The 72,089-nt window shown below is 48.7% G+C and overlaps 1 protein-coding gene across 1 annotated transcript; it reads left to right on the top strand.

Moving 5' to 3' along the window:
* The first annotated feature begins 50,768 nt into the window (after positions 1 to 50,768).
* On the top strand, positions 50,769 to 57,102 carry LOC109738300 (subtilisin-like protease SBT5.3). The gene is made up of 10 exons (XM_020297408.3): positions 50,769 to 50,839; positions 50,942 to 51,021; positions 51,148 to 51,309; positions 54,364 to 54,469; positions 54,565 to 55,111; positions 55,220 to 55,317; positions 55,437 to 55,679; positions 55,791 to 55,902; positions 55,975 to 56,188; positions 56,296 to 57,102. The coding sequence occupies exons 1-10, from the start codon at positions 50,769 to 50,771 to the stop codon at positions 56,889 to 56,891; spliced, it is 2,229 nt and encodes a 742-aa protein (XP_020152997.1). The 3' UTR covers positions 56,892 to 57,102.
* Positions 57,103 to 72,089: the final 14,987 nt, after the last annotated feature.

The following is a 72,089-nucleotide window of genomic DNA, read 5'->3' as shown; positions in this document are numbered from 1 at the left end:
CGGACGCGCTATCAAACTCTTCATCCAAGAGATCGCCCTCGTCAAGATCTGGCCAAATCAACAAGCCAGGTGAGTACTATGAAAGTACTCGCAAGACAGTTCGGACATAAGATATAACAAATGTAAACATGAAGCATGTGAACAATTTATCCAGTGCGATCAGACGTAGAGATAATAAATACTGGGTGCCAAGCGAGGGTCTGAATGACGCCTCGAGCGGAAACTGCAGAATAGTAATACTGGTGCCAAACGAGGGTCTGAATGACTCCTCGAGAGGAAACTGCGAGAATAATAATGCTGGTGCCAAACGAAGGTCTGAATGACTCCTCGAGAGGAAAAAGCAAGAATAATAATAATGCCACAGTCGGACGTCTGAGTGACATCACATAAAGGGCTTATAACAGAAAATAAAAGACGAACATGCCACAGTCGGACGTCTGAGCGACATCACATAAAGGGCTTATATTAAACGTAAGAAAACAAAAACACGCCACAGTCGGACGTCTGCGCGACGTCACATAAAGGGCTTATATTGAAGCTCAATAATACAAAGTCCGGGAACATATATTATCACAAGTACGAGACAAATATAAAGTTAGTCCATCCACAGGAATAATAATTTAAAATGGATTTACCACTGAGCTTGTTCACCGGGGACAAGTTTCTCACGCGGATAGATATGGATATACTGATCTCACTACTTGATCATGTATACGATGATTTGGAAGGAATTGACTCTGCAGAGTTTGTACTTAACCACAGCCAACGGATTTCAGTAGTCACGGGGACTAGTTCCGTCTACGGTGTTTTGGAAGAAACACGTCTAACCAGTACACACCCAATTCAACCTTCCGAAGCCAGGGATCACCCTCGGCAACGATCAAGAAAAACCTTGAGACAGGGAGGCTACAACCTCGCGTAGCATGGGATCAAATTTCTATACGCGCGCTCTAAGGGGGTGCCCCCCCTCTCGGTCCCAACCGGAAACACCCATGCCCCCTGACCGGATGACTGGCTTTAATCCTGGGCCAAGGTACCATCATCCCGGCGCCTCTGTTTGATGTGTACACGGAAAGAGGTTACCAACTTACTAAACCGCATCCTGGCAAATGAAACATGTGGTAGCACGGAAAGGGGAAAGGACGATAACGTGACTCCGTCCACGTTAACGTCAGAATTAGTCAGATGACGCAAGGCTGGTATGCTACAACAGTACCACCTTGCTGCCCTTCATGTCACCACATGATCAGGCCATCTCTCATCAGAGATCATCGCAACTATGTAACATGCAGGGGAAAAGAACGATAACGTGACTCCGTCCACGTTAACGTCGGAGAAAGTCGGATGACGCAAGGCTGGTATGCTACAACAGTACCACCTTGCTGCCCTTCATGTCACCACATGATTAGGCCATCTCCCATCAGAGATCATCGCGACTTTGGAACATGCGGGTAGTTGCCTTACAAGCAACGAGGTATTTACCGACACTCATATGCCACGCACAAAACTTTCAAGCAAACATGCAAACACATGTCATATCAAATGTTCAAAACATGCTTGCCTGGTTCGGAGAAGTCGGATTCTAGCTCGGCGAAGTTCGCGGCTCCGTCACCTCTTCCGGAACCTACGGCAATCACGAAAACGGGTACTACGTGAAAATCAACGCGCGCACAGAAACTTCTCCAAATATTTTTCAAATAAATCCCATAAAAAACTAGACAAAATTTGAAGATTGTCAGAAAAAGAATCACTCAAAAATCCCTTTTTATTAAAAAGTTATAAAGGTTTCTGTCCAGGGACTTATCTGTAATGAAACAGAAAAGTTCCAGGGTTTAAACTGAGAAACCAGAAAACGCTTCGGAAAGAAATGCGCTAGCTAAAGGAAGAAAACGTATTTTGCCCGAAGGCGCCAACAGAAAACGGTTCGCGAAAGAATAGAACAGAGGCTGACATGCGGGGTCCACATGTCAGGTTTGAAAAGCTCGTCGGCGCCCGAAGACTGCGGTGGACGCCGGCGTCGAACCACGGCGAGTTAGGAGGATCGGAAGGTACCAAGAGCTTCAGCGTCTTCTTCCGCGTCGGTGGGTGGTGGACTCGACCAACGGGGAGCACTACGTCGACGGCGACACTATCTCCGGCGGACGGCGGCTCGGGTGATGGTGGGGAACTCCGGTGGAGGGCTGCAAACTTCGAATTGAAGCGCGGGTCAGAAAGAGAGGTGCATAGTGAAGCTACTGGCAAGAGAAGGGAGGCGGAGGTGCACACACGGGGGCGAATCGAGCTGGATCCCGTGGCGGGTCGCGGCGGCCGGAGTCGAGGAAGGAGACCTCCCCGGGGCTCTTCCAGTGGCTAGGCGTGCTCTAGGTGGAGTGCAGGGATGGTGGGTGCTCGAGTTGAAGCTCGGGGCCTCTATTTATAGGCGGATCGACGGGGTGGCCGTGAATGGAGAATCTCCGGCGAGCGATTACGGCGATGCAGTGGATTGGCAGGAGGTTTGAGTGGCCAGGCAGCATCAGTGGAGGTTACTGGTGTCATTCCACAGCTAAATGGAGTTGGTCTTGGCGTAATGGCGTCGGTCCACGGTGAGATGGCCGCACGGGCTCGACGGCGGCAGAGCGCGCGCTCCGCGCCCTGCGGTTCACGACGAGAGCGGCAGCGCGTTCGGGGGAGTGGAAGGCCACGCGGCGAGCTCCGGTGGCTTGGGCAGCGCGTTTGGTTCCTCCAGGATGGATCGCGTATGGAGCGGTGTGGCTTTCGGTTAAGATTTGTTGCTTGAGTTCCTCAATGTTAGGTACGCAAAGTCTGTCTCCGTACCATAGTGTTCCTTCACTGTCGGTGACGAACTCTGAAGCCTTACCAAGGTTCATTTTCTTCTTTATGCCTTCGATGCTGGGATGTCCCTGTTGAGCCTTCTTAATTTGTTCCACCAGGGTGGGTTGTATCTCCAGATTTGATACGGTCCCCTCAGAGACTAACATCATGTTGAGCCTAGTGAACTCTTGCTGAAACTCAGGCCTCAAGTTTTGCGGACCGTCATTGTCCGGCCTGGGGTTTCGACTAAGGGCATCTGCCACTACATTTGCTTTCCCTGGATGGTAGTGGATGCCGACATTATAGTCCTTGACCAATTCCAACCAGCGTCGTTGGCGTAAATTTAGCTCTGGCTGTGTGAAGATATATTTGAGGCTCTTATGGTCTGTGTATATTTCACAGTGATTCCCCAACAGAAAGTGCCTCCACTCCTTGAGTGCATGAATAACTGCTGCTAGCTCCAAGTCATGTGTTGGGTAATTTTCCTCATGTTTTCGCAGCTGCCGTGAGGCATATGCGACTACTTTGCCATCCTGCATTAGTACACATCCGAGACCTTTTCGGGATGCGTCACAATACACTTCAAAACTCTTGTGAATGTCTGGCACAGTTAATACCGGTGCGGTTGTCAGCTTCTCCTTTAGTTCTTGGAAGCTCTGCTCGCATGCTTCCGTCCATACAAATTTCTTGTCCTTCTTGAGCAACTGTGTCATAGGTTTTGCCACAGTGGAGAATCCTTCAATAAATCTTCTGTAATATCCGGCCATTCCTAGGAAACTCCGTACATCAGTAACGTTGGCGGGTGGCTTCCAGTCAAGTATGGCTTTGACTTTTTCTGGGTCTACGGCCACGCCTTCTTGGTTCAGTATATGGCCTAAGAAACCAACTTGTCTTAGCCAAAATTCGCACTTGCTAAATTTGGCGTACAACTGATGTTTCCTCAATTCTCCCAAAACAATTCTGAGGTGCTCAGCATGCTCTTCTGGTGTCCTTGAGTAAACCAGAATATCGTCAATGAATACCACAACAAATTTGTCCATGAACTTCATGAACACTTTGTTCATGAGGTGGACGAAATATGCGGGGGCGTTCGTTAGTCCAAAAGGCATCACTGTAAACTCGTATAACCCATATCTGGAAGTGAATGCTGTCTTGGGGATATCTTCTGTCCGTACTTTCAATTGGTGGTATCCCGATCTCAAATCAATCTTTGAGAATACCTTGGCTTGTGCGAGCTGGTCAAACAAATCATTTATCCGTGGCATCGGATATTTGTTTTTGATGGTGACCATATTGAGGGCTCGATAGTCTATACATAGTCTCAGTGTCCCATCCTTTTTCTTTGCGAACAACACGGGCGAACCCCAAGGTGAGGAGCTGGCTCGAATAAATCCTTTGTCCAATAATTCTTTTATCTGCTTCTTCAACTCCACCAATTCCGAGGGTGCCATTCTGTATGGCTTTTTATAGATGGGAGCGGTGCCAGGTGCTAGTTCGATGTTGTATTCTATCTCTCGGTCTGGTGGCATGCCTGGTAGTTCTTCAGGGAACACATCAGGAAATTCGCATACCACTGGAACCTTTCTCAGCTCTGCAATGTCCATTTTGTTCAGTTTTGGTTGCTGTGATCGTGGCCTTTCTTGAGCGGAAACTCTTATTGTCTTGCCGTGATGGTGAGTGAGAATCACTGTCCGATTGAAACAGTCGATGAATCCTTTGTTGGTGGTCAACCAGTCCATCCCTAAAATGACATCCACTCCTTTACTCTCCAACACGATGAGATTCGCTTGGAATTGTAGTCCGTTGAACTCAATGACCACTCCTCGGCAGTAACCCTGAGCGATTTGCTTATTTCCGGGGGGCTTGATGATCATAGATTTTTCCAAGGGAAGTATCGGAAAACCATGTTGCAAAACAAAACTCTTCGAAACGAACGAATGGGAAGCTCCAGAATCAAACAAAACTGTGGCAGGTACTGTGTTGACAGGGAACGTACCGAGCACGATGTCTGGGGCATTCTGCGCCTCTTCCCTGGTCACATGGTTCAGGTGACCCTTCCTGTGGTTGTTGTTGGGGTTGAAATTGTTGCGCTTGGGGGCTGGATTGTTTCCACCATTGCTTGGCTTGGGTGTCGAGTTCTTTGGCTTTGGGCACTGTTTAGCATAATGCCCTTCCTGACCACAAGTATAGCAGGTGACCCCTGGACGGTATGTGTACTCCTTGTCCCTGGCATGAAACTGTCCGACGGGCCTTGGTTCAGTAGTCGTGGATCTCCTTGTGTCTGTCCGTGGAACCTCAGTCCTGCTTCGGTGGTTGCGAGTAAGAGTCGTCTTGTCCCTCTTTCGCTTACGGATATCTTCCAGACTACGGCGCTCATTCTCCAAGGTAATGGCCTTGTCCACCAGAGTCTTAAAATCCGGAAAGGTGTGTACAATCAGTTGGCATCTTAGTGCTGGTGCCAGGCCGTCCAGGAATTTTTCCATCTTCTTACTTTCTGTCATGTGCTCGTCGTAGGCATAACGAGACAGCTGGGTAAACTGACCATTGTATTCTGTTACTGACATGCCTCTCTGCTTCAGGTCATCAAACTCCCTCTTCTTGATCTTTAGGATGCTCCTGGGGATGTGTGCCCCACAGAAGCCTTCCTTGAACTCTTCCCAGGTGATGTTGTGTTCACGGGGGTGCATGTGTAGGAAATTTTCCCACCATGCTGCAGCTGCTCCAGTAAGGTAGTGTGGTGCATAAAGCACCTTCTCATGATCTGAACACTGAGCAATGATCAGCTTCCTTTCAATGTCACGAAGCCAATCATCGGCTTCCAGCGGCCTATCGGTGTGAGTAAAAGTTGAGGGGCGAGTCTTCTGTAACTCAGATAACTTGGAATGTGGTTGATAGGGCTCACGGTGGTTTCCCATATTGATGACATGGTTCATCATCTCTTGGTGCTGTTGCTGGCTTTGCTCGAAGAGACGGCATACTTGAGACAGGGCTGCTTCGCTGTCTTGTTGACTGGACTGACCCTGAGTGAAATTGTTGCTAGTCTGTGTCCCGTAAACCTCTTCTGGCTGATTGGGCATGGAGCGAGTCCACGGGCGAGACATTTTTCCAGTCTGGGGTATTATTGTACAAAACCCATGAGAAAAACTGTGTAGCACAAGGAAAATTTTGCAAAGGCAACAATTTAAAAGATCTCAAGGTTTTCAAGGAAAAATAAAAGCGGTTTCGCATGGGGAAAGTCTGCTTAACACAAATCTTACACGCGAAATACAAACACATGATACAGCACTCAGGATGTGCGTACACATTCCGACATGTTATTTAGACTAGCGTACTACTCCGGAAGGCAGCAAACACACCAATACAAACTAGCGTACAGATAAAACAACACATCATACAAGCAGGCATAACGCGCGGCTACTCGATGCTCTCAGTCGGAGATGGTGAAGATTTCCTTTCCCTTGCCGATGGCAAGACTCAGCGGTCCAGGAGAATCCACCTCCACCTCCTCTCTAGCTGGCTCCTGGCGCGTAACACTGCGCTGCGGTGACGGTGCGGGAGCGACGGGCGGCAGAGCGGGTGCGGCAGGCGGTGCGGCTCTGACTGGAGTAGGAGCGATGACTCGGTCGAACTCCTCAGTGGTAGGCAGACGGCGAGCAGTGGCCAAAACGGCCGGTGCATACGAGGCTGAAGACGAGACGAATGTCAGAGGCGGCGCCGTGTGGAGAAGCTCCTTCCTGCTGGCAGGACCGCCCCGGACTAAGTCCATGCGGGCAGCCACAAGATCGTCCACGAGGTTGTCGAAAGACTCCTCCAGAGCCTTGAGATACTCCACAACCATCTCGATGGCTTCATCTCGCTCTCCCCGATGGCAGGCGAATGCATAGAGACTGGTGTATGGCACATGGCATGGGAGGTAGCGGTAGCGACGAGTCTTCATCGTAGGAAGGATGTCCCGAAGGCGAGCTATCGCCTCACGGGCAGCCATCTGCATGGCATGCCTCTCCGTAGGCATGGCCCTTCCCACAAAACAGAAGTGGCGAGCAGCAGAACGTCCTCCCTTGAATTGCACCACAGCTTGGTGCATAGACACGTCGTCACTGAGCTTGTGCTGATAGAGTGTGAACTCCGGGCGAGCTGCTGGCCCGATCGCGAGCTTGGTGACGGAGACGAGGAGCTTGACAAACCCCTCGGGCACGTTCGTGAACACTCGATTCTCACAGCTGCTGCCAGCCATCTACAAAAGTAGGCAAAAATTCTGAGTAGTCATGTCATAAATTTATGATGACCAACAGAAAATAGCTACAATTGCAAAAAGCTGAAAAATCACAAAAAAGACGCTAAAAACCTGTATTCCACAATACTGCAGGTATCACACTGAATGGCCTAAGGAAGCATTTCTTCCAGCGCAATTCCAGGGTGTTCAAAAGGGGCACGTGGACGCGTCGCAAGATACAGTCGGAGTGCGGCATGCACGCGATGTGGCACAAGACCGGCAATAGCTTGCCGGTGATGGTCAACGGCCGGCAGACGGGCAGCAAAAAAGGTTCTGGTGCTGCACACCAACAAGAACTTCGACCAGCAGAGGTCCAACTGGTGTCACGACCGGTTTTTCAATAAAATAATTATTGAGAGACCAATCCCTTTTACGGACCAGTAAGGAAGAATTCCTTCTCACTGGTAGACAATATCCTGGTCACAGAAGAAAAATACCAGGAGTACTGAATATAATACAAGGTTGAACGGAGACTGCCCAACAATTTATTACAAGCACGCCGCTAAAACAAGACGGCGGATAGGGTGGCATACTACTAACTCACGATAAAGACGGTGGTGGAAATATCACCGCGAAGCGAGTGATATGACTCCTGAAGACTACAGCTCTTCGAGCGTCGGAGTGAGGCTCGAGGAGACTTATTGCGGGTGGCGGAAGCGTATATAATACAAGTGACCAATATCCGGGATCGCGCAGGACTGACTGGGACTCCTCTAGGCGTCGGACGCGCTATCAAACTCTTCATCCAAGAGATCGCCCTCGTCAACATCTGGCCAAATCAACAAGCCAGGTGAGTACTATGAAAGTACTCGCAAGACAGTTCGGACATAAGATATAACAAATGTAAACATGAAGCATGTGAACAATTTATCCAGTGCGATCAGACGTAGAGATAATAAATACTGGGTGCCAAGCGAGGGTCTGAATGACGCCTCGAGCGGAAACTGCAGAATAGTAATACTGGTGCCAAACGAGGGTCTGAATGACTCCTCGAGAGGAAACTACGAGAATAATAATGCTGGTGCCAAACGAAGGTCTGAATGACTCCTCGAGAGGAAAAAGCAAGAATAATAATAATGCCACAGTCGGACGTCTGAGCGACATCACATAAAGGGCTTATAACAGAAAATAAAAGACGAACATGCCACAGTCGGACATCTGAGCGACATCACATAAAGGGCTTATATTAAATGTAAGAAAACAAAAACACGCCACAGTCGGACGTCTGCGCGACGTCACATAAAGGGCTTATATTGAAGCTCAATAATACAATAGTCCGGGAACATATATTATCACAAGTACGAGACAAATATAAAGTTAGTCCATCCACAGGAATAATAATTTAAAATGGATTTACCACTGAGCTTGTTCACCGGGGACAAGTTTCTCACGCGGATAGATATGGATATACTGATCTCACTACTTGATCATGGATACGATGATTTGGAAGGAATTGACTCTGCAGAGTTTGTACTTAACCACAGCCAACGGATTTCAGTAGTCACGGGGACTAGTTCCGTCTACGGTGTTTTGGAAGAAACACGTCTAACCAGTACACACCCAATTCAACCTTCCGAAGCCAGGGATCACCCTCGGCAACGATCAAGAAAAACCTTGAGACGGGGAGGCTACAACCTCGCGTAGCATGGGATCAAATTTCTATACGCGCGCTCTAAGGGGGTGCCCCCCCTCTCGGTCCCAACCGGAAACACCCATGCCCCCTGACCGGATGACTGGCTTTAATCCTGGGCCAAGGTACCATCATCCCGGCCTCTCTGTTTGGTGTGTACACAGAAAGAGGTTACCAACTTACTAAACCGCATCCTGGCAAATGAAACATGTGGTAGCACGGAAAGGGGAAAGGACGATAACGTGACTCCATCCACGTTAACATCAGAATTAGTCGGATGACGCAAGGCTGGTATGCTACAACAGTACCACCTTGCTGCCCTTCATGTCACCACATGATCAGGCCATCTCTCATCAGAGATCATCGCAACTATGTAACATGCAGGGGAAAAGAACGATAACGTGACTCCGTCCACGTTAACGTCAGAGAAAGTCGGATGACGCAAGGCTGGTATGCTACAACAGTACCACCTTGCTGCCCTTCATGTCACCACATGATTAGGCCATCTCTCATCAGAGATCATCGCGACTTTGGAACATGCGGGTAGTTGCCTTACAAGCAACGAGGTATTTACCGACACTCATATGCCACGCACAAAACTTTCAAGCAAACATGCAAACACCTGTCATATCAAATGTTCAAAACATGCTTGCCTGGTTCGGAGAAGTCGGATTCTAGCTCGGCGAAGTTCGCGGCTCCGTCACCTCTTCCGGAACCTACGGCAATCACGAAAACGGGTATTACGTGAAAATCAACGCGCGCACAGAAACTTCTCCAAATATTTTTCAAATAAATCCCATAAAGAACTAGACAAAATTTGAAGATTGTCAGAAAAAGAATCACTCAAAAATCCCTTTTTATTAAAAAGTTATAAAGGTTTCTGTCCAGGGACTTATCTGTAATAAAACAGAAAAGTTCCAGGGTTTAAACTGAGAAACCAGAAAACGCTTCGGAAAGAAATGCGCTAGCTAAAGGAAGAAAACGTATTTTGCCCGAAGGCGCCAACAGAAAACGGTTCGCGAAAGAATAGAATAGAGGCTGACATGCGGGGTCCACATGTCAGGTTTGAAAAGCTCGCCGGCGCCCGAAGACTGCGGTGGACGCCGGCGTCGAACCACGGCGAGTTAGGAGGATCGGAGGGTACCAAGAGCTTCAGCGTCTTCTTCCGCGTCGGTGGGTGGTGGACTCGACCAACGGGGAGCACTACGTCGACGGCGACACTATCTCCGGCGGACGGCGGCTCGGGTGATGGTGGGGAACTCCGGTGGAGGGCTGCAAACTTCGAATTGAAGCGCGGGTCAGAAAGAGAGGTGCATAGTGAAGCTACTGGCAAGAGAAGGGAGGCGGAGGTGCACACACGGGGGCAAATCGAGCTGGATCCCGTGGCGGGTCGCGGCGGCCGGAGTCGAGGAAGGAGACCTCCCCGGGGCTCTTCCAGTGGCTAGGCGTGCTCTAGGTGGAGTGCAGGGATGGTGGGTGCTCGAGTTGAAGCTCGGGGCCTCTATTTATAGGCGGATCGACGGGGTGGCCGTCAACGGAGAATCTCCGGCGAGCGATTACGGCGATGCAGTGGATTGGCAGGAGGTTTGAGTGGCCAGGCAGCATCAGTGGAGGTTACTGGTGTCATTCCACAGCTAAACGGAGTTGGTCTTGGCGTAATGGCGTCGGTCCACGGTGAGATGGCCGCACGGGCTCGACGGCGGCAGAGAGCGCGCTCCGCGCCCTGCGGTTCACGACGAGAGCGGCAGCGCGTTCGGGGGAGTGGAAGGCCACGCGGCGAGCTCCGGTGGCTTGGGCGGCGCTGGGTGGCGCCTTCAGCGCCGTGCCTCCCGCTGGCGGCCGCAAAGCCGCCGCTGGCGTCGGTCACGGGGCGGCGCACCTTCTGCTGCTTGTCGCCGACGTCCGCAAGGTGCCAGGCGTTTGTGCGGTGCAGGAACAAGGGGGAGGGGACGAGGAGCAAGGCGACACAGTGGCACTGGCGAGATCGACAACCATCTCTGAAGAAAACGACAGTGAGCCACTGAACTGTTCTCTGAATATTCTGAACCTGAATTTGACAATGCACTACAGGTGTCCGACAGAAAGATTTGGCAATGAGATAAATTTTTCTGGGGCTGTAACTTGGTGAAGTGACCACTCAATGCACCCAGAGGCTGCCTGATTTTACTTGGAATTTTTGAAAAAGGATTTGAATGAATTTCACCAAATTTGACAAATCTGGTCCAAACTTGCAGCAAGTGTAGTTTGAAAATTTTGAACTGAAGACCAGTGGATCTTCATGGATCTTGGTTGAGGGTTCAAAGGACTAGGGAGGAGAGTTGGTTTGGGGGCAAAAATCAAAACAGAAAGTAGAGTTCCTTTGTAAATCACCAATGGCTAGAATAGAAGACAGAAATTTATTTGAATGAGATTTAAATGGAAAATGAACATAGGGGAGGTTCAACTTGCTGGATTAGATGCCAATCATGATCCAAAGGTGAGGGGAGGGTTAGGAGAGAGCATTTGCACTAAGGCCATGGCCAGAGGGAAATGTTGAAAGTGGTATAGGATTATTCCAAAGGATATAGTGCAAATTTCAAAGAGATTATCAAAAGGCATTTTCCCAAGTGAAAAGTATTTTGTCTTGAGTCCAAATGAAAAGCAAGAACCTCCAAGACCAAAGACAGTTCTTGGGTGAATCCAAATAAAACTTTTTCCATAAAAAAATATTTGAAAGGGAGAGTTCTTTTGAAGAAAAACTTAAATCACCTCCCTCAAGTCAAATAAAAATCTTTTGATAAATCCAAATAAAAACTTGGGTGTCACAACACCTACCCCTTAGGAAAAATCTCGTCCTCGAGATTTCTGCTGATCCTCAAATAGATATGGATACTCTGCTCGGAGGAAATCTTCCCTTTCCCACGTAGCTTCTTCCTTAGTGTGGTTGCTCCACTGAACTTTGAAAAACATTGTCGTTTTCTGACGGGTCCTCCGTTCAGACTCTTCCAATATTTTTACTGGCCTCTCTCTGTAGGTGAGATCTGGTTGCATATCAATGTTCTCATGAGGTACATGCTTATCCGGGTTACTCACACATTTCCTCAACTGTGAGACGTGAAATACGTCATGGACGTCTGACAGTTCCTTGGGTAGGTCTAGTTGGTAGGCCACCGTGCCTCTTCGTGCCTTTACACAAAATGGCCCAATAAATCTTGGGGCTAGCTTCCCCTTAATTTTGAACCGTTGTAGACCCCTCATAGGAGATACTCGGAGGTATACAGAATCACCGGGTTCAAAGCTGACCTCACGATGCTTCTGATCATAGTAGCTCTTTTGTCGGCTCTGTGCTGTCTTGAGTCTGTCCCTGATTTGTTTAACTTTCTCCTCGGCCTCTTTAAGCATGTCTGGGCTGAAGATACGGCTGTCACCTATTTCTGACCAATTTAGTGGGGTACGGCACCTTCGTCCGTACAATGCTTCAAAGGGTGCCATTTGTAAGCTGGCTTGGTAACTGTTGTTGTAAGCAAATTCGGCATACGGCAAACTCTCTTCCCAACTGGATCCATAGGTGAGCACACAGGCTCTTAGCATATCCTCTAGGATTTGATTTACACGTTCCGTTTATCCATCAGTCTGAGGGTGGTATGCAGTACTGAAAGCTAGTTGCGTGCCCAGGGCTTGTTGTAGGTGATCCCAAAATTTTGAGACGAATTGGGTGCCTCGGTCTGATATTATAATCTTTGGGACTCCGTGCAAGCAAACTATACGGCAGAGATAAAGTTTGGCCAGTCTTTGTGTGGAGTAGGTAGTCTTCACGGGAATGAAATGAGCAACCTTGGTTAGTCGATCTGTGATGACCCATATGGCGTCATTCCCACGTTGTGATCGGGGTAGTCCGACGATGAAATCCATTCCTATTTCATCCCATTTCCATTCCAGTATCCTGTTTGGTTGGAGTAGCCCTGCTGGCTTTTGATGCTCGGCCTTGATGCGTTGACACGAATCGCAACAAGCAATAAATGTGGCTATATCTCTTTTCATACCGTGCCACCAAAATCTTTCCTGAATGTCCTTGTACATTTTGGTTCCTCCAGGATGGATCACGTATGGAGCGGTGTGGCTTTCGGTTAAGATTTGTTGCTTGAGTTCCTCAATGTTAGGTACGCAAAGTCTGTCTCCATACCATAGTGTTCCTTCACTGTCGGTGACGAACTCTGAAGCCTTACCAAGGTTCATTTTCTTCTTTATTCCTTCGATGCTGGGATGTCCCTGTTGAGCCTTCTTAATTTGTTCCACCAGGGTGGGTTGTATCTCCAGATTTGATACGGTCCCCTCAGAGACTAACATCATGTTGAGCCTAGTGAACTCTTGCTGAAACTCAGGCCTCAAGTTTTGCGGACCGTCATTGTCCGGCCTGGGGTTTCGACTAAGGGCATCTGCCACTACATTTGCTTTCCCTGGATGGTAGTGGATGCCGACATCATAGTCCTTGACCAATTCCATCCAGCGTCGTTGGCGTAAATTTAGCTCTGGCTGTGTGAAGATATATTTGAGGCTCTTATGGTCTGTGTATATTTCACAGTGATTCCCCAACAGAAAGTGCCTCCACTCCTTGAGTGCATGAATAACTGCTGCTAGCTCCAAGTCATGTGTTGGGTAATTTTCCTCATGTTTTCGCAGCTGCCGTGAGGCATATGCGACTACTTTGCCATCCTGCATTAGTACACATCCGAGACCTTTTCGGGATGCGTCACAATACACTTCAAAACTCTTGTGAATGTCTGGCACAGTTAATACCGGTGCGGTTGTCAGCTTCTCCTTTAGTTCTTGGAAGCTCTGCTCGCATGCTTCCGTCCATACAAATTTCTTGTCCTTCTTGAGCAACTGTGTCATAGGTTTTGCCACAGTGGAGAATCCTTCAATAAATCTTCTGTAATATCCGGCCATTCCTAGGAAACTCCGTACATCAGTAACGTTGGCGGGTGGCTTCCAGTCAAGTATGGCTTTGACTTTTTCTGGGTCTACGGCCACGCCTTCTTGGTTCAGTATATGGCCTAAGAAACCAACTTGTCTTAGCCAAAATTCGCACTTGCTAAATTTGGCGTACAACTGATGTTTCCTCAATTCTCCCAAAACAATTCTGAGGTGCTCAGCATGCTCTTCTGGTGTCCTTGAGTAAACCAGAATATCGTCAATGAATACCACAACAAATTTGTCCATGAACTTCATGAACACTTTGTTCATGAGGTGGACGAAATATGCGGGGGCGTTCGTTAGTCCAAAAGGCATCACTGTAAACTCGTATAACCCATATCTGGAAGTGAATGCTGTCTTGGGGATATCTTCTGTCCGTACTTTCAATTGGTGGTATCCCGATCTCAAATCAATCTTTGAGAATACCTTGGCTTGTGCGAGCTGGTCAAACAAATCATTTATCCGTGGCATCGGATATTTGTTTTTGATGGTGACCATATTGAGGGCTCGATAGTCTATACATAGTCTCAGTGTCCCATCCTTTTTCTTTGCGAACAACACGGGCGAACCCCAAGGTGAGGAGCTGGCTCGAATAAATCCTTTGTCCAATAATTCTTTTATCTGCTTCTTCAACTCCACCAATTCCGAGGGTGCCATTCTGTATGGCTTTTTATAGATGGGAGCGGTGCCAGGTGCTAGTTCGATGCTGTATTCTATCTCTCGGTCTGGTGGCATGCCTGGTAGTTCTTCAGGGAACACATCAGGAAATTCGCATACCACTGGAACCTTTCTCAGCTCTGCAATGTCCATTTTGTTCAGTTTTGGTTGCTGTGATCGTGGCCTTTCTTGAGCGGAAACTCTTATTGTCTTGCCGTGATGGTGAGTGAGAATCACTGTCCGATTGAAACAGTCGATGAATCCTTTGTTGGTGGTCAACCAGTCCATCCCTAAAATGACATCCACTCCTTTACTCTCCAACACGATGAGATTCGCTTGGAATTGTAGTCCGTTGAACTCAATGACCACTCCTCGGCAGTAACCCTGAGCGATTTGCTTATTTCCGGGGGGCTTGATGATCATAGATTTTTCCAAGGGAAGTATCGGAAAACCATGTTGCAAAACAAAACTCTTCGAAACGAACGAATGGGAAGCTCCAGAATCAAACAAAACCGTGGCAGGTACTGTGTTGATAGGGAACGTACCGAGCACGATGTCTGGGGCATTCTGCGCCTCTTCCCTGGTCACATGGTTCAGGTGACCCTTCCTGTGGTTGTTGTTGGGGTTGAAATTGTTGCGCTTGGGGGCTGGATTGTTTCCACCATTGCTTGGCTTGGGTGTCGAGTTCTTTGGCTTTGGGCACTGTTTAGCATAATGCCCTTCCTGACCACAAGTATAGCAGGTGACCCCTGGACGGTATGTGTACTCCTTGTCCCTGGCATGAAACTGTCCGACGGGCCTTGGTTCAGTAGTCGTGGATCTCCTTGTGTCTGTCCGTGGAACCTCAGTCCTGCTTCGGTGGTTGCGAGTAAGAGTCGTCTTGTCCCTCTTTCGCTTACGGATATCTTCCAGACTACGGCGCTCATTCTCCAAGGTAATGGCCTTGTCCACCAGAGTCTTAAAATCCGGAAAGGTGTGTACAATCAGTTGGCATCTTAGTGCTGGTGCCAGGCCGTCCAGGAATTTTTCCATCTTCTTACTTTCTGTCATGTGCTCGTCGTAGGCATAACGAGACAGCTGGGTAAACTGACCATTGTATTCTGTTACTGACATGCCTCTCTGCTTCAGGTCATCAAACTCCCTCTTCTTGATCTTTAGGATGCTCCTGGGGATGTGTGCCCCACAGAAGCCTTCCTTGAACTCTTCCCAGGTGATGTTGTGTTCACGGGGGTGCATGTGTAGGAAATTTTCCCACCATGCTGCAGCTGCTCCAGTAAGGTAGTGTGGTGCATAAAGCACCTTCTCATGATCTGAACACTGAGCAATGATCAGCTTCCTTTCAATGTCACGAAGCCAATCATCGGCTTCCAGCGGCCTATCGGTGTGAGTAAAAGTTGAGGGGCGAGTCTTCTGTAACTCAGATAACTTGGAATGTGGTTGATAGGGCTCACGGTGGTTTCCCATATTGATGACATGGTTCATCATCTCTTGGTGCTGTTGCTGGCTTTGCTCGAAGAGACGGCATACTTGAGACAGGGCTGCTTCGCTGTCTTGTTGACTGGACTGACCCTGAGTGAAATTGTTGCTAGTCTGTGTCCCGTAAACCTCTTCTGGCTGATTGGGCATGGAGCGAGTCCACGGGCGAGACATTTTTCCAGTCTGGGGTATTATTGTACAAAACCCATGAGAAAAACTGTGTAGCACAAGGAAAATTTTGCAAAGGCAACAATTTAAAAGATCTCAAGGTTTTCAAGGAAAAATAAAAGCGGTTTCGCATGGGGAAAGTCTGCTTAACACAAATCTTACACGCGAAATACAAACACATGATACAACACTCAGGATGTGCGTACACATTCCGACATGTTATTTAGACTAGCGTACTACTCCGGAAGGCAGCAAACACACCAATACAAACTAGCGTACAGATAAAACAACACATCATACAAGCAGGCATAACGCGCGGCTACTCGATGCTCTCAGTCGGAGATGGTGAAGATTTCCTTTCCCTTGCCGATGGCAAGACTCAGCGGTCCAGGAGAATCCACCTCCACCTCCTCTCTAGCTGGCTCCTGGCGCGTAACACTGCGCTGCGGTGACTGTGCGGGAGCGACGGGCGGCAGAGCGGGTGCGGCAGGCGGTGCGGCTCTGACTGGAGTAGGAGCGATGACTCGGTCGAACTCCTCAGTGGTAGGCAGACGGCGAGCAGTGGCCAAAACGGCCGGTGCATACGAGGCTGAAGACGAGACGAATGTCAGAGGCAGCGCCGTGTGGAGAAGCTCCTTCCTGCTGGCAGGACCGCCCCGGACTAAGTCCATGCGGGCAGCCACAAGATCGTCCACGAGGTTGTCGAAAGACTCCTCCAGAGCCTTGAGATACTCCACAACCATCTCGATGGCTTCATCTCGCTCTCCCCGATGGCAGGCGAATGCATAGAGACTGGTGTATGGCACATGGCATGGGAGGTAGCGGTAGCGACGAGTCTTCATCGTAGGAAGGATGTCCCGAAGGCGAGCTATCGCCTCACGGGCAGCCATCTGCATGGCATGCCTCTCCGTAGGCATGGCCCTTCCCACAAAACAGAAGTGGCGAGCAGCAGAACGTCCTCCCTTGAATTGCACCACAGCTTGGTGCATAGACACGTCGTCACTGAGCTTGTGCTGATAGAGTGTGAACTCCGGGCGAGCTGCTGGCCCGATCGCGAGCTTGGTGACGGAGACGAGGAGCTTGACAAACCCCTCGGGCACGTTCGTGAACACTCGATTCTCACAGCTGCTGCCAGCCATCTACAAAAGTAGGCAAAAATTCTGAGTAGTCATGTCATAAATTTATGATGACCAACAGAAAATAGCTACAATTGCAAAAAGCTGAAAAATCACAAAAAAGACGCTAAAAACCTGTATTCCACAATACTGCAGGTATCACACTGAATGGCCTAAGGAAGCATTTCTTCCAGCGCAATTCCAGGGTGTTCAAAAGGGGCACGTGGACGCGTCGCAAGATACAGTCGGAGTGCGGCATGCACGCGATGTGGCACAAGACCGGCAATAGCTTGCCGGTGATGGTCAACGGCCGGCAGACGGGCAGCAAAAAAGGTTCTGGTGCTGCACACCAACAAGAACTTCGACCAGCAGAGGTCCAACTGGTGTCACGACCGGTTTTTCAATAAAATAATTATTGAGAGACCAATCCCTTTTACGGACCAGTAAGGAAGAATTCCTTCTCACTGGTAGACAATATCCTGGTCACAGAAGAAAAATACCAGGAGTACTGAATATAATACAAGGTTGAACGGAGACTGCCCAACAATTTATTACAAGCACGCCGCTAAAACAAGACGGCGGATAGGGTGGCATACTACTAACTCACGATAAAGACGGTGGTGGAAATATCACCGCGAAGCGAGTGATATGACTCCTGAAGACTACAGCTCTTCGAGCGTCGGAGTGAGGCTCGAGGAGACTTATTGCGGGTGGCGGAAGCGTATATAATACAAGTGACCAATATCCGGGATCGCGCAGGACTGACTGGGACTCCTCTAGGCGTCGGACGCGCTATCAAACTCTTCATCCAAGAGATCGCCCTCGTCAACATCTGGCCAAATCAACAAGCCAGGTGAGTACTATGAAAGTACTCGCAAGACAGTTCGGACATAAGATATAACAAATGTAAACATGAAGCATGTGAACAATTTATCCAGTGCGATCAGACGTAGAGATAATAAATACTGGGTGCCAAGCGAGGGTCTGAATGACGCCTCGAGCGGAAACTGCAGAATAGTAATACTGGTGCCAAACGAGGGTCTGAATGACTCCTCGAGAGGAAACTGCGAGAATAATAATGCTGGTGCCAAACGAAGGTCTGAATGACTCCTCGAGAGGAAAAAGCAAGAATAATAATAATGCCACAGTCGGACGTCTGAGCGACATCACATAAAGGGCTTATAACAGAAAATAAAAGACGAACATGCCACAGTCGGACATCTGAGCGACATCACATAAAGGGCTTATATTAAATGTAAGAAAACAAAAACACGCCACAGTCGGACGTCTGCGCGACGTCACATAAAGGGCTTATATTGAAGCTCAATAATACAATAGTCCGGGAACATATATTATCACAAGTACGAGACAAATATAAAGTTAGTCCATCCACAGGAATAATAATTTAAAATGGATTTACCACTGAGCTTGTTCACCGGGGACAAGTTTCTCACGCGGATAGACATGGATATACTGATCTCACTACTTGATCATGGATACGATGATTTGGAAGGAATTGACTCTGCAGAGTTTGTACTTAACCACAGCCAACGGATTTCAGTAGTCACGGGGACTAGTTCCGTCTACGGTGTTTTGGAAGAAACACGTCTAACCAGTACACACCCAATTCAACCTTCCGAAGCCAGGGATCACCCTCGGCAACGATCAAGAAAAACCTTGAGACGGGGAGGCTACAACCTCGCGTAGCATGGGATCAAATTTCTATACGCGCGCTCTAAGGGGGTGCCCCCCCTCTCGGTCCCAACCGGAAACACCCATGCCCCCTGACCGGATGACTGGCTTTAATCCTGGGCCAAGGTACCATCATCCCGGCCTCTCTGTTTGGTGTGTACACAGAAAGAGGTTACCAACTTACTAAACCGCATCCTGGCAAATGAAACATGTGGTAGCACGGAAAGGGGAAAGGACGATAACGTGACTCCATCCACGTTAACATCAGAATTAGTCGGATGACGCAAGGCTGGTATGCTACAACAGTACCACCTTGCTGCCCTTCATGTCACCACATGATCAGGCCATCTCTCATCAGAGATCATCGCAACTATGTAACATGCAGGGGAAAAGAACGATAACGTGACTCCGTCCACGTTAACGTCGGAGAAAGTCGGATGACGCAAGGCTGGTATGCTACAACAGTACCACCTTGCTGCCCTTCATGTCACCACATGATTAGGCCATCTCTCATCAGAGATCATCGCGACTTTGGAACATGCGGGTAGTTGCCTTACAAGCAACGAGGTATTTACCGACACTCATATGCCACGCACAAAACTTTCAAGCAAACATGCAAACACCTGTCATATCAAATGTTCAAAACATGCTTGCCTGGTTCGGAGAAGTCGGATTCTAGCTCGGCGAAGTTCGCGGCTCCGTCACCTCTTCCGGAACCTACGGCAATCACGAAAACGGGTACTACGTGAAAATCAACGCGCGCACAGAAACTTCTCCAAATATTTTTCAAATAAATCCCATAAAGAACTAGACAAAATTTGAAGATTGTCAGAAAAAGAATCACTCAAAAATCCCTTTTTATTAAAAAGTTATAAAGGTTTCTGTCCAGGGACTTATCTGTAATAAAACAGAAAAGTTCCAGGGTTTAAACTGAGAAACCAGAAAACGCTTCGGAAAGAAATGCGCTAGCTAAAGGAAGAAAACGTATTTTGCCCGAAGGCGCCAACAGAAAACGGTTCGCGAAAGAATAGAACAGAGGCTGACATGCGGGGTCCACATGTCAGGTTTGAAAAGCTCGCCGGCGCCCGAAGACTGCGGTGGACGCCGGCGTCGAACCACGGCGAGTTAGGAGGATCGGAGGGTACCAAGAGCTTCAGCGTCTTCTTCCGCGTCGGTGGGTGGTGGACTCGACCAACGGGGAGCACTACGTCGACGGCGACACTATCTCCGGCGGACGGCGGCTCGGGTGATGGTGGGGAACTCCGGTGGAGGGCTGCAAACTTCGAATTGAAGCGCGGGTCAGAAAGAGAGGTGCATAGTGAAGCTACTGGCAAGAGAAGGGAGGCGGAGGTGCACACACGGGGGCAAATCGAGCTGGATCCCGTGGCGGGTCGCGGCGGCCGGAGTCGAGGAAGGAGACCTCCCCGGGGCTCTTCCAGTGGCTAGGCGTGCTCTAGGTGGAGTGCAGGGATGGTGGGTGCTCGAGTTGAAGCTCGGGGCCTCTATTTATAGGCGGATCGACGGGGTGGCCGTCAACGGAGAATCTCCGGCGAGCGATTACGGCGATGCAGTGGATTGGCAGGAGGTTTGAGTGGCCAGGCAGCATCAGTGGAGGTTACTGGTGTCATTCCACAGCTAAACGGAGTTGGTCTTGGCGTAATGGCGTCGGTCCACGGTGAGATGGCCGCACGGGCTCGACGGCGGCAGAGAGCGCGCTCCGCGCCCTGCGGTTCACGACGAGAGCGGCAGCGCGTTCGGGGGAGTGGAAGGCCACGCGGCGAGCTCCGGTGGCTTGGGCGGCGCTGGGTGGCGCCGTCAGCGCCGTGCCTCCCGCTGGCGGCCGCAAAGCCGCCGCTGGCGTCGGTCACGAGGCGGCGCACCTTCTGCTGCTTGTCGCCGACGTCCGCAAGGTGCCAGGCGTTTGTGCGGTGCAGGAACAAGGGGGAGGGGACGAGGAGCAAGGCGACACAGTGGCACTGGCGAGATCGACAACCATCTCTGAAGAAAACGACAGTGAGCCACTGAACTGTTCTCTGAATATTCTGAACCTGAATTTGACAATGCACTACAGGTGTCCGACAGAAAGATTTGGCAATGAGATAAATTTTTCTGGGGCTGTAACTTGGTGAAGTGACCACTCAATGCACCCAGAGGCTGCCTGATTTTACTTGGAATTTTTGAAAAAGGATTTGAATGAATTTCACCAAATTTGACAAATCTGGTCCAAACTTGCAGCAAGTGTAGTTTGAAAATTTTGAACTGAAGACCAGTGGATCTTCATGGATCTTGGTTGAGGGTTCAAAGGACTAGGGAGGAGAGTTGGTTTGGGGGCAAAAATCAAAACAGAAAGTAGAGTTCCTTTGTAAATCACCAATGGCTAGAATAGAAGACAGAAATTTATTTGAATGAGATTTAAATGGAAAATGAACATAGGGGAGGTTCAACTTGCTGGATTAGATGCCAATCATGATCCAAAGGTGAGGGGAGGGTTAGGAGAGAGCATTTGCACTAAGGCCATGGCCAGAGGGAAATGTTGAAAGTGGTATAGGATTATTCCAAAGGCCATAGTGCAAATTTCAAAGAGATTATCAAAAGGCATTTTCCCAAGTGAAAAGTATTTTGTCTTGAGTCCAAATGAAAAGCAAGAACCTCCAAGACCAAACACAGTTCTTGGGTGAATCCAAATAAAACTTTTTCCATAAAAAAAATATTTGAAAGGGAGAGTTCTTTTGAAGAAAAACTTAAATCACCTCCCTCAAGTCAAATAAAAATCTTTTGATAAATCCAAATAAAAACTTGGGTGTCACAACTGGGTGATGCACCAGTACCACCTCGAGGACCTGGAGCAAGAGAAGGAGCAGGAGCTGGTCCTCTGCAAGATTTTCTACCAGAGGAACACTACGGCCAAGAGTAAAAAGATTATAAGTTAGTTTGGTATTGGTAGTTGTACTACCATGTCGTCCGCAAGTTGGTATTGTTGTTAACGATCTTTTGGTATGAACTTGCATTTGCTTCCAACCATCATGCCGAGGGTCAACGTGGATATAAAGCTGAATCATTTGTTTCGAAATGAATTTTCAGGCACCTGATTTTTATTTGATGGGTAGCATAAGCACCCGCCGTTCGAATTCCCAGTTCTCCAATTTTTTCAAAACAAGTGCATGCACTTATTATCATGATAAAAAACAATATCCATGCTGCATCCTAGTTATCAGTCTGTACTTGCAGAATTCTCTCGTTTATTGAGCACGTATATTGTTTTTTCAGGTCGAGCAAGTTTCAACTGGGATGTAGACTGCCCAGGGTTGGTTTTGTTTTTAACAGGCCCAGCCCATGACGGCAACGGGGCACAAAGATCCAGCAGGTATCTACTAGCCTCTGGCCCGCCAGCGTTAGTTATATTTTGTCTTACAACATCCGCAGGCAGTTTTTTTTACTGAATCAAACACACAGCCCAGTTCTATTTTACTAGTTCATATACACGTATCATTATATTGAAAACACATAAAATTCCCTTTTCATATTTACATCCTTATTTTTGTTGTTTTTTCCCACCCAGCGCTGATTTTTTACCACTGGTTTTCCCTTAAACCAACTCAATTGTCCCACGTCTTATTTGCTTACAAAAACAAAATGATTTTTTTGGCAAATCAATAAGTTCTTAAAAAATGTTTATCATTTCGGGATTACAAGAGTTCGGACTCCACCGAAATATGCAAAATAAGGTTGAACTTTTTGACCGTGGTCCTGGGCAGAAAATGGGCTGTAATAAATTACTTAAGAATTAGCAAATGGGCTGTAAATTATAAAAAATAGCAAATGGGCTTTATGTTGTCTGCCACAGATTTGGAGGCTGACTTGTGGGCCTACTAAGTTCATGCGTACACAAGGTTTCTCAAAAAAGAAACTTAGTCAACAATCGACTCTACCAGTGTCAGACCGTTAGATGTCAATCTAACGGCAATCGTGCTTCTTCAGTCTCTGATCTTCCTGCCCCAGCCGCCCAAACCAGCGCCGTCGGAACCGCCTGCTCCCGCCTCCCATGGCCGGCAGTGCTGCCGGGCAGGCCTCACGGCCCCATCATACTCGCATCCCTGGCCTGTCTATCCCTCTACTCACCCACACCTCCTGTTATTTTCCAGCGAAGGCAGCCGAACCAGTCAACCCTTGTACACTCCACCGCGTGGGCAGCCACTGCCATGTCTTCCTCGGCTCCGTGTCGTTCCCTTCGTAGGCCTCGCCGTCGTCCACCGCCCTGGTGCTCTCGGCGCGGCGTGGTCAACAATGTCCATCCAACGGCCGTAGTGCTTCTTCAACCTCTGGTCTTCTTGCCCCAGCCGCCCAAAGCAGCGCCGGTCGTGCTGCATGCTCCTGCCTCCCATGGCCGGCTTTGGTGCCGCGGAGGCCTCACCGTCCCCATACTACTCCCACCACTGGCCAGGCCATCCCTCCACTCACCCACTCCCGCTGTTATTCTGCAGCAATGGCAGCCTCACACCGCAGCCGAACCAGTGTACCCTCGTACTCCTCTCCGCGTGGGCATCCACTGCCGCGTCTTCCCCGGCTCCGTGTCGTCCCCTTCCTAGGCCTCGCCGTCGTCCACCGCCGTGGTGCTCTCGGCGCGGCGTGGTCAATGTGGTCAACGACCGACTTCCATCGGAAGAGTACTGTACGTGGAGAGGCTGACAGTTGGGTCCACGACAGCCGCAAGGAAGTGCCTCCTTATTACGCGCAAAATAATTATTCCTCCACCTGACAGCAGGGACCCACCGGACGAGCCACCAGTATTTTGCGGAAAAAACGTTTCCCCCCTGACTGCTGGGACCCACTGGATGGGCCACCGTATTTCGTGAAAAAAACGTTTGCCCCTGACTGCTGGGACCCACCGGACGGACCACCGTATTTCGCGAAAAAAACGTTCCCCCCGCTATCAGCTCGGACCCACGGGGAGTGCCTCCTTATTACGCACAGAAAAATGAATACTCCCCCTGCTAGCTGGGACCCACCATGGTGGGAGGCTGACTTGTGGGCCTACTAAGTTGACGGGGACGGAGGGCTTTGTCAACTCAGTGAATATGAACGATTCTAGCTCCAATGACCGTACGATGTCCATCCAACGGCCGTCGTGCTTCTTCAATCTCTGCTCTTCCTGCTCCAGCCGCTCAAACAAGCGCCGTCGGGACTGCCTGATCCCTCCTCCCCGCGGCCGGCTGTGCTGCCGCGCAGTCCTCACCGCCCCACCGTACTCCCATCGCTGGCCTAGCCATCCCTTTACTCACCCACACCTGCTGTTATTCTCTGGCGACGGCAGACGAACCAGTAAACCCTCGTACAGTCGTACTCCCCTCCGCGTGGGAAACAACTGCCGAGTCTTCCCTGCCTCCGTGATGTTCCCTTCCTAGGCCTCGCTGTTGTCCACCGCCCTGGTCTCTCGGCACGGCCTGGTCAACGTGGTCAACGACCGACATGCATCTGAAGTGGACTGTACGTGGAGAGGCCGACAGCTGGGTCCACGGCCGCACGGAAGGAAATGCCTCCTTATTACGCGCAAAATAATGATTCCTCCACCTGACATCAGGGACCCACCGAAAGGGCCTCTGTATTTCGTGAAAAAACGTTACCACCGCTGACAGCTCGGACCCACCAGCTATATCTTCGCACGCAAGGAAGTGCCTCCTTATTACGCACAAAAAAAATGAATACTCCCCCTGTTAGCTGGGACCCAGTATAGTGGCAGGCTGACTTGTGGGCCTACTAAGTTGACGGGGACGGAGGGCTTTGTCAACTTAGTCAATATGCACGATTCTAGCTCCAGTGACCGTACGATGTCCATCCAACGGCCGTAGTGCTTCTTCAACCTCTGGTCTTCTTGCTCCAGCCGCCCAAACCAGCGCCGGTCGTGCCTCGTGCTCCTGCCTCCCGTGGCCGGCTGCGATGCGGCGGAGGCCTCACCGCCCCATACTACTCCCACCGCTGGCCAGGCCATCCCTCTACTCACCCACACCCCTTGTTATTCTGCGGCGACGGCAGCCTCACACCGCAGCGAACCAGTGACCCCTCGTACTCCTCTACGCGTGGGCATCCACTGCCGCGTCTTCCCCGGCTCCGCGTCGTCCCCTTCCTAGGCCTCGCCGTCGTCCACCGCCCTGGTGCTCTCGGCGCGGCGTGGTCAATGTGGTCAAGGAACGGCTTCCATCGGACGTGGACTATACGTGGAGAGGCTGACAGCTGGGTCCACAGCCGCAGCAAGGAAGTGCCTCCTTATTACGTGCAAAATAATTATTCCTCCACCTGACAGCGGGGACCCACCGGACGGGCCACCGTATTTCGTAAAAAAACGTTTCCCCCCTGACTGCTGGGACCCACCAGCTACACCTTCACACGCAAGGAAGTGCGTCCGGGCAAAAAAAATAAAACGATTCGCCCCCCTGACTGCTGGGACCCACCAGCTACATCTTCGCACACAAGGAAGTGCCTGACAGTCGGGACCCACCTGGTCGAAGCGTACATAGCGTTGTCATTTTGGTCGCGAACGTGTACGTACATATATACTGCTGGATGTAGAGGCGCGCATGTGTCGTAGTAGATGCGCGTACGTGTCGTAGTAGAGGCGCGCACGTAGCATGTACACGTACGTACAGCGGCCAGGGTGCAAGAAAGAAAATACGGCCACGTATGTGTACATATGGGCGGGGTCTCGAACGCCTACTCGCGCATACGTACGGCCAGGGCTCGTGTACATGGCTGGGTCGGAACGGAGAAACAGCGCCGTCATCGTGTTCATGGGGAGGCAACGGAATGCGTCGTGTTCATGGGGAGGCAACGTAATGCGTCGTGTTCATGGGGAAGCAACGGAATGCGTCGTGTTCATCGGGAGGCAACGGAACGCGTGGGAGCCAACCGGCTGGGTCAAAACAGAATGCGTGGTCATGTTCATCGGGAGGGCTTGGACGGAACAGGCGATGGAAACAAGGCCTGGCGTACCGCAGAACGGAGAAACGGACCTCCTATGGTCGAAACGGGGGTCCTGTTGATCGGGAGGGGTGTGGCGTACCGCAAAACGGAGGAAACGGACCTCCTACGGTCGAAACGGGGGTCCTGTTGATCGGGAGGGGTGTGACGTACCGCAAAACGGACGAAACGGACCTCCTACGGTTGAAACGGGGGTCCTGTTCATCGGGAGGGGTGTGGCGTACCGCAAAACGGGACTCCACGGGATACTGTTCATCTCCACCGTCGACCTCCTCCAGCCTCCACGAGCTACCGTCGACCTCCTCCAGCCTCCACGGGCTCCTGTTCCTCCAGCCTCCACCGCGCGCTACTCCACCGGCTACTGTTCAACCACCCCTCCACCGTCTACTGTTCATCCAGCCCTCCACACCACGGGGTCCTGTTCAACCACCCCTCCACGGGCACCCTCCACTGTCTACTGTTCATCCAGCCCTCCACACCACGGGGTCCTGTTCATCCAGAGGCAACGCCACCGCTCACTGTTCATCCAACCCCTCCCCCCCCCCCCCGCCGCAACGCTCACTGTTCATCCAATCGATCGGCTTCAGTTAGCAGTAGTAGCGAAGGAATCGCTCGATCGGGTTCAGTTAACAGCCATCGATCGATCGCTCGGGTTCAGTAACGCGTAGCCTGCAGTGCAATCGCTCGGGTTCAGTTAGAGCCCAACGCCTCGCTCGGTTCAGTTAGAGCCAACGCCTCACACACATGCACGTACGTGTACGAGAGAAACGCGCATCGCTCGGCCCCCGACCTCCCACCGTAACCGGGAACTCCCCAAAATTTTCCTCGCCCTCGCTTCTACCACTGTTTTTTCCGTCATGGACGGCCCAAAGAATGTCATGCAGCTGCGTCTCCGGCCCGCCCAGGACAAAAAGCCCATTTTCTATCATGATTTTTTGTCATAGAAGTAGGAGCCCACCACATCTATGATGATACTGGGTTTTGTCACAATTATCGTCATAGAAGTGTCATATGTATGACAGAATTTTTTTCGTTCGGCCCAAAATGTCAAGGATGTGTCTTTTTTTTGTAGTGTACATTATATTCTATTTTGGACATTAATGGGATTTATTATACACTTCTATATTATTTTTGGGACTAACCTATTAACCGGAGGCCCAGCCCAGAATTGTTGTTTTTTGTCTATTTCAGAGTTTTGCAGAAAAAGAATATCAAACGGAGTCCGAATGGAATGAAACCTTTGGGAACATGATTTTTGGAACGAACGTGATCTAGAGGACTTGGACCCTATGTCAAGACATCAACCAGGAAGGCACGAGGTAGGGGGCGCGCCTACCCCCCCTGGGCGCGCCCTCCACCCTCGTGGGGCCCACGTTGCTCCACCGACGTACTTCTTCCTCCTATATATATACCTACGTACCCCCAAACTACCAGATACAGAGCCAAAAACCTAATTCCACCGCCGCAACCTTATGTACCCGTGAGATCCCATCTTGGGGCCTTTTCCGGAGCTCTGTCGGAGGGGGCATCGATCACGAAGGGCTTCTACATCAACACCATAGCCTCTCCGATGATGTGTAAGTAGTTTACCTCAGACCTTCGGGTCCATAGTTATTAGCTAGATGGCTTCTCCTCTCTTTTTGGATCTCAATACAATGTTCTCCCCCTCTCTTGTCGAGATCTATTCGATGTAATCTTCTTTTGCGGTGTGTTTGTTGAGACCGATGAATTGTGGGTTTATGATCAAGTTTATCTATTAACAATATTTGAATCTTCTCTGAATTCTTTTATGTATGATTGGTTATCTTTGCAAGTCTCTTCGAATTATCAGTTTGGTTTGGCCTACTAGATTGATCTTTCTTGCAATAGGAGAAGTGCTTAGATTTGGGTTCAATCTTGCAGTGTCCTTTCCCAGTGACAGTAGGGGCAGCAAGGCACGTATTGTATTGTTGCCATCGAGGATAACAAGATAGGGTTTATATCATATTGCATGAGTTTATCCCTCTACATCATGTCATCTTACTTAAAGCGTTACTCTGTTCTTTTGAACTTTATACTCTAGATGCATGCTGGATAGCGGTCGATGTGTGGAGTAATAGCAGTAGATGCAGGCAGGAGTCGGTCTACTTGTCGCGGACGTGATGCCTATATACATGATCATACCTAGATATTCTCATAACTATGCTCAGTTCTGTCAATTGCTCAATAGTAATTTGTTTACCCACCGTAATACTTATGCTCTCGAGAGAAGCCACTAGTGAAACCTATGGCCCCTGGGTCTATTTTCCATCATATTTAATCTCCCGACAACAAGCTATTTCTGGCGCTGTTTTTATTTTGCTTTCTTTACTTTGCATCTTTATCATAAAAATACCAAAAATATTATCTTATCATATCTATCAGAACTCACTTTCGTAAGTGACCGTGAAGGGATTGACAACCCCTTTATTGCGTTGGTTGCGAGGATTTTATTTGTTTGTGTAGGTCCGAGGGACTCGTGCGTGGCCTCCTACTGGATTTATACCTTGGTTCTCAAAAACTGAGGGAAATACTTACGTTGCTTTACTGCATCACCCTTTCCTCTTCAGGGGAAAACCAACGCAGTGCTCAAGAGGTAGCAAGAAGGATTTCTGGCGCCGTTGCCGGGGAGTCTACGCAAAAGTCAACATACCAAGTACCCATCACAAACTCTTATCCCTCGCATTACATTATTTGCCATTAGCCTCTCGTTTTCCTCTCCCCCACTTCACCCTTGCCGTTTTATTCGCCTTCTTCCCGTATGCCTTTTTGTTTGTGTTTCCATGTGCCTTCTATTTGCTTGCATCTTTGCTTGCTAAAAATCTATTGATATGGATCCACTTAAAGTGTTCTACTTGGATCATCTTCGATCCTTATGCGCTCGTGCTGAAACCCCAACTAGCCTAGTTGATGGGAAATCTTTAGATGAGCATGCTCATTTTGTGCATCACCGTTTGTCTGAAAAAGGGAAACTCTTATGGAATCAAATAAACACATTGCTGTGTTATGCTTGGAATCTTTGTGAAATTTGTGATATTACTTGTTGCTCTAAGAACCCTAAAAAACACCTCCCCTACCTATGTGAGTTTAATGAAAATGAAATCTTATCTTCTTATGCAAAGGGTGTTTATAGCTACTATGATATTGAACAAATTGAAGAATTTGTTGCTTTTAAGGGTTCTTTTGAAGTTGCTTCTTTGCTTGAAAAGTATGATACTACTCTTTACGAATCTGAAAATCTTGACATACTTGAATATTGCTATGAAAACTATGCTCATAATGTCTATGTCAAAGAATTTATTGAAAGAATGACCGTTGCTTCTAAAGAAAATAATGATATGCACGAATCTATAGATAATTATGATTCCGATGATTTGATTGAAATATCCCTTGATGAACATGATGCTTGCTATCCTTGTGGCCATGATGCCAATATTTATGAAGATGAATTTGCTATAGTTCCTTACGTTAAACATGAGATCGTTGCTAATGCACCCATACTTGGTAGTTCCTTCGATGAAAGCATGATTGCAATAATTTTACTATAAATTTTCTTAATTTCAATTGTGCTAATAATATGCAAAACCCTAAGCTTGGGGATGCTAGTTTTGCTATGTCTACTACTTGTTGCAATGATCATGATTGGGGTGATTCTTCTTTTGATCTTGAAAATTTATTTAAGCCCCATGATGAATATGAGATTGATAATAGTGTTTGCAATATTATTGAAAGTGGGTTTGGAAGAGTGTCAACTTTAGATCCCACATATTTGGACAATATTCAATCTTATGAAATTTTCGATAAAAGTGGGTTTGGAGAGGTCATGACTTTACTTAATGTTAATCCCACTATTTCGGAAGAGTGTCAACTTTGCATGCATGTGGATCATGTAGAGAAAATTTTATGTGATAGCTATATTGTTGAATTTGCTTTTGATCCTACATGTAATTATTATGAGAGAGGAAAATATGGTTGTAGGAATTTTCATGTTACTAAATTACCTCTCGTCATGTTGAGATTGCTATCATCTCTTTCTTCTTCCTTGCATATGCTAATTTTTGCTTGCTATGATAATTTGTTTGCTTATAAAATTCCTATGCATAGGAAGTATGTTAGACTTAGATGTGTTTGTCACATGTTTTATGATGCTCTCTTTGCGCTTCAATTCTTGTCTTTCATGTGAGCATCATTGAAATCTCTATGCCTAGCTAGGGGCGTAAAACGATAGCGCTTGTTGGGAGGCAACCCAATTTTATTTTTGTTTTTTTGTTTTTTGCTTCTGTTTAGGAATAAATATTTGATCTAGCCTCTGGTTATATTTGTTTTTATGTTTTAATTAGTGTTTGTGCCAAGTTAAACCTATAGGATCTTCTTGGATGATAGTTATTTGATCTTGCTGGAAATTCCAGAAATTTTCTGTTCACGAAAACAATTGTTAAAAATTACTAGAACGTGATATAATATTGATTCCAATTGCAGCAGATCAATAAACAAATTATTTATGTCCTCCTATTTTGTCTGAATTTTTAGAGTTCCATAAGTTTGTGTTAGTTACAGATTACTACAGACTGTTCTGTTTTTGACAGATTCTGTTTTTCGTGTGTTGTTTGCTTATTTTGATGAATCTATGGCTAGTAAAATAGTTTATAAACCATAGAGAAGTTGGAATAAAGTAGGTTTAACACAAATATAAATAAATAATGAGTTCATTACAGTACCTTGAAGTGGTGTTTTGTTTTCTTTCGCTAACGGAGCTCACGAGATTTTCTGCTGAGTTTTGTGTTGTGAAGTTTTCAAGTTTTGGGTAAAAGATTTGATGGATTATGGAACAAGGAGTGGCAAGAGCCTAAGCTTGGGGATGCCCATGGAACCCCAAGATAATCTAAGGACACCTAAAAGCCAAAGCTTGGGGATGCCCCGGAAGGCATCCCCTCTTTCGTCTACTTCCATCGGTAACTTTACTTGGAGCTAAATTTTTATTCACCACATGATATGTGTTTTGCTTGGAGCGTCTTGTATTATTTGAGTCTTTGTTTGTTAGTTTTCCACAATCATCCTTGCTATACACACCCTTTTGAGAGAGACACACATGATTCAGAAATTGTTAGAATACTCTATGTGCTTCACTTATATCTTTTGAGTTATATAGTTTTTGCTCTAGTGCTTCACTTATATCTTTTAGAGCACGGTGGTGGTTTTGTTTTATAGAAACTATTGTTCTCTCATGCTTCACTTAGATTATTTTGAGAGTCCTACAAAACAGCATGGTAATTTGCTTTAATTATGATAGGCATTCAAGATTAGTAAAAAAAATCTTATGAGTGTGTTGAATACTATGAGATGTTAGATGCTTGATAATTGTTTTGAGATATGGAGATGATGATATTAGAGTCATGCTAGTTGAGTAGTTGTGAATTTGAGAAATACTTGTGTTAAAGTTTGTGATTCTCGTAGCATGCACGTATGGTGAACCGTTATGTGATGAAGTCGGAGCATGATTTATTTATTGATTGTCTTCCTTATGAGTGGCGGTCGGGGACGAGCGATGGTCTTTTCCTACCAATCTATCCCCCTAGGAGCATTCACATAATACTTTGCTTTGATAACTTGTAGATTTTTGCAATAAGTATATGAGTTCTTTATGACTAATGTTGAGTCCATGGATTATACGCACTTTTCTTCCTTCCACCAATGCTAGCCTCTCTAATACCGCACACTTTTCGCCGGTATCATACACCCACCATATACCTTCCTCAAAACAGCCACCATACCTACCTACCATGGCATTTCCATAGCCATTCCGAGATATATTTCCATGCAACTTTCCACCGTTTCGTTTATCATGACACGCTCCATCATTGTCATATTGCTTTGCATGATCATGTAGTTGACATTGTATTTGTGGCAAGGCCACCGTTCACAATTCTTTCATACATGTCGCTCTTGATTCATTGCATATCCCGGTACTCCGCCGGAGGCATCCACATAGAGTCATATTTTGTTATAAGTATTGAGTTGTAATTCATGAGTTGTAAGTAAATAAAAGTGTGATGATCATCATTTTTTAGAGCATTGTCCCAAGTGAGGAAAGGATGATGGAGACTATGATCCCACCACAAGTCGGGATGAGACTCCGGACTAAATAAGAAAAAGGCCATAAAAAAGGGAGAAGGCCCAAAACAATGATGAGAGAAAAATAGAGAAGGGACAATGTTACTATCCTTTTACCACACTTGTGCTTCAAAGTAGCACCATGATCTTCATGATAGAGAGTCTCCTATGATATCACTTTCATATACTAGTGTGAAATTTTCATTATAGAACTTGGCTTGTATGTTCCAATGATGGGCTTCCTCAAAATGCCCTAGGTCTTCGTGAGAAAGCGAGTTGGATGCACACCCACTTAGTTCCTTTTGTTGAGCTTTCATATACTTATAGCTCTAGTGCATCCATTGCATGGCAATCCCTACCCACTCACATTGATATCTATTAATGGGCATCTCCATAGCCCGTTGATACGCCTAGTTGATGTGAGACTATCTTCTCCTTTTTTTTGTCTTCTCCACAACCACCATTCTATTCCACATATAGTGCTATGTCCACGGCTCACGCTCATGTATTGCGTGAAGATTGAAAAGGTTTGAATACATCAAAAGTATGAAACAATTGCTTGGCTTGTCATCGGGGTTGTGCATGATTTAAATACTTTGTGTGGTGAAGATAGAGCATAGCCAGACTATATGATTTTGTAGGGATAACTTTCTTTGGCCATGTTATTTTGAGAAGACATAATTTCTTAGTTAGTATGCTTGAAGTATTATTATTTTTATGTCAATATTAAACTTTTCTCTTGAATCTTTCAGATCTGAATATTCATACCACAATTAAGAGAATTACATTGAAATTATGCCAAGTAGCATTCCACATCAAAAATTCTGTTTTTATCATTTACCTACTCGAGGACGAGCAGGAATTAAGCTTGGGGATGCTTGATACGTCTCCAACGTATCTATAATTTTTGTGTTCCATGCTATATTATATTCTGTTTTGGACATTAATGGGCTTTATTATACACTTTTATATTATTTTTGGGACTAACCTATTAACCGGAGGCCCAGCCCAGAATTGCTGTTTTTTGCCTATTTCAGAGTTTCGCAGAAAAAGAATATCAAACGGAGTCCAAACAGAATGAAACCTTTGGGAACGTGATTTTCGGAACGAACATGATCCAGAGGACTTGGACCCTACGTCAAGACATCAACCAGGAAGGCACGAGGTAGGGGGCGCGCCCTCCACCCTCGTGGGGCCCACGTTGCTCCACCGACGTACTTCTTCCTCCTATATATACGTACCCCCAAACTGCCAGATACGGAGCCAAAAACCTAATTCCACCGCCGCAACCTTCTGTACCCGTGAGATCCCATCTTGGGGCCTTTTCCGGAGCTCCGCCGGAGGGGCATCGATCATGGAGGGCTTCTACATCAACACCATAGCCTCTCCGATGATGTGTGAGTAGTTTACCTCAGACCTTCGGGTCCATAGTTATTAGCTAGATGGCTTATTCTCTGTTTTTGGATCTCAATACAATGTTCTCCCCCTCTCTTGTGGAGATCTATTCGATGTAATCTTCTTTTGCAGTGTGTTTGTTGAGACCGATGAATTGTGGGTTTATGATCAAGTTTATCTATGAACAATATTTGAATCTTCTCTGAATTCTTTTATGTATGATTGGTTATCTTTGCAAGTCTCTTTGAATTATCAGTTTGGTTTGGCCTAGTAGATTGATCTTTCTTGCAATGGGAGAAGTGCTTAGCTTTGGGTTCAATCTTGAGGTGTCCTTTCCCAGTGATAGTAGGGGCAGCAAGGCATGTATTGTATTGTTGCCATCGAGGATAACAAGATGGGGTTTATATCATATTGCATGAGTTTATCCATCTACATCATGTCATCTTATTTAAAGCGTTACTCTATTCTTTGGAACTTAATACTCTAGATGCATGCTGGATAGCGGTCGATGTGTGGAGTAATAGTAGTAGATGCAGGCAGGAGTCGGTCTACTTGTCACGGACGTGATGCCTATATACATGATCATACCTAGATATTCTCATAACTATGCTCAATTCTGTCAATTGCTCAACAGTAATTTGTTTACCCACTGTGATACTTATGCTCTCGAGAGAAGCCACTAGTGAAACCTATGGCCCCCGGGTCTATTTTCCATCATATTTAATCTCCCGACAACAAGCTATTTCTGGCGCCGTTTTTATTTTGCTTTCTTTACTTTGCATCTTTATCATAAAAATACCAAAAATATTATCTTATCATATCTATCATATCTCACTTTCGTAAGTGACCGTGAAGGGATTGACAACCCCTTTATTGCGTTGGTTGCGAGGATTTTATTTGTTTGTGTAGGTGCGAGGGACTCGTGCGTGACCTCCTACTGGATTGATACCTTGGTTCTCAAAAACTGAGGGAAATACTTACGCTGCTTTACTGCGTCACCCTTTCCTCTTCAAGGGAAAACCAACGCAGTGCTCAAGAGGTAGCACCCCACCACACATAACCCAGACTCACGCAGATTGTACCCCTACCCAGTTGGACAGAGAACCAGCTACACCCCTTCTAACCCCAACCCCAGCAGATATTAACCCAGTTCCAGTTGACACAGCACTGTCTCCACCACAGAGCACCCGAACACGAGCAGTTAGTAAGGCAACTGCAGTGCCCAAAGCACGAGGACCACCACATCGAACCCCAAGTCAACACTTAAAGCAGAAGAAGAATTGTTCTCAGGTCAGGTTCCGTAGCTATGGTTCATACTACTTTGCTCTTTCATCACTGTATTTACTCATACCAACTAATTTTGAAGGATGCAATTGAAACTCCAATGGCGCAACAGGTATGTTTTAAACCTGTTTCTTTAACGTGTTTGTTGTTCTAACTTGCTCTATGTTGATTTCAGTTTCAATTGAATAAACAGTTATGTTCTCATGCCATGCACATTACAAGTGTTGTTATTGATGTGTAGTTTCCCACACTTATATTCTTTCTATGCTGCTTTGTCTTAAATATATATGATTCAAACTGTATCTATCTTGATTTGGCAACATAAACTAGAATGATATAGACCATACAGTGACCATACTAGATAGATATATGTTTGTTTCATGATGTTATCCTGTCCACCTTACTACTGAACTGGTTTACCAAAATGAGTTTCATATACTACATTGTAAACCTGTGATGTGTTTGTTTGTTTCTCTTTTAGAACGCGGATAAAATATTGGAGAAGAGTACCCCCCTATGCAATGGTAAAGGAAGTAATGCAGATAAGGTTCAAGATAGTGAGACATCCCTGTTGGTCTCCAAGAAAGCTGATAAAAACTATATTGAAGACACTGAGACAACCCCAAAGTCTTGTCTTGATGTAGTGTTCGAGTTACTGGCTACTACTGCTGGCACCAGCTCTTTGAACTCGCTGCCTGAATCAGCTCGGCTTCTTGAGTCTCAACTTCAAGTTGAAAGACACCGACCAGATGTTATGCGATAGGAAGTCAAAGGACTGAGGAAGTCCCTGCAGAATTCAGATGCATACTTTCTAGTGCAACAGCAAGTGCTGGAGGATTTAAGCGCCAAATAAGAGAAAGTTAATAAGCTTGCTAAGCATCTTGCCAGCATTATGGGTACCCAGGATATTGTTTCTTGAGCTCTTCTGAAGTGGTTTCGGTTCTGGACTTGTTTTGCTGCGGCGTTTCTATGCACTGGTCGCCAACTTTGACAACCAGTGTATATGATATGCTGCTTTGTTCCATATATTTGCACTGGTGGCGAACTTTGATGCCCAGTGGATGTAATATGTGTAATAGCCGTGATAGCCTAGCATAAGTTGCTTGCTTATTTATTTCCTTGTTGTCTTGTTTATTTGTTTGCTTGTAGTCAGTGCAGTTCTTTTTCCGCGGTTTGCTAGTGGCCACAATAACCTATTTTTAAAAGCTAGGCCACAATAACCATGGGCTACATATTTATTGTAGTTACCATGGGCCTCCTACGGGCCGTAGAAACAATGGGCCTTCTAAGGGCCGTAGAAACAATGGGCCTTCTACGGGCCGTAGCATCAATGGGCCTTCTACGTGCCGTATGATCGATAGGCCAAACATGGGCCAATAACAAACCGCATTATGGGCCGTAAACGGGCTAGATTTGGAATCGACCGTTCATGGGCTGACAATAACGGGCCGTTGTTAATCGGCCGTATTTCATGACGCTATGAAAACGGCCCAACGGATTAACGGGCCGCAAACGGGCCGATTGTAACCACGGGCTGAATTTGGCCCACAAGCAGAAAAGGCCAATAACGGCCTGTAAGTAACCGAATGCTGGAATTGAGCCCAAGAATAAATGGGCCCTGAGAAGGCCGAAAGATAACACGGGTTGGAAACAGCCCAATGGAATAATGAGCCGTTAATGGGTATAAAGGGGTACACTGTTCATTGCGGGCCAGATTCACCATGAGCTGTTAATGGGCCAAGAGTTACAAATGGCCTCGTATAGGACCGGAAGTTACAACGTGCTGGAATCATATTGGACGGCCTAGATGAAGCTACTGGGCTTAATTCCGAGAGGCCGTAACGGGCCGTGAGTTAGCGGGCCATAAATGGGCTATATACGAACATGCCGTTAACAGGCTTTCTGTGGGCCGGCCCGTTACCTTTTGACCAAGTCAAACGGGCCGGCCTTTTCACCGGAATAGGCCTCTGTTGGGCCGTGCCACGTGTCGACGTATCATAGGCGCCTCCTGTCCAATGAATGGATGACATCTGTCCCAACGGTGAGCCAACACGTGTTTCCTCCAGCCAATGAGAATTTTACACGTGGAAAATCCTCATTGGTCCGGGCTGTTAGCGGGTTATCGGATCCAAAACCGGACCCGATAGCTTAACGGCGACCTGTTATGGTGGATGCCACGTGTCAGTCACCCTTGACAAAAGCACTTCCATGACGTGCGATTTATCATCATGGAAGTGGACACTTCCATGATGATAATTTTGGTAATGTCATGGAACACTTCTACGACAGCACAGGTATGACTATCTTGATTCTGTCATAAAATCGTCATGGATGTACATGCATGACAGAAAACGTGACCTACTATGACAAACACGTATCATCACAGAAGTGTCTTTTTTTGTAGTGCCTATTGATCCATCTTTCTCTGAACCGCACCCCATACTAAGAAAAACAAAGTTCTGGCCTCATTTCAAAAATGCTATTGGAGCCATAGATGGAACACACATTGAAGTGATTGTGCCTAAGGAGTTGGGGCCACAACACAGGAATAGGAAAGGGGTTACAAGTGAAAATGTCATGGCAGTCTGTGATTTCGATATGAGGTTCACTTTTGTTGTTCCTGGATGGCCCGGATCTGTTCATGACACACGTGTATGGAGCGATGCTATAGTTCGCTAGGATCATTTTCCACAACCTCCCGTAGGTAATCTCTTGTACGTATTTTGTTATGTACATGATGATACGTACTACACTTCTAATATATTATGATGTTTTACTATAGATAAATATTACCTTGTGGACTCCGGATATCCAAACAGGGTTGGATATCTAGCACCATACAAAGGGCAACGATACCATGTACCAGAGTTCCAACAACACCCACCCATTGGTAGACATGAGACATTCAACCATCGCCATTCTTCTTTGCGAAATGTCATTGAAAGAACATTTGGTGTTCTCAAGATGAAATGGCGAATTCTTGGAGGCACACCACAGTACAAACCGGAGAGCCAAAAGATGATAGTCACTGCATGCATGTGTCTCCACAACTTCATTCATGATAGCAAGTTGCATGATGAGCATTTTGACAAATTTGACAATGATGTGTATGTGCAGCCCCCATTGCCATTTACAGGCGCCAACGCTCTACCACCAGAAGATGATGGTACCATGGCAGAAACACGTGATGCTATTGCTACCAATCTTGTACCATGAGATTAGTCAATCTATTTGTAATAATATTTAGCAACTTCTTTTGTAGCAAAGGAAACTTGGAAACCTTCTTTATTGTAATATTTAGCAAGCTAAAATATTTATAAATCATATTCATGCTCATATTCGACGATAATTTGTTCGAAACAACCAAGTGTTAGCAATTCAACACTCAGTTTTAGTTCAGGGACATTACACACATTTCAGCATACAACTCATCCCATAATCAAAGACCAAAATCTCAGAAAAGAACTCGACGGCGGATTCTGAGAGAAGCTGATTCTGTGAGAAGTTTTCCAAAAGCTGATTCTGGAGAATCAAAAGCTAAAAAGAACTGGGCCTTTTTCCTCTTGTTATGCGATGAACTCCCATAAGCTCTTTTTACATAAAGGACCCTGGGATCTCTTCTAATGTATATACAATCCTAGAAAAAGAAGAAAGCACGACAAGAATGTCACCACTCTTATTTGTCTGATAAGGTTGCTTTTATAATGCTTGCGTGTTGTAAATGTGTCCACCCTTGAAGCATGGGCATGGGTCAGTCCTGGCTTTTGTTTGCATCCCGACTGATCCTGCGAGTGTAGGAGACAGATAAGAGTGGCAAACCCAATTAGTATTAGAAGAATTTGTGGAAATGAATAAAGATAAATGCACATATCGAAGAAAGTGACTGCAAGTAATTGAGTAACAAAAAAAGGCTTTATAAGAACAACGCCATAGTTTTTGAGGGATCTACAATTCTATCATATTTAAACTAAGCATGGTTAAGCATAAAAAATCATTTTGATTCCTATATACCCACATTTCGTGTGTTTAGTGGGGTATATAACCTAGGGTGTCAAGGAATAGTACTACAAATTTCCTAAGAAAATTCCAACTATTTGGGGGGGTTAACTATTTTCTATAGCTTAAAAAGCATTTCTAGGAAAGTATTTTAAAAAAATAAAATAATTTAAAACTATATTGAGAATGTGGATTCGGCGCTTCCTTGCTCAAACTGCTCTAGGTCTTGGTCTTTAATAAAGCTTTGAGTAATGTCGTTATCTTTGCCAAAAAGAAACATAATAGAATTAATGAATAAAAATCCTAAATTATGTGAGTGGTAATGTTGGATCAAAAATTAAATTTATGAGTCTAGGAACTTAATCCCTCTGTGAAGAAATATAAAAGCGTTTAGATGACTACTAGTGATCTAAACGCTCTCCTATTTCTTTACAGAGGGAGTACAATTTATAAGTTACTAGGGTTTTAGTGAAAATATGATTTGTTCATAATTCTATTATCTCCTATCCATTTTCGGCCTTAAGCAACGAATGCTCACAATTAAGCCTATCTAAAAAACTGACACAAAGAAGTCGTAAACCAGGAAACTCATTTTCATTTAGTCGAAATGATACAAAGTCTACACATCAAGAGAATATGCCTCCAAAAGTGCAAGCATACTCCAATACACGTCTAATAGCATGTAATCCTGATAGATTGAGCACACATGTCGGTTTTGAACTATTTAGTGGTAGTTAACACATAAAGAGGACCGACAAGGGCTCACAAGCAGCGAAAGGTCGATGGAGGTTAGCGATGATGTCCCACTGCCCATTGCATGAAGACAAGTTGAACAAGGTTTGGCATGTCTCTGGTGATTAACAGAATGGTGTTGGTGACACAATGGACCGACGAATTTATACTTTGGATGTGGGTAACACCCTATGGTATTATGGACCTTAGAAATGTTTTTTAGTAATTTATTTTGTTGAAGTTTTTTATACTTTAGTTATACCCTTTGTTTTTTAAGGTTCCAACCCAAATTTCATGAATTCAGCCACAACGGAATGCGGATAAATTAATTGTTTACCCCTGCCCGATGCCTCCGTCGAGTAAGACCTCGTTTTCGTCTCCTTTGACACTCCTCCTCCTCCTTCTGACCCACCACATGCCATGTCATCCGCTTCAACGTGAAGACACATATGATCGTCGACTCTGATGTACGACCAATGGTCGAAAGAACAACACTTCATAGGTAGTGATGGACAATGGCACAACACTGAACGTTCTCATATTTGCATGCCACGCCAGGCTTGCATTGGATTCCGATGACCGTCCGTTGCTTCTCCCACGATGCTCCTTGAGATGACAACCGCCTAACTACTGCCCTCCCCCAATGTTCATCATAGTACTCACCTTTCCCAATGATGCCTTGGCAAAGAAATCCAGATTTCACAAGAGAACCAAGCACATCAAGAGACTCTTCAATTCCATCCGCGATCAACTCAAGGAGGGAGACATAGAGATTTGCAAGATACATACGGATCTGAGTGTTGCAGACCCGTTGACTAAGCCTCTCTCACGAGAAAAACATGACCAGCACCAAGACTCCATGGGTGTTAGAATCATTACAATGTAATCTAGATTATTGACTCTAGTGCAAGTGAGAGACTGAAGGAAATATGCCCTAGAGGCAATAATAAAGTTGTTATTTATATTTCCTTATATCATGGTAAATGTTTATTATTCATTCTAGAATTGTATTAACCGGAAAATTAGTACATGTGTGAATACATAGACAAACAGAGTGTCACTAGTATGCCTCTACTTGACTAGCTCGTTAATCAAAGATGGTTAAGTTTCCTAGCCATGGACAAGAGTTGTCATTTGATGAACGGGATCACATCATTAGAGAATGATGTGATTGACTTGACCCATATGTTAGTTTAGCACTATGATCGTTTAGTTTATTGCTATTGCTTTCTTCATAACTTATACATGTTCCTATGACTATGAGATTATGCAACTCCCGAATACCGAAGGAACACTTAGTGTGCTATCAAACGTCACAACGTAACTGGGTGATTATAAAGATGCTCTACAGGTGTCTCCGATGGTGTTTGTTGAGTTGGCATAGATCGAGATTAGGATTTGTCACTCCGATTGTCGGAGAGGTATCTCTGGGCCCTCTCCGTAATGCACATCACTATAAGCCTTGCAAGCAATGTTACTAATGAGTTAGTTACGGGATGATGCATTACGGAGCGAGTAAAGAGACTTGCCGGTAACGAGACTGAACTAGGTATTGAGATACCGACGATCGAATCTCGGGCAAGTAACATACCGAGGCCAAAGGGAACAACGTATGTTGTTATGCGGTTTGGCCGATAAAGATCTTCGTAGAATATGTAGGAACCAATATGAGCATCCAGGTTCCTCTATTGGTTATTGACCGGAGATGAGTCTCGGTCATGTCTACATAGTTCTCGAACCCATAGGGTCCGCACGCTTAACGTTCGATGACGATAGGTATTATGAGTTTATGTGTTTTGATGTACCGAAGGTTGTTCGGAGTCCCGGATGTGATCACGGACATGACGAGGAGTCTCGAAATGGTCGAGACATAAAGATTGATATATTGGAAGGCTATGTTTGGACACCGGAATGGTTCCGGATGAGTTCGGGCATTTTCCTGAGTATTAGGAAGTTACCGGAACCCCCCGGGGAGTCAATGGGCCTTATTGGGCCTTAGTGGAAGAGAGGAGGAGGCGGCCAAGGTGGAGGCGCGCCCCTCCCTAGCCCAATCCGAATTGGGAGGGGGCCGGCCCCCCTTTCCTTCTCTCCCTCTCCCTCTTCCTTCTTCTCCTACTCCAACTAGGGAAGGGGGGAAACCTACTCCTACTGGGAGTAGGACTCCCCCCCTTGGGTGCGCCATAGAGAGGGCCGGCCCTCCCCTCCTCCACTCCTTTAAATACGGGGGAGGGGCACCCCATAGACACACAAGTTGATTGTTTAGCCGTGTGCGGTGCCCCCCTCCACAGATTTCCACCTCGGTCATATCGTTGTAGTGCTTAGACGAAGCCCTGCGTCGGTAACTTCATCATCACCGTCATCACGCCGTCGTGCTGACGAAACTCTCCCTCGACCTCAGCTGGATCTAGAGTTCGTGGGACGTCACCAAGCTGAACGTGTGCAGATCGCGGAGGTGCCGTACCTTCGGTGCTAGGATCGGTCGGATCGTGAAGACGTACGACTACATCAACCGCGTTGTCATAACGCTTCCGCTTTCGGTCTACGAGGGTACGTGGACAACATTCTCCCCTCTCGTTGCTATGCATCACCTAGATAGATCTTGCGTGATCGTAGGATTTTTTTTGAAATTACTACGTTCCCAAACAATAGCATCTTCAATTTGTTCGGTAACTGGTTAAATGGGGTGGAGCCTAATACAACAGCACAAATTTGCGTGGGAGTTTGTGCACTACTGTAGGCTATTCGAAATTATCAAAATGACATTGACTTTAACCGAACCAATATTACAACCTTTTTGCAGGTTATCTTCTGAGCGTCTAGATGGATTGGTACATAGTCATTACTCAGTAGTGCGGAAGTCAGGGAGCTTACGGCCTTTGGTTGGGAGATGGTAGCACGAGCTACATACAACGGTTTTAATGGAGGACCAATAATAGGATAAGTGTTTAGGAATGTCCTAGTTTTACCGGTTGTAGAATTTTGTTTTATGTTTTGCTTTTGCTTTCGTACCTAAGATGAATTTCGCACTTTGTTACTATATTATTCAAATAAATGGATGTGTGCGTCACTTGATGCAGAGGTCGGGGGTCATCCTCTTTTTTGAGAAAATGTTAAAATTACTCATATCACAATGGCAGTAAGCACGACCTTGACAAGAACAATGTGGCCAGCGTCCCTATCTCCGACTCCGGATCCGACTAATATGAGTGGGGTCAAAACGAAAAGGTCCCCACCCTCACCTGTCAATCCATCTGACTCGCCTCCACCTACGACACAAGTAGACGAAAACATCACTACTTAGATTCTTGAACTGGTGAGCCTACTCCATAAAGTGGAATCTGAAATGATGTTCTTAACCATGGACATGTTGTGGTGGTCGATGTAGAAAGGGTGAGAAGGACCGAGTGCCATGCAGGGATCCAAGTTGGCGGGAACTTCTAGATGTTTTGAGTGGAGTTTGAGTCTATCTACCAACTTCTTAAGAAGAATCGAATTATCGAAATGATATGTAACCATTGATCAAGCGTTGACTATCAAAAATATTCTGTCGATCTATGAATAGTGGATTGGTCAATTGTTGAGTCTCGATAAGTGTTCCATTATGTTTGGGAAGAAGTGTAGCATGGAAGATCAAGTGTCTGTCATGGTAATTTTGAGAATTATTGTCGATGGTTTTAAGAATAAATATATTGGTTTGCTGGTGCCACAAGGTAGAAAGAAGACCGGGAAATTCCAATCTACTAAAGAAAAGGCTCTTAAACTTTTATCGGACTGGATAAAAAATATGTGCCTAGTGGGGCAAAGGAAACTTTGATCAAGTCAGTTACTCAGGCTCTTCTGGTTTGTGCCATGGGTATTTTTAAATTTTTGGTGTCACTTTAGTGAGGAATTAACTCAGATTATCAGAAATTTCTGATGGGGCGACGAGGAGGATAGGAGGAAAATACATTGGTTGGCTTGGGGCAAATTGACAAGGCCTAAAGGTGAGGAAGGCATGGTTTTCATGATCTTTGTTTATTTAACCAAGATCTTCTAGCTAATAAGACTTGAGGTTAGTGGTTAACCCAGACTTGCAATGAGCCAAGGCGATGAAGGCAGAATATTGTCCCAGGGACAAATTCTTGACATTGTCTTTCCGCATTTGACGTCGGTTACTTGGCAAGGTATTTTGCATGGTTTGCATTTGCTTAAATCTGGAATTATTTGAATAGTGTGTGATGGGTCTACTATTAATATTTGGATAGATAATTGCTTCCAGGAACCTCTGAACTTAAAATTACTGCTAAGAAGAACAGGACCAGGATAAAGAGGGTGTGTGATATGATCTTGAGTGAGCCAATGAGATGGGATGAGAATTTGATTAGACACTTATTTTATCCCCATGATGCGAAGGAGATTTTAAGATTGCGCATTCAGTCATGGAGGGTAATGATTTATTGCTTGGAACTTTGAGAAGAATGATTTGTTCTCGGTCAAAAGCGTGTACAAGTTAGCGCTAAATATCAAGGATCGTAAAGAAGACGAGGGGAAATATAGTGATGCCGCGTTGGGGGAAAGAAATTTGGGATATTATTTGGAAGACCAATATTCCTTAGAAGATTCGGATTTTCGCTTGGCGTGCCACCAACAATAGTTCGGCAGTTCAATAAATAGGGTAATGCATCACCATGCCACCTCTAGCATGTGCTCTATTTGTGGAGTGGAAGCTGAAAGTACTTTTCATGTGCTCGTCATTTGCTCTATGAGGGAAATATGGAACTTACCGAGGGAGGAGGTTTTAACTTTTCAGTATATTGGGGCAGACTGGCTGCTAATTCTTTTGGACCAGTTGAGTTCAATGCTGCATGAATAAATAATTTTCATTTTTCTCGAATATGCATAGAGCGTATCATTTCATTGATAGGGAGAGGAGTTTACATGCGCTTGGTCAAGCTACACACTCGTGGCCAGACCTACGCAAAGTTACGGTTACAAGGTTCAATCAAGGCGGTTCAAAAACAAAGGAGCGCAGTCCTTTTGCGCCAGCCGTGGCCCACATTGCAGCCTCGGCCAGAGCGGCGCGAGAGGCCTCGGTCACAGATGGGCGGATGCCGTCGAAGGTGCAGGAATTTCTATGCTTCCAGAGGGTCCGGGTGACGATAATCACAAGGGAGGTCGTGCCCTTACGAAGAGAAGCTGGGGCAGAGGACGTGGATGCCTGCCACCAGTCAAAGAAGGGCTCGTGGCCGAGAGGAATGCTGCTGGTGAGTCGTAGCTTGGGGAATACATCGTGCCACACCATGCGAGAGAAGGGGCAACCGATCAAGAGGTGTTGCATGGATTCAATGGCCTGATCACAGAATGCGCAGGCGTGGCTGTGCGGCAGTCCGTGGCGCGCGAGTCTCTCGTTTGTCCAGCACCGGTCTTGTAAGGCCAGCCATATGAAGAACTTGACGCTAAGAGGGGCCCAAGTCTTCCAGGTGAGTTTGGCATGCGGGGATGAGGTGGAGCCGAGGAAGAGAGCATCGTAGCAGGTTTTTGCAGAGTATGTGCCATTTGCTGTCCATCGCCACCGAAGAATGTCGGGATGCCCGAAGGTTGATAACGGAAGTAGACGCTTCCATAGCTCAATGTACTGAACTGTCGCCAGGGGGCCCAAGGCGCCAACGATGTCCTGAACCCAGGCCCGGTCCCGGAGTCCGTCAGCCACGAGGCGACGTTGGCGGCGTCGTTTGGGCACCATAGCAAAGATGGCCGGCGCGATCTCGGCGATGCACTGGCCATGAACCCAATGGTTGGTCCAGAACTTGCTAGTGCGCCCATCGCCAAGTTCCCACCGGGTGGAAGCACGGAAGATGGCCTGCGTCTCGGGGTCGGCAGGGGGAGGAAGATGGCTCCAGGGGCGCGTCTGGTTCGTGGCCTGAAGCCAGAGCCAGCGAGTGCGGAGGGAGATTCCAGTGCGGCGCAGGTCACGGATGCCGAGCTGCAGCGGCATGCAGACGCGGCGCCAGTTAACTGCGTAGTATCCAGAAGCGGAATCTTTCCTGCTGTGCCACAAGAATTCACGGATGAGGCGGTTGACCAGTTTGAGCACGTGGGCGTTGAGGGCGATAGCCGCGAGCAGATGCCCAGGCATGGCGCAGAGCACATGTCGAACCAGGGCGAGCCGCTCACCGCGAGACAACAGGGATGCCCTCCAGGTGGACAGCTTCTTGCGCATCCGGTCCACCAACGGCATGAGGTGCGAGGAGTGGATCCTTCGGACCGACAGCGGCAGTCCTAGGTAGGTGATAGGGAAGTTCTTTACCGGGCAATCCCAGCTCAAGGCCTATAGTCGCCTCGTCAGCAGGGGAGCATTGGATGGGAGTTGCAGAACACTTGTCAAAATTGGTGCGTAGGCCGGAGGCACCGCCAAACACGGACAGCAGCTCCCGGAGCGTAGCGAGGTCGTGCCGGTCTGGGTGACAGAAGACCACCACATCGTCGGCGTAGAGAGATATACTCGAGGCCATGTGGTGGGGAGTAAGCCGGTGTAGAATTCCAATTTGGACCGCGTGCAGAATGACGGAGTTGAGCACGTCGATCACGATGGTGAATAGCGTCGGTGACACCGGGTCGCCCTAGCGCAACCCCTTGGCATGCCTGATTGGTGGCCCAGGCGATCCGTTGATGAGGACGCGGGTGCTCGCGGTGGAGAGCAAGATGGAAATCCATTCCCGCCAGCGTGGGCCGAATCCACGGTGGCGCAATACTTGGAGGAGAAATGGCCAGGAAACCGAATCGAAAGCGCGGGCAATGTCGAGCTTGAGCAGGACACACGGGAGCTTGCGGTTGTGGAGGTACTTGGCAGTTTGTTGGACCAGGAGAAAGTTGTCGTGGATGCATCTTCCGGTGATGAATGCGCTCTGATTGACAGAGACACACTTGGGTAGCTTAGTTGCTAGGCGAAGGGAGAGCACTTTGGCGAAAAGCTTCGCCAGGAGGTGGATGAGGCTGATCGGCCTGTAGTCGGCGAGCGAGGACGCGTCTGGCTTCTCGGGCAGCAAGGTGATCAGCGCCTCATTGAGCTTTCCGAAGTCAAGGCCATTGAGAGCATAGAGCTTGTCGAATGCCTCACAAATGTCCTTTTTGATCACGGGCCAAGCGGAGCATAAGAACTTAGCGGTGAAACCATCGGGCCCGGGCGCCTTTCCGTGGGGGAGCAGCTTGATCGCGTTCCAAATTTCATCCTTGGTGAATGGCGCGTCGAGGCCGGAGAGGTCAGAATTGGGCACACCGAGCATGCCAAGGTCGAGGGTGAAGTCGCGCTCCTCCGTGGAACCAAGCAGTTGCGTGAAGTGGGAGAAGGCCGCTTCTGCCATAGCCTCATCATCAAGGAGGAGCTGCCCGTCGTGTTGAAGCTCGAGGATCCTTTTCTTGTGGAGACGTCGAGAGGCCTGGATCCGCAGGAAGGCCGAACTGGTTTCGCCGTTCCGCAGCCAAGCAAATCTAGAATGCTGGCGCGAGATCGTTCGGTCGAGGGAGGCGAGGCCGAGGTAGGCACATTTCAGGCGACGTCGCAGCCAAGCCTCTGGTGGCGTGAGCGGGCGCCGGTCCTGCATCTTGTCGAAGCGTGCAACCAGCTCTCGAGCCATCGTCAGTTGCAGAGTGATGCCTCCCAGGGTTTTCGCACCCCAGCTCCGCAAGCACCTAGCGGTAACCTTGAGGCGAGCATATAGGCGCCGGAACGGATCAGGGTGTGGCGGGGAGGAGTTCCAAGCGTCAGAAACCACGTCTAGGTAGCCGTTGAGCTTCGGCCAGAACCGCTCGAAGTGGAAGCGCTTAGCCTGGTTGCAGCGCGCCGCGCAGTCAATGAAGAGAGGGGAGTGGTCGGACGCCACCGAGGAGAGACAGCGCAGAAGACACCTAGGCTGTGCAACATCCCAGCTCGAGCTGCAGAGCACGCGATCATTGCGGACGAGGGTGGGGTTCTCCTGCTCGTTGGACCAAGTATAGCGGCGGCCATGGAGGTAGATGTCGCGAAGCTCAAGGTCGGCGATAAAGCGGCGAAAACGACTCATGGTGCGGTGGTTGAGCCTGTTGTTGTTCTTGTCGGCAGCGGAGGTGATCATGTTGAAGTCGCCTCCAACGAGCCAAGGGCCGGCACACGTGTCTCGAAACTCTTGCAATTCGCCAAGAAAGGCGATTTTCTCGTCATCGCCCTGCGGGCCGTAGACACCAGTCAGCCACCAATGCTGATCCCCGACAAGGGGGGAGACGAGGGCAGAGACGTGATGGTCACCAATGGTTGGCCTCGAAAGCGAGATCATGTCGCAGCGCCAAGCAAGCAGGATGCCTCCACGAGTGCCATCGGCGGGACGGAAAAAGAAGTCGAGGAAGGGGGCGCCCAGGGTTTCGAACACCAGGGAGTCAGACATGCTAGCAAGTTTCGTTTCCTGGAGACAGACGATGCAAGGGGCAGCCGAGGAAATAACGCTACGGACTGCAGAACGTTTAGCATGAGAGTTTAGGCCTCTGACGTTCCAAAAAATGATCTTAAGGTTTTCATCCATAAGAAGTGGGGGGGCGCTGGGTACAGGCACATGGGCCAGGCCGATCAGATTTCCATGAGGCGGGGGCTTCCGGTGCGCTGCGGGGAAGAGTTGCACTCCGCGGAAGGAACACGCCAGTCATAAAAGTCGGCAAAGGCCTGGAGGATATCTGCAGCCAGCGGGCGGTCAAACAGAGCCGCGTATTTGGAGAGAGTGGCCTCATCCATCGGGGCATCGTCCTTGAGCAGGCCTAGGCGTCGGAGAAGCACGCTCTTGGCCTTCATTTCGGGGTCCAAGCCGCGGTCGGCCTTGGCGATTCGCCCACTCCTCCTCAGAGTGAAGTTGGGTGGCACCTCGTTGCGGCGTCAATGTGGCGCAGGCACAGGGAGAACGTGGTCAATTTGTGTTTGCATGGCGCTCACAAAGGTGCAGAGATCAGGCGGTGCAGAGCATGCATGGTGCAGCTGCATGGGTGGAAGGGTCCCGGCCAATGGGGAGGCGCCAGACGTGGCACATGAAGCGGGCACGGGCCGCGGATCTGCCTCGGGATCCCCGGAGGGGGCAGCGAATGAGGAGCCAGGATCCGCCATCAAATCAGCGGTGGGATCAGCGTGAGCATGCATGGGATCTCCCTTGGAAGGCGCAAGGATCAGGCGTGCAGGCCCGGGCCCAGGCATCAGAGGCCCGGCAGGCATCACAGGTGTCAGCTGCTGGTCGGGGGAGGACAGAGGCTGGTCAGAGATCGCAGCTTGGACGGATATGAGCCCGTTGTCCTTGAGCGGAGAGATGCGCTCGACAACATGGCCGTTGGCGATGGAATCACAACTGTCCACAGGGGACCACGGGCCGGGCCAGGCTGTCGGCGACCGCGGCTTTTGGAACACCGTCAAAGCGGTCGCATTGGCGTCAGCGGTGGCGTCGAAAGCCTGGGCGGCGGTGCTTTCCGAAAGCGCAGGGTGAGTAGGACAGGGCACAGCTGGGTCCCACGCATCCCAAGAATCCGATGCAGGCGCGCGAGGAGTCGCCGGCGAGGCCGTCGGCGGCGGTGAAGCGCCAAGGCGGAGCCTAGCACGAACCCGGGGCGCGGCCCCGACAGCCGCGGGGTACGGCCCCAGAATGCCCTGCCAGTCGTGACATGGGGGGAGCATGCCTGCGCCGGCGCTGGTGGGGAGCGCGTCCTGAGGCCCGGCGGGAAGACGCGCCGGGGTGACGCTCAGGGAACTCGTGGATGCGCGGCCAGGGGTCGGGAACGGGAGGTGAGCCAGGAGGGGCGTCGCAGTCGCCGGCCCCGTCGGCAGGCGGGGGGGAGGCGGCGGAGAGGGGCGGCGGTAGTCAACGCAGCTCCAAACGTGGATCTCGACGGGAAAACGCATCAGACCAAGCGAGAGACGCTCCGCGGTCGCAGGATCGGCATCCTCGTCGACGGCATCATGTTCCGGCACAAGGAGCTCCGAGGTGCGCGGGATGCCATCCGGGTTGGTGGTCCAGGCGGTCGGGCGGAAGACAGACATGTCGGACATTTGAGGAATTTCTTGATTTTGGGTAAAGGAAAGGAACCCGTTTCAGCCTCCATTAGCTTTATGGCTAATTATTGGTTGTCCTTCGTGAGGTGGATTCCAACAATTAATGAAGGTAAAGGAGTGTTATCTGGATTAAGAATGATCCTGCCTCTCTGAAGACTCAAGTGATCTAGCAACCCCCACCTTCTGATTATATCAAGGTCAATGTCAATGCAAACTTTGTGGAAAGCATTAACACTGCAAGTGTTAGGATGGTGGTCAAGGACTCTGGAAAGGTCATCATCTCCTCATGGGATTTTCTTGGGGCATTGTACATAGTGTGGAGGAAGCGAAACTTCGGGCTTGCCTTGCCGGCCTTTGTATAGGTATCATTTTCCACAATCCCATTATTTTAAAGACCAACTCCACTTTTGCGGCTGCGGCCCTTGCAAATTAAAATTTTCACAGGTCCCCTCCGAACAAAGCGATAAGTATATCAAAGCGCCACCGTAATGCATGCATCTTCGACCACATGCACCCCCCACTATGCTACTTCTTCAGGTCATCAAGGACGACGCTCGGGCATGGGCTTCTGCCGGCGCCAAGGACATTGCAAACTTTATGCCTCCCTGATGTGTAGATAACTAGGTTGGGGCCAAGCACCCCCATCTATTCTGCCCATGTACCACTTTTTCACGCCAGCTCTGCGTACGTGGTAAAGTGATACCCGTGTAATCCTGTCACTCTTGTTTTCTATCTATCAATGGAATGGTACGCATCTTGCGTATTCGCGAAAAAAAAGCTTATAAATAATTTTAAGCTCTCCAAGATTAATCAATTGGCCAACGTGGTGGCTCATATTGCGAAGTTTAGCTTTCATAATACATTAGATGGTGTCCTTGTTAACAATGTTTCGCTCTGTATGGTGAAGGCTGTAATGAACAATTGTAACAATTCTTTTATTTAATTAATATATGAGGTGATGTTTTTCAAAAAAAAATTGATGCAGGAACAGTGCAGAAAGTGCGTCGGGCTCATTGCATGAATCCTGACCAGCTTGCACGTTACCCGCATGTGGAGCTCCTTTTTGCTATGCAGTGGCTTAGATACCGGGTTGTCTAACGTGGGGTCGTGCTCCTCACGGAGAAGAAATATACTTATATAACACCGAGCAATTTTGACTTTGGCGTCTATAAATTCTTTGGCGCCCGGCCCCGGCGGAGGCTGCAGCCTGCAGCCCCTGCGCCAAACCCGAGCGGCGTAGCGGATCGGTGAAATGGGGAGAGGAGGCCGCGTTTTGCTGCTAGCCTTCGTCCTTTTCCTCACGTCACACTTGACGACGCCGGCGTCCGCTGCCACGAAGGCAAATCTCTCTCTCTCTCTCTCTCTCTCTCTCTCTCTCTCTCTCTCTCTACATTTTGAACTTGTTTCTGTTGATCTCTACTAGTAATTGATAGTGTAGTACTACCCCTGTGCATGCAGTCCTGTTTGCTTGTCTTGAGTGACCTGACGTCTTGGCCTGCTCTGATCGCTGGAGTCACCAACCAGTAAGCACAATATATAGCACGTTAACTGTCCACGTCCATCATACATTAGTTCGTGCAGAAGAAGACGCCCAGCCTTTTGTTCTTGATCCCCAAAACGTGCAGGTACGAACAATTGTATCTCTTCAAGGAAATCAGCGCCATCGGGTTGCAGATCGACAACAGCTTGTTCCCAGCCCTCAAACGTAAGTGCCGCGCACATGATCATGATCCAAGGATTTCTGTGTTTGAGTTTACTGCTTCATTAGCAGTTTTTACCTAGCACTAACCACGTCACACGCTGCACTGGGCCAATTATTCTCTGGGTTCAGAGCTCCCCGGGGTTCTGGCTGTGATCCCGGACAGGCTTCACAAGGTCCAAACGACGCGTTCCTGGGAGTTCCTCAGGCTGGAGAGCGGCGGCGAGCCGAAGAAGGAGTGGAAGTACGACGCCAAGTTCGGCGAGGGGGTCGTCATTGGAAACGTCGACACTGGTAATCTCGCAGTTAAATTACATCGTTTCTTCACATCAATCTAGCCCTTACATTCTCCCCAGGAATCGCAGTATATACTCGTGTAGTAGTACCACTACCAACTCGATATCTTTTGATTGATCGCCGGAATCTTCTCTTGACCTAATAACCAATTAATTGCTTTCATATCAATATGTGGGTTGGTCGTACCACGTATTCGGTGCCATGCATCATGCGTGGCACCTGTCTAACACACGCATGCACTGTCGACAGCCTAAGACTATCCACAATGGGAGTAGCATAGGTAGCACACATATCTAGATAAAATAGATGATGTGGCAAGCAATAAATGAAGAAAGAGAGGCATGTAGTAACATAGCTAGTTACTGCTAGTATGAGTAACATCACACATATCAAGGCAGGATGAGTCTATAGCATAATAAATGAAGTGTTGCATGTTACCACACATATGTTACTCCCCACTATAGAGATAGTAACATAGAGTAGTAACATGGGCATGTTACTACTCTATGTTACTATCCATTGTGGCTAGTCAAGCACTGCACACGTGAGCTTTGACCTGGATCCTAGTAATAGTGAGCACTTACGTGGTTAATTAATAGAGGTCTTGACATTGCATGAACTACTACGTACTCCCTCCATTCCAAAATATAAGAACGTTTTTAACACTAGCATAGTGTTAAAAAGTTCTTATAATCAGGGACAGGGAGTAATAATTTGTTGTCCCCATGCGATATATTCCATCCTGAATGAGACAGAATCAAATCCCGGTAACGTGCCGGAGTGAAGTCAACTGAAACCTGACAGATGATAGCGTCAAGGCCCAATGATCCTACTTGAAATCTGCTACTCACTCCAATCCTTTTTTTTTGCGGGTACCCTCCGGAGTAGCTTTTTCCCCTCAGAGGTAACAATCAATTACGTTGACATTGTTTTTGTACATTGCACACTTAGAAAATATGGAAATGGTGAATAAGTAGGTATGTGTAAGAAAATCGAAAGTATGCAATCTCGAGCTCAAATGCTTCTGCCATGAACAGTAAAATTAAAAAATAGAAAAAAATCAGCAATTGATAGCCGTCCTATCAAGAGGTTATCATCCTTGATGTTTAGATCAAACGGTTGTTAGCTTTAACTTAATTAATAATTATTTCTTCTGTCCACAAATATATGATGTTCTAACTTTTTCCTAAGTTAAATGTATATACAGACATTTTAGTGTGTTTGTTCACCCATTTTAGTGCATATATGTGGTCCATATTGAAATATACAAAACATCTTATATTTGTGAACAAAGGGAATATTTCTTAGTCAGTTTTGTTTCTGAAAGTTCACTAGTTAGTTCACAAACATTTGCATATTGCACTATTGAGTAATCTTTCGGATTCATTGCACAACACAAGATTGTTTGATATGGTTTAAAGATATCCAACGTCCCACGAGATTTTTTTCTCTCAAAAGGACGATAGACCCCTGGCCTCTATATCGACTGATGCACGCAACCATCCATTGTTGCAAACTTCCAAGTGTCACATTCTTAGTCATCCAACAAGACTTACTAAATTCTTCCAAAAAGAAACATTCTCTGCAATAGTAGTACGACCTTAGCAAATGCTAGGATGGCCAATCCACTGTCATTCAACTTGGAAACATTGAACGGTAATTTTCTTCCCTATATACCTCCCACTCCACACCTCTTCATCAACACCTCCTCATACATTGGCATGAAGCCCTAAACGTTTTGTTATTGTTGTTGATGTTCCAATCTCATTGTCTATGTCCTTCTTCACCAATAAACTATGCGGGACATCCTTGTCCACCCAATGGTGACGGGAATGCCATCGTTCTTGTATTTCTGTACACCCTGGTTTTCAAATCAATGTTGATGATGTCATGTAGTGAGTCGCTAGGACCATCGGTTGGTTGTGGAGGCACAATGCAAAATGGCCATCATTTTTGCCTGTACTTCGCACTAGACTAGACGAGGTCGATGTGAAACTCAATGTCATATTTTGGCACAGTTGGTGCCAAGGATGCTTGTTAGCCCAATGGAACATATAGTGGGGGTAAGGGCACGAGGTGTCATAATCAAAATCATTGGAAGTCTCCATAGAGAGGGAAAGGCGAAAGATCTCAAAGCTACGCTTTCAACCCAGTCCCCAAGTTGACATGGCTAACAGTTGGCATCAATGGTGGCTGCAAGGGTGCCGATTATGAGGGTAGGAAGCTCAGGAGGACTTGGTAGTGTTGGATGGTTGTTAGGATGAAGATGGATAGAAGAAAAGGAGCATGAACCCGCAACGTTATCCAACCACTTTGTTGTGACAAAAAAAGTTGTTAGATGGAGAAAGTTCCCATTTCTTCCTAAACGAATGTCCGTTCCATTTGAAAAGGACGTAATAATTACAATGTTTTTTTGTTTGCTGAAACAAGTTTCATCCCCTTGTATGTTGCACTCAGGAATTTTTTTTCGTTTGAGGAAAACATTTTTTTACTACACTGACAACATAATAACATTTCACTCGACAATTTATGACAGATCAAAACACATTCTGGTTGCCATGGAATCAGATTTGTAGAGATGATGAAAAAAACTATTGAGTTGAAGAATAAAAATCAGTTACACTGGAGACGAGTTTTTGTGTGATTGAACATTTATTTTGGGTAGAGGGGGTAGAATTGAACATTTCATTTTGTTTTTGCTTTTAGACTATATTTAAAGAGAACTTTGCTACTCTATTCATAAGAAAGTAAAAAAAAAGCAAGTAAAGAGAGTAAAATTTTTATATCTAAATGTTTTAATATAAACTCCCTAAAATACATAGTATAATAATACTCACAGCAAAGTGTGGGTTTTGCACTGGTTTTATTTTAGGGTGTGGCTAGCTGGTCTCAGTCGACTGAGATTTAACAAAGTCTCAGTTAAGTGACATAACATGCAAGAGAAAAAAAGAATAAATTATTTTTTTGCACAAATCTTAATGTAAAATCTCATAGATATAGCATCGACTGAGACTGTTTATTTTATTTTGCATCTTGCCCGCCCGCGCGAAGGTGTATCGCCGACATCCCAAAGCTTCCGGGACGACGGCTTCGGCGCGCCGTCGGGGTGGCGTGGCAAATGCGATTCCGGCGAAGACTCCACGTTCCACTGCAACAAGTAACGCAAATATCCTATCCACCGGCCCTTACGTCGAGTACAATGCAACCAAGCAACATTTCACTAACACGCACGCCGTGCAATGGTGCATGCAGAAAGTTGATCGGCGCGAGGTTTTTCAACGCCGGCATCCAGGTGCCGAATTTCCTGGACCAGCCGGTGGAAGGCAAGCAGCTGAACCAGACTGACCTGAACTCGCCGCGGGACTACGACGGGCACGGCTCGCACACTCTGTCCACCGCGGGCGGCGGTTTCGTCCAGGGCGCCAGCGCCTTCGGCCGCGGGAAGGGCACGGCCAAGGGCGGCTCGCCGCGGGCGCGCGTGGCCTCGTACAAGGCGTGCTACACGGCGGGGTGCTCCAGCCTGGACATCCTCGCGGCCATACTCGCGGCGGTCGAGGACGGCGTGCACGTGCTGTCGCTCTCGGTGGGCGCGCCGGCCGCGGACTACGTCGCTGACCTCATGGCGATCGGCACGTTGTACGCGGTCCACAAGGGGGTCGCCGTCGTGGCCTCCGCCGGCAACTCGGGCCCGCAGCCAGGCTCCGTGAGCAATCTGGCTCCTTGGATCCTCACGGTCGGCGCAAGCACCATGGACAGAGACTTCGCAGCTGATGTTGTCTTCGGCAACAGCACCATCAAGGTTTGGTCGTCCATAGAAGCTCGCATGTACACCGTGCAGCCTTGCTCAATTACTCAACTAACGCTAGCACTGTATTTACCGTTCTGTATGCATGCAACGAATCTGCAGGGACGAAGTCTATCAGCGAGCACTCTGCCTGTTGGCCAGCCATATCCGATGATCAGCGGGCAGAACGCCTGCGCCGCGGATCAATCCATCGACAACTCGTAAGAATCGGATCTTGATTGGGTCCATATACTGTATGTAGTGCCATCAGTTGAGAGTGCAGTCGTTCAGGTCGATCGTCTCAATGTGCTGCTGACTGATGAGATCCCTCTGCGTGCAGGACGTTGTGTTTTCCCGGTTCTCTGGACCCTGCCAAGGTGAGAGGCAAGATAGTTGTGTGTACCAGGGGAGTGAACGGCAGAGTCGAGAAGGGGCTGGTGGTGAAGCAGGCCGGTGGCATCGGGATGGTCCTTTGCAACGACGCCGGCGGCGTGGACATAATCGCCGACCCGCACCTCCTTCCAGCGGTTCACTGCTCCTACTCACAGTGCTGGGATCTCTTCAAGCACCTACAGTCCACCCAGTAAGCAGCACACCAAAAAAAAGTCATTAGTTATACTCCCTCCGTCCCACCAACATTTTTTTTTTGCGAATAATATTTACCAACATTTACTGATCACTCCCTCCGCTTCAGATTTCCGGTCGGTTACATCACAGCGAAGGACGAACTTGGCGTGAAGCCAGCGCCGGTGATGGCAGACTTCTCGTCACGTGGGCCAAACACCATCACTCCTCAGATCCTCAAGGTTGGCACGTTCATTAATCAACTTTCACGATCTCGGTGACTCCGCCGTGTTGCTAATTTTCTCGGGTGGCAGCCTGACGTGACGGCGCCCGGCGTCGACGTGATCGCCGCGTACAGCGAGGAAGCTCCGGCAACCGACCTGCCTTTCGAGGACCGCCGTGTCCCCTACAACATGGTGTCCGGCACCTCCATGTCGTGCCCCCACGTGGCGGGCGTCGCCGGCCTGATCAAGGCGAAGCACCCCGACTGGAGCCCCGCGATGATCAAGTCGGCGATCATGACCACCGGTGAGAGCAGAGTACAACAGGCCACCGAGCTACACTGATTTTGTTCGTCGAGCCATGCAATCCCATGGGCTTATGACGTGCTTCTTCTGTGTGTTATGATTGTGCAGCATTCACCGAAGCCAACGACGAGGGCCAAATCCGGGACGAGACCGGCGCGGCCGCCACCCCGTTCAGCTACGGCTCCGGCCACGTGAACCCCGTCCAGGCCCTGGACCCCGGCCTGGTGTACGACACTACGCCGTACGACTACGCCAACTTCCTCTGCTCCGTGCGGCCGACCCAGACGCAGAACCTGATCCCCTTGTCGATCCCCTTGCTCCTCCCTCTGTTCGTCGGCGCCAATGCCAACCCGTTCCAGTGCAGCCTTGGCGCCTACCGCCCCGAGAACCTCAACTACCCGTCCATCTCCGCGGCCTGCCTCCCCGGCTCCGGCACCACCACGGTGAAGCGCCGGGTGAGGAACGTGGGCGCGGGGCCGTGGCTCCAGTACAACGTCACCGTCGTGCAGCCGGCTGCGGGGGTCAGGATCACGGTGCAGCCAGGCACGCTGAGCTTCGGTAAAATCAACGAGGAGAAGGAGTTCACGGTGAAGCTGGACGTCTATGACACTGCCATGGCCGGCCATGTGTTCGGCAGCATTGAGTGGTCAGACGGGAAGCACCGCGTCCGGAGCCCCGTCGTGGCCACCACCAAGTGCGGGTAGGGTAAGGTAGGGTGATCGGGTGGGATTCCTTCAAGCTGGAATCGGCAATCAAAAACACTAGTGTTGGCACGCTAAGGTTTACCATTTGTTCGAGGGCGGCTGCTAGGCGTCGACCGGATGATTTCCTAGAGAAATCATCCGCTTACCCAGCCGTCCGATTTGGCTGATCAGGACCGCTCCATCCTCTGCTGAGTTGAGCAAAATCGCAACGAGCTCGTCGACCGTGCATCACACCAATGCAGCCGTCGACAAAGTTCTGCACCGAAGCATAAGCAGCCTATCTGCAGCGTCGCGAGCTCTGTGTAGTACGTAGCACCGACAGACACCGACAAGCTCTGCATCGGAGCACATATTCCACTCTGCGGCATCACGGTCATTGCATTGCAGCTCCGGCAGTGCCGACGAGCGCTGCGTTGCAGCAACGCAGACGCCGGCAAGTTCTGCATCGGAGCACCGGTCCCTCTCTGCGGCGTGCTCCATTGCAGCACCGGCAGCCCGATGATGCTCGTCACAACGCCGGCGACACCCCGAGATGCTTCACCGCAACACGGACGAGCCCCAGTGATGCTTCATTTTTTTAAGGACCCCAGCGATGCTTCATTGTAACACCGGCGGCTGGTGATGCTCCATCACAACATGGGGAACCCCAGCGAGCCCTGGTTGTAGCACCCGCCGCTGACTTGAAGCACGCGCAGAGCGCCGCCGACCCCCCAGCTACGACAACGCACGCGCGCCCGGCGTCCCCATTCAAGCACCATTGAGCACACAGCTCGCCCGCCACCTACAGCAACGGCGACTGCTACGGCGAGGTGGGTTGGAGCACCACTGGCTGTTGCAACCCCGGTGGCCAGTGGTGGATGTTGAGCAGCTCCTCCCCCGGCCTCCTATTGCAGCGAGCGGTGCTGCCTTGCGACACCGTCGTCGACGTATGCAGTACCGGTGGCCGCCACCACGCAGCTCTCGCAAGACCCCGCGCTGCCGCCCACACCATGAGCATCGCCGCCGCTTCACAGCAAACAACTCATCGTCATCGTCGCCAAAATCGGCAACTGTCGCAATACAACGGCGCCCCTCATAGCAGCAGCAGGCAGCAGCTCCCGCCGGCCAGAGTAGGAGAGGGAATGGACAAGGGGAGCTTCTGGTGAAGAGAAGAGAGGAAGATTGCAGAGGGAAAAGGAAAGAGGAGAGCGGGCCGATCCAGAGGGAGACGATGACTCTGTCCAGGAGAAGACGATAAGGATTGGATTGTGGGTGTGGGCGGTGCATAGGTCCCAGGAGACACGCGTCAACCGCTCGACACGACTTACGAAAACGTGAAATCAGTCGGGCAATATAAAGGGTTTTCCTTTGTTCGGCTAAACAAAAGAGCCGTTGTAATCTTGTCCCTCAATGTATTGCCACAATGTTGCATCGAAACGTCAGCATTAATATGTAAGAGCATCTTCAACTACCGCGTGCTAAAAAAAATTTACAGTGCCGAAATAACGTTTTAGCGCGCGGGAGGGTGATTGCTTTTCCAGGCGCTGTAAAATTTAGCGCGCCGCTGTAGCGCTTCACCAGGCGCGATAAAATCCAGCGCGCGCCTAACCGGCGCTTGGCAAATATAAAACAGCACATACCAATTTGACATGGAACAAGATGATCTCAAACATTAAAAATATGCAAAATCATGAGTTGAGCAACGTAGCATTGTCGGTTCAATATCCGGCGTATCTCGTAGTAGGGGTCCTAAGCTAGGCGTCTTGGAGCGATGGTAACATGGACACGAGGTTTTACCCAGCTTCGGGCTCTCTTGATGAGATAATACCATACATGCTGCTTTTGATTGTATTCATATGGGTGTAGTACAGAGTACATGTATCTACCATGAGATTGTAGTAATGAATATGAGATTGTCTATTGACTAGCCTGGCCTCGATTTATATATGCACCATATGCCTAGGGTTTAGAGGAGTCCTTGTCTTGGGCGCCAAGTCTTGTAGAATCCTCCTTGTATGCGGCATGAGCTGTCCGAACTGGCCCATGAGTATACGACCATGGGGGTCCTCTGCCCAATCTAACTGATCGGGAGACGACGTGGTGAGTACCCCCTAGTCCAGGACACCGTCAGTAGCCCCCTGAACCGATCTTCAAGTTGGGGACGCTCCTCGATTCTTCCGAACTGTTCTTCATCTTCGGTCGTCGGTCTTGAAAACTGGTTCAACAAATCTTCTTATCTTCGATCTTGAGGATTGCCGAAGTACATCCAAAGGGTTTATATGTCGGGTATCCGAGGAGCCCCTTTAAGTTATCGGCTTTTATCAATGCCTTGTTATTTTTACGCCCACCTCGGGTTCGAAGTTGTTCCCGGGCGGCGGTGCCCTCTTGCATCCGAGCTCCAACGCCGGACTGCATTTCGAGGTATCTTTTGCAGCCGAGCACCAACGCCGGACTGTATACGAGGTGTCATAGATCACCTTGGCTTGAAGAAGTTTAAAGGAAGTTAGCCGAGCTTAATGCCGGAAATGCCCTCTATAGAGCCAGCCACTTGCATCCGAGCTTTATGCCGGACTGCTTCCGAGGTGATGCACCACCTCGGGCTTGGGCTGATTGTTTACGGATTTTATTTCCGATGCGTGTAAATTTATTTGCTGTCAACATGTATTGCCAGTAGCCCTCAAGGTGTCTGTTGGCCTAAAATCCGAGATGCACCTGAAGGAAAATATGAAACCGCTGATCCTATTAGCTTCTGAGACTCAGGTCGTGAAATCGGCCTGAGGATCAACTCCTAGCTCGGCAGCATACATAGGAATAGAAAAACGGTGTAATATATTAGAGGTAATAGTGATCGGCGGATGGGCCCCTGAGAGAGGGTCGTGAGAAGTCGCCGCGATATATCAGCTTGATGCCGGATAATTCCCATATGGTACTTATTGTGATCCGAAGACGTACTTGTCATAGTTCGGTTATGCCGAACACTGAGCACTTTGAATTTTCTGCATTGAATAGGCAATGCAGTAGCCCCCGAGCCACTGGTCGGGTGGCAACACCAGATCAGGGGATCGATGTGCCCCTTTAATATTTGTAAATAATGAGCGCAAAGCCCAGTAGCCCCTGAGCCTTAATGTGGGCACGGGTGGCCGAATTAAGGATCGAAGTCCGTTTGACAGAAAATTTTGTTGTGTTTAACACATACTTCTCGGAAAAAGAATAAAGATCTCTTAAAAAAGCTAAGAGCTGGTCGAAATCTGAGCTCGCCAAGGTAGGCCCCAAGGGGTTTAAAAGATGGAATGCAGTAAATGGATTTTACTCGCAATTTTTATGTGTAATGATTATATGTATCCAAGTGAGGGAGTCCTGGACTAAGGGGTCCTCGGGCGTCCGACCTGTTATCCATGGGCCGGACTGATGGGCTGTGAAGATACGAAGGCCGAAGACAATACCCGTGTCCGGATTGGACTCTACTTGGCGTGGAAGGCAAGCTAGGCGACCTATTATGAAGATTCCCTCCTATGTAACCGACCTCATGTAACCCTAGATCTCTCCGGTGTCTATATAAACCGGAGAGCATAGTCCGGATAGGACAGATTCATTACCATATACTCATAGGCTAGACTTCTAGGGTTTAGCCATTACGATCTCGTGGTAGATCAACTCTTGTAACACTCAAATTCATCAAGATCAATCAAGCAGGAAGTAGGGTATTACCTCCATAGAGAGGGCCCAAACCTGGGTAAACATTGTGTGCCCCGTCTCATGTTACCATCGATCCTAGACGCACAGTTTGGGACCCCCTACCCGAGATCCACCGGTTTTGACACCGACATTGGTGCTTTCATTGAGAGTTCCACTATGCCGTCGGCAAAGGACTCGATGGCCCCTTCGATCGTCAGTAATGGCGTGGTCCAGGGAGAAACCTTCCTCCCCGGACAGATCTTCGTATTCGGCGGCTTCGCACTGGCGGCCAACTTGCTTGGCCATCTAGAGCAGATCGATAGTTACGCCCCTGGCCACCAGGTCAGGTTCGGAAGCTTAAACTACGTCGCGGATATCCGTGGAGACTTGATCTTCGAGGGATTTGATACCGCGGCGATCGCTCCCCCTTTCTCCGATGAACATGACCTAAATCTGTCATCGGAGCACACCCGGGAGATGGATCCTGTTGCTGCAACGGCCTCAGTACCAAAGCAGATCGCGCCCTCCGAGGCCATAAAGTCCGCGGCGTTGGAGCCGCACACGGACTCGACATCCTGCAATGCTTGCGTCAACGGAACCCCGGACTCGTTTCGGGCTGCACGTTCCGGACCGGATACACCTGCGGACACCGAGCTGGATCGGTTGTCGATTTTCGAATTTAGCGCCGCAGACGTCTTCCAGCATTCGCCTTTGGGTGACTTACTAAATTCTTTGAAGAACTTGTCCTTGGAGGAAGACTCACAGTCGAACTATGTTCGGTTCGAGCTAGAGGCGGACGATGAGGAATTTTGCTTCCCACCCGCCACCCACTTCATAGCCACCGTCGACGACTTAACCGACGTGCTTGACTATGGCTCCGAAGACATCACCGATATGGACGACGATGCCGACAATGAGCAAGGCCAAGACCCGCCATTCACTGGACGCTGGACGGCCACCTCTTCGTACGACGTATACATGGTTGATACACCCAAGGGATCTGGCGACGACAAAGAAGAGCCAGATAAGAATAAAACTTCCGAGACGCAGTCCAAGCGTCGGCGCCCCAAACGCCGTTCTAAGCCTCGTCGCTCAAAGGATAGCAATACTGGTACCGGAGAAAATAGCACTCCGGGCGACGCCAAAAACAATGAAGACCTTGTCGGAGCCGCATCCGAATAGGAGGAACATGACGACAGGCAAGACAACCCTGATGAGCAGGCCATAGAAGATGACTCGGGGGACGATAGTTACCGTCCACCCTCCGAAGAGGAGACAAGCCTCGGCAACGAAGATTTCATCGTGCCTGAAGACCCTCTGGAGCAGGAGCGCTTTAAGCTTCAACTCATAGCCACTGCAAGGAGCCTGAAAAAGAAGCACCAGCAGCTTCAAGCTGAACAAGATCTGCTCGCCGACAGATGGACTGACGTCCTGATAGCGGAAGAATACGGCCTCAAGCGCCCAACCAATAGCTACCCAAGACGCAGACTGCTACCTCAATTCGATGAGGAGGCACCAGAGCACACATCTCCCTCGCGTAATGCGGAACGACCACCACGTGGTCGAGACAGGGCGGCCGACCAGCCACCACGCGGTCGGGATAAAGCGGCAACTCAGGCCGAACAGCAGCCTGCCCAACCGCCCCGCAAAAATAAAGACGGAAGAATTCGGGGTCACACGTATGACCTCCGGCAGACCCTGGACAGTAGAGCAGGACATACAAGACCGATCTACGGATCGCGAGAACGTGCCTCGAGGCACGAAGACGGCTACCTATTCGGACGTGACAAACCTAACCACGCCCGGTCCAAATGCCGTAGACGGACTCCATCAGAGCTACGCTGCGACACGGCACGGTACAGAGGTGCCGCACACCCTCTGTGCTTCACAGACGAGGTACTGGATCATGAATTCCCCGAGGGATTCAAGCCCGTCAACATCGAATCATACGATGGCACAACTGATCCCACAGTATGGATCGAGGATTTCATTCTCCATATTCATATGGCTCGAGGAGATGACCTCCACGCCATTAAATACCTCCCACTCAAGCTCAAAGGGCCAGCTCGACACTGGCTTAACAGCCTGCCTGAAAATTCTATCGGCAGCTGGGAGGACTTGGAAGAAGCTTTCCTAGACAACTTCCAAGGAACATATGTCCGGCCACCAGACGCCGATGATCTAAGCCACATAGTTCAACAATCTGGAGAATCAGCCAGAAAATTCTGGACTAGGTTCCTAACCAAAAAGAACCAGATCGTTGACTGCCCGGATGCCGAGGCCTTGGCGGCCTTTAAGCATAGCATCCGGGACGAATGGCTCGCCCGCCACCTCGGCCAAGAAAAGCCGAGGTCCATGGCAGCCCTCACGGCACTCATGACCCGCTTTTGCGCGGGAGAGGACAGTTGGCTGGCTCGCAGTACAAACACGGCCAACGAAACAAGCCCCTCCGAGGTAAAAAACAACGCCGACAAGTTACGGCGCAACAGAAACAAACGCCAAAGCAATGGCGATAACACCAATGACACAACACTTCATGCCGGATTCAGTGCTTCCAAGTCCGGCCAACGAAAGAAGCCCTATAAAAGGAGCAGTGAAAAATCATCCAGCTTGGACCGCATACTCGATCGTCCTTGCCAAATACATCGCACCCCAGACAAACCGGCCAACCATACTAACAGAGATTGCCGGGTATTTAAACAAGCCAGCAAGGTAAATAGCAGAAACAAAGAAGGGGAATCGTAGAGCGAGGACGATGACGAAGAGCCCCGGCAGCCGAACACCGGGGGGCAAAAGAAATTCCCCCTGAAGTCAAAATGGTGAACATGATATACGCTACACATATCCCAAAAAAGGAACGCAAACGCGCACTCAGGGACGTCTACGCGGTAGAGCCCGTCGCCCCGAAGTTTAATCCGTGGTCATCATTCCCGATCACCTTCGACCGTCGAGACCATCCGACTAGCATCCGGCACGGCGGTTCAGCTGCACTGGTCCTCGACCCAATCATCGATGGATTTCACCTGACTCGAGTCCTAGTGGACGGTGGTAGCAGCCTCAACCTGCTCTATCATGATACATTACGTAAAATGAGCATTGACCCCTCATGAGTCAAGCTCACGAAGACTACCTTTAAAGGAGTCATACCAGGCGTAGAGGCCTGTTGTACGGGCTCAATAACGCTGGAGGTAGTGTTCGGTTCCCTAGATAACTTCCGAAGCGAAGAACTAATCTTCGATATCGTCCCATTTCGCAGTGGCTATCACGCACTGCTCGGACGAACCACATTCGCTAGATTCAAAGCGGTGCCGCACTATGCTTATCTCAAACTCAAGATGCCCGGTCCACGTGGCGTCATTACAGTAAACGGAAATACGGAACGCTCCCTCCATACAGAGGAGCACACCGCCGCCCTAGCAGCAGACGTACAGAGTGGCCTTCTCAAGCAGCACTATAATTTGGCTGCCGAGCCCCTGGACATCATTAAGTGGGTCCGGACTACACTGCAGCAGGACAGCTCGGCTCGTCACAAGCCAAACTAGCAATTTGGCCCCCGTCCCAGCCCTGACGAGGCAATGGTGTTAGTACCACGCGCATTTAAAACTACGCACTCGAAACCCCATGGGTACGGACGGAGACACAACTCGCTCGCGATCCACAGTACGGCTTAATAGACACTGGGATTCGCACGCTCCTGCCTTTTCTTTTTACGGGCTTTCTTTTCTTTTTCAAGGTCTATACGGATGACCCGTTCGCAGAACACACCAAGGAGGCAGCGAGCTATGGCATACAAGGGAACCCCCAGGTGGTCTCTAATAAACAATTAGTATACTTGTTTTACATACCCGCATGCAGCTCGCCCTTGGTTACGGCATGTTAAATAGCCTTACATGCTAATCGAATTACTAGTACAAAGTATGCCTCGACGTACTGACTACATCACAACGGTGAATAAATGGTGGCGTCAACTCATTACTTAATCTTTTCCGTTTCCTCACCTCAATATCTATTACTCATCGCACACGTACATCATAGTACGTACTAGTACGCCAGGGGCTTCATTATACCCCGCATCACGACCATAAAAGTCCGAACACTTTTTCAGTATAGTTCGGCACCCAGAACTTATAGCATTATACGCATCAGCTCCGAATCATGTCTTTGGTCAATAGTTGGGTTGCCCGGCTCCTGTGCTTACTACCTTACGTTCCGCTATATCGGCTAGGGTAGTAAAGGGAGAACTACTGCGATTGTGTCCCGGTTCTTCCGGACGAGCACCTCAGTAGAGAAAGCTGAAAACTGACTGTCATGATGCAGCGAGAGCCGGTCAGCTATTCGTGAGGTTCCAAATCGTTGGAGATTTTTTCCGCTTCTTGCGAAGAATCGGTTCTTTCGATTTGGCGTGTATAGCGCCCCTAATTCGGCCTTCCGAACACCAGGGGCTTCGCCAACTTTATTAATTGTCAAACTCCTATGGCTAAGTGGGGGCGGTAAAGGCCGCATAGTCCGATTGCCTTGTTCGCTGCGCTAAACACCTCCTTTAAGGACCAGAATGTGGAGTAAAGAGTGTTTAGATTTATCCCGAACACCCCCGTACTATCTACGTGGGGGCAGAAGCCGACGACTGGTCATCCCCCAGATTAATAAACAGCCGCACAGGAGGTAAAATTTAAAATCATAAACATTATACTACATAACATCTTTGTTCCATATTACAGGGCAAGATAATACACATGTTCTTATGGGAATATAATATCCTTCGAACATTGCTCCGCCGCAAGGCGGGACCCCTCCAGGACGCCATCAAAATAGTGCTCGGGTCGACGATGCTCCTTGCCCTCCGGCGGTCCTTCGGTCATTAGCTTCTTGGCATCCAGCTTCGCCCAATGCGTCTTGGCGCGGGCAAAAGCCATACGCGCACCTTCAATACAGACCGACCGCTTCACGGCTTCGAGCCGCGGACAGGCACTCACAAGCCGCTGCACAAGTCTGAAATAGCTGCCAGGTGTAGGATCAGCAGGCCACAGCCAGACTATCAGGTCCTTCATGGCCAGCTCTGCCAACCTGTGCAGCTCGACCAACTGCTTCAACTAATCGCTGAAGGGCACCGGATGTTCGGATCCTAGATACTGGGACCAGAACAGCTTCTCCGTAGACATCCCTTCTTCGGCTCTATAATGCTCGGCCGCGTCCGACACGCTGAGCGGCAGACCTGAAAATGCCCCTGGAAAAACAAAATTCAGGACAAGTACAAGGGACGTTTTCTCTACATGCCTGCTCAGCATGGTGAAAGACTCACCCGCCGCAATTTTCTGGGCCACTTGGATCTCCTGGAGAGCGCTCTGGGCTTCGGCTCGTGCATCCTACGCGCTCTGGCGAGCCTTCGCCAATTCGGACTCCCGCGCCTTAAAATCGCGCTCCAAGGACTCAAATTTCTCTATCACGCCCTGGAGCTGTTGCTGCGCCTCGCCAACCTGGGCCTCGTGCTTCTGGCGCAAAGCGTGTTCCTTGGCCGCTTTGTCCTCGGCCTCGGCTAGCGCCTTCTTAAGGGTTTCCACCTCGATTGTGGCCCCTAATAAAGTTTATGACACTTTCAGTCCGGTCGGACTATTCATCTTTTCGAAATGTACCCACGGGTTACTGCATACCTTGGCTATCCTCCAACTGCTTCTTCACGCGGCCGAGCTCCTCCTCGGCCCGCTCCAATTTCCGCTTCAGTCCGGAGACCTCCTCAGCATGAGCAGTGGCAGCCTAGAGCGATACCTGCTTATTCACATAGACAACTCAAGTTAGACTCCTGCGATTTTTTGATCCTCTGTTAGGCTTTTATTCCCGAACACCAAACAGAGTATCAGGGGCTACTGTCTATACTGTGATATTTTTCCTATAATCACATTACTTACCTCAAAGCCTGTTAGAAGGCTAGTGCAGGCTTCGGTCAGTCCGCTTTTAGCGAACTAAACCTTCTCTATTACTGTGTCCATAAGGACACGATGTTCATCCACGATAGAGGCGTCTCGCAGCGCCTCCAGCAGATTATCCGGTGGCTCTGGTTGGACAGAGGTCACCGGTGGGACAGGCACGCTCCCTCTTTGGGGGGAATGCCGTTCGCTGGACCCCGGAGCCGTATAGATTTCCGGAATGGTATCCGGCTGAGGTCCGAAGGGAACTCGGACCCCGTTACCAGTCTCCATGGGGGCTTTTCCCCCGTGTGTCCGGCGTCCGAGGAGTCATCCTGGGGCGTCACCCCGATGATCTCCGGAACCTTCCCCTCGCCTGGGAAGGCCTTTTTGGACACCACCTCGTCATCACCCCTGAGTGAGACGGAATGAGCAGGTGGCGGAGATATGCTAGCCATCTCCTCTGTGTCCAGCGAATCCTCTGTCGAGGATCGCGGGGAGTCACCGCGCGCCGGACTGCAGTGACAAAAGTTTACGATATGTCAATATTACAAACTAGGAAGGCAAGACTTTTGCGAATTCTGGTACTTACGAAGCAGCCCGAGGCTTGGTCCGGCGAGGTCGTTCCGGACTGTTGTCGACGTCCCACGCGGAGTTATCCGCGAGGGAGCCTTTAACCCTTTTAGGCGCTTCCGCCTTCGGGCTTGTGGGGGCCGCTCTCTTCTTCCTCCCTGCTTCAGGTGGGGAGTCGTTTTCTTCTTCCTCTTCATCGCTGTCGTCAGCAGACGAAGAGGAAGTCTCGCTTTCGGACGTCTCGTCCGGAGTGCTTCTCCGGCAAAGGCCCTTCTTGGCCCCTTGGGCCGCCTTTTTAGCCGTCTTCTCCGGCACCTCGTAGGGTGCAAGGAACAACTTCTTCTCCAATAATGGAAATTCTTGGTCCTCGGGCAGCGGAGCCGGACAGCTGATCTCCTCAGCCAACTTAATCCAGGCCTGAAAATAAGGGGAGGGAGCTTAAATTTCCTCTCAAAATATGCTAGTAGGGGATGCTCCTTGAAAACATTAAAGGAACTGACCGGGTTGGGCTGGCACTTTAAACTAAGCCCGCGGTCTTCGGTCGTAGGCGGTGGCATCTCGCCGGCCTTGAAGAGCACCTTCCAGATTTCTTCGTGCGTCATGCCGAAGAGCCCCAGTAGCGTCTGGTGCTTGGCCGGCTCGAACTCCCACAAATTACAAGATCGACGTTGGCACGGAAGGACCTGACGAACAAGCATGACCTGGACCACATTGACGAGCTTGATTTTCCCTTCTATCATGTTCTGGATGCACGCCTGGAGCCCAGTCAGCTCGTCCGAGGGACCCCAGGTTAGGCCTCTCTCTTGCCAGGAGGTGAGCCGCATCGGGATTACAGATCAAAATTAGGGGGCCGGCAACCAGTTAGCATCGCGCGGCTCGGTGATGTAGAACCACCCCGATTGCCACCCCTTCACCGTCTCCGCAAACGAACCTTCGGGCCAGGTGACGTTGGGCATCTTGCCCACCATAGCGCCTCCGCATTCTACTTGCTGGCCGCGCACAACCTTCGCCTCACATTGAAGGTCTTCAACCACAAGCCGAAGTGAGGCGGGATGCGGAGAAAAGCCTCACAGACGACGATAAACGCCGAGATGTTGAGGATGAAGTTGGGGGCTAGGTCATGAAAATCCAGCCCATAGTAAAACATCAACCCGCAGACGAATGGGTGAAGAGGGAACCCAAGCTCGCGGACGAAATGTGTAAGGAACACAACCCTCTCGTGGGGCTTGGGAGTGGGGACGATCTGTCCCTTGGCCGGGAGTCGATGAGCGATCTCTTTGGCCAGATATCCAGGCTCCCGGAGCTCGTTGATGTCCTTCTTCTTGACGGAAGAGGCCATCCACTTACCTCCAGCTCCGGATCCGGACATCTTTGGAATATTTTCTCAAACAAGAGAGAAGCTAAGGCTTGGGCGCTGGAGCTAAGGGACGGAAAGGCTGAGGAAGAGAAAGGGCATGGGTGGAAGAAGGGAGTCATTACCCCCTTATAGAGGCCGCGAATGTCAAACGCCTCCCTGCTTGCCTTAAACTCGCCTATTCCCAAGGGCCGTGTAAACGACACGGTTGGGTTACCCATGCCCGCATTGATGAGAATCCCACAACAGGGGGGCACGATCTCTGCTTTGACAAGACGTGCCACTAGTAACCACGTTTTGAAACGTGGGATGGCAGAAGAAAAACGATTCGAAATTGTGACCGAACGGACGTAATGCAGAAAGCGGTTAGCGAATGGAACTCGTGTAAAATATATATATTCTCTCTGCGGGTGTGCATGGTGTTTAACAGGTCCGGATACAATCAACACGTCCGAAGACTACCTTGGAGTTTGGAAGAAGGGGAACCCGCCTTGCAATGCCGAAGACAATCTGCGCGCCGGACTCCTCGTCATTGAAGCCAAGTTCAGGGGCTACTGAGGGAGTCCTGGACTAAGGGGTCCTCGGGCATCCGGCCTGTTATCCATGGGCCGGACTGATGGGCTGTGAAGATACGAAGGCCGAAGAAAATACTCGTGTCCGGATTGGACTCTACTTGGTGTGGAAGGCAAGCTAGGCGACCTATTATGAAGATTCCCTCCTATGTAACCGACCTCATGTAACCCTAGATCTCTCCGGTGTCTACATAAACCGGAGAGCATAGTCCGGATAGGACAAATTCATTACCATATACTCATAGGCTAGACTTCTAGGGTTTAGCCATTACGATCTCGTGGTAGATCAACTCTTGTAACACTCATATTCATCAAGATCAATCAAGCAGGAAGTAGGGTATTACCTCCATAGAGAGGGCCCGAACCTGGGTAAACATTGTGTCCCCCGTCTCCTGTTACCATCGATCCTAGACGCACAGTTCGGGACCCCCTATCCGAGATCCGCCGGTTTTGACACCGACACCAAGTACTTTACATCATTAATGCTCAGATCCACATTGTACAAAACTTTGTTGACCGACCATCGGCTTCAACCTCCTCGGCCAGTAGCTGGGGAGTGTTTGTCCTACTTTATAAAGCCTTTACAAGGGCAAAGTTTTACGGCAAACAAGGTAATCCGGTCATACAGTTTTATAAACAAAGGTACGCAGAGAGATATGTTATATTACTGTTTAATGTAAGAAACATCTTCCAAAGAAAATAGTCCCGCTATCGGTTTCTTTCCTTGGGTCATCATGCTGATCATGATCATGAAACCTCAACTCCGATCAATGTGGGAGGAAAATATGGAGGGTTTAGTTTGGGGAAAGTTCCCGGACTATGTGGTTTATAGCGAACCAAAATTTTCACTTCCGTCGTTGCCGACCAATGTGATACTTTAAGATTGCTAGCTTTCGGCTTCACCCAGTCTGAGGTACTTACTCGGATGACCCGGTAGTAACAATCACAGAGGTGCTCCCTTTACCACCTAGCCGAACAATCGGGAACGTAGGGTAAGCACAGGAGCCAGGCAACCCAGCTTGGCCAAAATCTTAAGTCAAATTGATGCATATTTATGGCTTTATAACGATGATTGCAGAAGGAGGCCCTCGTATATTAAATACAAACGCCGATGATATGTTTATTTTGACTTCGTTGCGACCGTTTATCAGTTGAAAGTGGCCCATCGTCGGCTTCCACCCCCTCGTAGATGCTACGCAGGGTGTTTCCGCAATAACCAAACAACTCTTAGCCGACGTCTCGGTACCCGAAGGCGGTTGTGTTAGGGGAAACGAGGCAATCAGATATGCGGGATTTATAACTTTCACTTAGTCATAGGAGCTTAAAGTTGGGAGGCCGGTTACTAGCCCCCGGTTAGTGTTCGGTGACAGCCGAGGTCAAGCCGTAAACACTTCGGCCAATGTTATGAACGACCCATTATTTAACACAGGGTGACCTCTATCGATCTTATAGTTGTCAGATCGCTGACCAGTTTATGCTTATTGTGCCAGTCAGTTTTCGGCTTTCTCCACTGAGGTGCTTAACCATTCGAGCTGGAAGCACAATCGCAATGGTTCTCCCTTTGCGCACCTAGCCGAACAAAGCGGAACATAGGAGGCAAGCACAGGAGCCGGGCAACCCAACTATTTACCGAAGACACAATTCGAAACCGATGCATATATTGCAATATATGAGAATTTTTTTGCCGAATTTCTAAAGGTGTCCGGCGTTGCACTACGAGACTTATGCTGGAAACACACAAATAGTTTAAAAGTGCCATAGGCTTGGAAAACCAAAAAATCTTCAGTAAAAACTGAACGTCCGAACTAGATCAAGTGTTCGGTGCCAAATCAAAAATTGGTGTTAAAAAAGGTGCTTCTGTGGTGCTTTAACATCACACATCCTATCTCAAGACTTCAAGCGGGTCAACCTACGGCTTCAACCTCCTATCCCGAAGGCGGAGTACTTCTCGTTAGGCCAGTTTAGCAAAGTAAACTCTAGCGGCTTTGAGGAAGAAATTAGGCTCCTCGGCTATTGACCACACACTCGCGTTGAAAAAAGGAGTGATAGAAAAAGGCTTTGCAACGACTAAGAAGAAGAACACTTATAAAATGGCTCGTATAAATTTAAGAGCCCCCAAGTGACTTGGGTAAAAGAGTTTTATGTATAATGATTGTATGTACCAAAGTACTTATATCATATCTGTGTTCACCCGAACTTTAAACGCGTCTTAACCGACCGTCGGCCTCTCCCTCTTCGGTCAAGGGACGAAAAGTGTTATGTACTCCACCTGTCGAGAGTATCGACGGTGTTTCCGATAACCAGGCAATCAGGCCATAAGGCTGTAACAGACAAAGCGCGCTCAAGGAACTTATGCTATATTACTGACGAAGTGTAAGAAGCATCTTCGAGGAAAATAGTACCTCCACCGATACCTTTCTTCGGTTGCTCATTGTTACTATGAGACTTGTGCAATAGATTTTTTGTATTCATGAGTTCCGTTGTGTGCCGACCATGATTGAAAACAATAAGAGCGCTAGCTTTCGGCTTCACCCAGTCTGAGGTCCGAGCTCGGATGACCCGATCGTGACAATCGCAGAGGTGCTCCCTTTACTCCCTAGCCGAACAATCGAGAACGTAGGGGTAAACACAGGAGCAAGGCAACCCAGCTTGCGGAACACTTAAGTCAACATGGTGCATATTGTGGCGTAATACACGAACAAGGAACGAAGCCATACAAGTATAATCATATGCAAGAGGAAAAGCTTCATAAAGGAAGCCCCCAAGTAGACGGGGTATTTCAATTTGTGTGTCATAAACAAAGTTTTGACAAGGAAGTTTTTCATAAACAACTTTTTGCCAAAAAAGTATAATGCTTGGTCGAACCGAACAAAATTTAAAACTGAAAGTTTTTGAGCATGAAAGCGACTTAGCTGGTTAATGTGTTCGGCATTGATGACGCGGTCCCAGCTTGATGTGGGACAAGGTTCCATTCCCCAAGCCGGTCCCGATCGAGGTGGCGGAGCGAAGAGCTCGGCACTCCAAAGTGGCGACATAGCACGACCAATGCAGGCCCGCAGTGTGACGCCGAAGTCCCCGTCGTGGGTTAATGAAGTGATGACGAAGCCCTCGGTCCAGCCGAGGTGACGTGGTACGTCGATACGCA

Source organism: Aegilops tauschii, chromosome 3 (assembly GCF_002575655.3).
Source record: "Aegilops tauschii subsp. strangulata cultivar AL8/78 chromosome 3, Aet v6.0, whole genome shotgun sequence".
Taxonomy (NCBI): domain Eukaryota; kingdom Viridiplantae; phylum Streptophyta; class Magnoliopsida; order Poales; family Poaceae; genus Aegilops; species Aegilops tauschii.
Note: the sequence above shows the minus strand (reverse complement) of the source record. Positions and strands in the feature narration are given on the sequence as shown.

Excerpts from the sequence above, each read along its gene's own strand:
- LOC109738300 (XM_020297408.3), top strand. The coding sequence starts at position 50,769 with ATGCAGTCCTGTTTGCTTGTCTTGAGTGACCTGACGTCTTGGCCTGCT. Across the intron at positions 54,470-54,564 it reads TCCACGTTCCACTGCAACAA|AAAGTTGATCGGCGCGAGGT; the intron begins GTAACGCAAATA and ends TGGTGCATGCAG. Across the intron at positions 56,189-56,295 it reads GTCGGCGATCATGACCACCG|CATTCACCGAAGCCAACGAC; the intron begins GTGAGAGCAGAG and ends ATGATTGTGCAG.